Here is a 72,089-nt window from a genome sequence, read left to right as displayed (position 1 = left end):
GTCTGCTGCAGGTAAGTCCACCCAAGCATTATGAGCCCGGCGCTTCCAGCGCTGGGACTGGGCATATTTATGAGCCTGGTGCCACTGGCGCCAGGACTGGGTCCAAAAGGTCCCAATTAGGACTGGTTGGCACTCGGAACCTGGGTTATGGATCTGCTTCCAAGTGAGTTGGGAAAACCCTGACCTTTTGGAAGCAGAGATCATGACAAAAGATCCCTACACCAAACTGGAAATTCAGGGAAAATTTGTCTCATGGTTAAAAAGGTTTTAAGTGAAAAAAATAATCTCTTTTTGGCCTACTCCCATTCATTTTCCCAGAGAGAAAAAGGCTCTCCCACAGACCATAAGTACACAGAAAACCACATGAAGAAGTAGCGCCAAACAAGAAATAAGTGTTGCAGATATTCCTTTTTTTGGTTTCGTGTTAATTCATTCAGGGTTTTTAAAAAATGATGAAGAAGGGGGGGCCCTGGTCACGAAAAACGTTCATATGTCTCCCATGAAACAGTGCAGCACTGAGTCTTTTCAGAAATGAAAACCTGCCTTTTTTCTTTTTTGTTCAATGCAAGCAATTCCCATTGTAATCCCGCTAGAAGGTGAAAACGAAAGGGGCTCAAAATGATATTTAGAGGTGGAAAAAGATGGTTTAACATCAGGTTAGGGTGCCAACGGTGACAGAGGACCAAAACAATAGGGGACATTTTGGGAAGAGCTGGAGAGCCCGCTTGCAGTTAGACCATGTTCGTCGAACTATGGGAATTCCATGCAAAGATCGCAAGACGTGACTGGGAAAAATGTGCATCACTGGGAATAGCAGGGTAAGAGGATAACAGGGGGCAATCAGGATAGATGTACAATGTAGGGGGATGCCGTAAAAGCTCAAAAGTAGGATGGGTCAACATAGAGGGTGGAAGTTGGGATGGGGATACTTTTTAAATTTAGAGCATTTGCAGTGGCAGTACAAGTCCACGTCATTTCTGACATGTGGGCAGGTGGAATCTGGTTAATTGGTGCAGCACGACAGTGTCCACGGATGAAGTTTGGATCTGGTCCTTTATTTGTGAGTGGAAGAGAATCCATGGCCATAAAACAGTTGTATCTCATCCTCTACAAACTGCATCCCTAATTCCAAATGAACCACATAATGAGGAGCAGATCTGGCAAAACCAAGAAGTAAATAATAAAGAAACATTAGAGTATCCCCAGAGATTCGCACCATAAGTAATCAGGGCCTTTACTTTTTTGTGCATATCCATAATATTAGATAAACAGGTTGTGCTTCAAAGGATTTCCTAAAGCAATTGATACCTCTTAAAGCCTTTTTCATTTTCAAATGTTGTTTCTGAATATAATGGTTCTGCCCTAAAATCATAGGGAAACTTATTCCTAAATAGTCAAATTCTGCAACAGGAACTATTTTCCCATTGATATAAATGTGTGCAACCAATTTCGCTTATTTGTCTAGCATACTGAAATAGCAGAATTAGTCGTGGTGACATGTAAATACAAATAATTCGTAAAGGACGCATAAATATCTATCAACCTTCGATGCACGTGTCGGGTCTTGGCTTGCAGTACCGTATCGTCAGCATCAGAAAGAATAGAGACTTTTAGACTGCCTAAATGTGTAAGATCCACGCTAGTTTCAAGCAGCTGCTCATAGAGGCCATTAATATATAGGGAGAATAACAGGGGAGCCAGAACGCATCCCTGCCATGCCCCCGTGTTAATTGGGAAGTACAAAGTACACGGCTGAATCTTGCCACTTTTCACACATGATTTGATATCCTGATGAATTAATATTAGAATATTTAATAAATCGGCCTGACAATTCAGAGACTGTAGCACAAGTCACAATTTGGATCGAATTACTGTATTGAATGTGGAACTCATATCCATGAAGGCCAAATAAATCAGCAAATTTTTAATATACAAGTAATTGGCAGTTACTAGATATAAATGCAATGCCGATTTGCTTGTCCCAAGTCTTGCATGAAAGCTAAGATTTATGCACAATAAAATATTCTTGATCTTCACCCATTACTCTAATTTCACCAACCAAACTCTCCCAAAGATTTTACATTATGAATCTTGGAGGGACATGGGACTATAGGCTGCAGGATTCTCCTGTATTTCTTTTTTTAATATGGAGAGGATTGCAGCTTTTTCCAAGTCGACAGGAATGTATTAGTGCTTAGCATTGCATTAAAGAAGATAGTCAACACCAGAGACCAGAGCATATCAGAACTCCGAAGGATGTCCACAAGTATACTGTTAGGGCCAGGAGATTGATTCAGAACATGTTTCCCTTGTGCACATCTAACCTCCTCCAAGCTAAATCTGAGTTGGGTCCCATTGTTACAAAATGCACTGCACACTGATGCAACCAGGTCCTGTCCACCGGCGTATATATTCGAACAGTGCTCTATCCATACTACGTCACGTACGTTGCTTTCTAAATTATTATATTCTCTTGTATGTCACAGTCCCTTATTAAGAATCTCCCAAAAGCATCTAGAGTTAGTGTAGGATGACACCTCCACTAATTCATCCCAGGTCATGCTGGGTTATTCATTCTTACATCTAGCAATTGTCTGTTAATATATTGCACTTATAATGAATGGCCTGTCTTTCAGTATCAGGTGCCTTCAACAGAGTTAGTGATAATTGCTTGGCCAATTAACAATTGAGCTAGCCTTTAGATTTGGTTAAATTCTTGGTAGAACATTCTATTAAAAAAAGCAGCAGAAATCTGCTCCATCAGAACATCGAGAATCTCTAGAATCAAATTTGGATCACCATCGGAAGTTAATAAATTATTGAACTAATGTAGATTGGGCTTCAAGGTGGAGCCCTTTATAAAGTAACCCTCAGTAAGTTCCCATCTAACTTTATTTGGAGTAACCACAAATTTGATTAAAGGCAAATGATGACATCCAATAGATTTCAGGGTTACCATTTCATCTTCAACTCTACAGGGTAGTGTTCAGTGCATATATCTTCCACCACATAACATTCAATTACATGTGCCCAAAGGCATACAAAAGTAATCAGTAGGGGTGCTTTCTTGGTTGTATCCTGAGGAAAACGACCCTTTGTACTGCATAGTCCCCGTTCAATTAACCATGAACAAAACCTCATGCCGTTAGAACATATACAGGCATCAAGCATAATTGGTTGAGGGACACCGAAAAGCGTATCTTTCTGCTGATCAACATGGTGAGATGGGAAGCCATTATCAATCTTCACATTAAAATCATCTGCCAATATGATCCAGGACTGTGGTTCCAGAATTGGTTGCATTCACTTGTCCTTAGTTACCTTGAAAGGTGCAAGACAAGTAATCTCTCCAAAAAGAATGGGGGCTATTATAAAAATGTATTGTATATAAAGGTTCATGATTGCTTAATCATGCTAGAAAATATGGAGAAAATGACAGGGAGGTCCCAGTGAGATAATGGAACAGTTTAATCATGTCTGTAAAAAGATGGACAGTCCTCCGCAATATCTACCAGTTGGTCTTTTTTTGATGCATTAATATAAAATGCATAGACACTATCTAGATTGATACCATTCACTATGTTTCCTGGAGCAAAATGGTATAGAAAGTATCCAGATGGGAGACATATATATCTTTACAAGCATGAGAGTGGGTGGGTCAGGCCTGTCAACTGCTATTAGATGTGACCATCAACATCACTAAACATATAACAACATGGTTCTGTGGCGTGGAAGTGACAGCCCCACCGCACTGCATCATCCTTGATGCATAGAGTAAAGCAGTTCATGCCTGTAATACCCTCTGGCCCCGCTCCATGCCGCTCTGAGGTCTACACCACTGTTACCCTCTGCCTAAAACCGCTATAAGACACAGACTTCAGAGCTCCTGTCTAAGCACCGTCACTTATAATGAGGAAAGGTTGTTTGCAGATCCTTGCTTTTCCATCCAATATTAGGAGGGCTTGTGTAGGGCTTGTGTAGAGCCCAACAAGAGTTGGACAAGCAACATGGGCAGTCCATGCCACTGCCAGGTGTGAAAATGCCAGAGCACAGGCAGGACAGCAATGCATATTTGGAATATCATGAAAGCTGTGTCACTGTCCAGTGCCAGTGTTCTCTTTAACTTTCACATAGAAGGTAAATGTGTCATATCTTGAACAGCATACACTGGGAGCATTGTCACGGTGGGCATGATGTTTCCAACTGATCTAATATCGTTGACCAACTGTAAAAGATAAGATGTTAGCGTACAATTGTACCACATGACAGTGTTCACATTACAAGAGAATGGGAGTGAATCTCCTACAGTAATTAGAGGAACACAAAAGTAAAAGGGGCAACCCCAGACAATAGATACCAAGAGAGGGTGCACAACACAAGACACATTTTGGAAACTGGCAGCACAGTGAATGAACAAAGGCATTGTGCAGTATTTTCATTAGCATTGGCACCAGAAAAAGCTCAGCTCTGCCATGGTAAGTGGCCTTGAGCATGGATGCATTTATCGAGTAGTGAAATGTACAGCATCAATTCCACAGTACATACTGGATGCAGAGTTGGCAGTATGTAGAGATCCTGAACACTGCTGCACTATACTGGCTGTCATGGAGAACTCAAGGACATACAAGAACTGGTATTGCAAGTTTTCATTAATGTAGTTTCCATTTACAAAAGATGGCCCAACACAAAAATCAAAATGACCAAAACCAGAAGGTCTTTGGTGATTTCCAAGGGAAGTCTGTGATTCCTGGGTGATAAGATCCTCTTTTCCCAGGTAGGGACAGTCTTTGCAAACTAACTACATCTTGGCTTTCCTGGGTCCCATGTTCAAGACTCGCTAGTGCCATATTTCGTGCAGTTTTCCTGAGTCAGTCCTCTTGTTACTGTTCACCCTGGATCTGTTATTGTCTCTTCGAGCAGCAATAGAAACAGCTTGAGTTGGAGCTAAGAGTTCCCACCAACACCACTCTCTAGATCCCAGACCTCCTTATCTCTGTCTCCAGGGAACCAATGGCAACCTTCGTTTCCCTGCCTCATTCCCCACCCACTGCAAACTGGTCCCGCCTAGGGCCTAGCTGGCCTGCCAAATCCTTCCTGCTCCTGCTGGTCTCCTCACCATCTGCCCAGGCTGTTCTGGCCTCCTCTTTGGGCTCAATCTCCAATCCCGAGGTTATTACTTCCCCTTTCCTCTCCCCACCTGCTCCTGGGACATACACATCCTCCAGTACCACCACACCGTCTGAAAATGTTAGTCTATGCCTCCTCCTGATATTGCCACCTTCTCCATATCTTCCCCGCCTTTCCCCAATACAGTCACCTCTACCACTCTGTTACCACCTCCTCATGAACTTTCTCCCTGAATCCTCTGCTCCAATCCCCCCTTGATTTTACCAGCTCTTCCACTTCTTCCCCACCATTGCCACCTCCAAGCACTGCCACCCCCCTTAGTACCCCACTACTCTCTCCTGGATCTGGATCCTTTCACCCCCTGTTGCCTCAAGCCACCTATTCTCCTCCACAGTTGTTGCAAGGCACTCCAAATACATCCAACTCCAGCTACAGCCTGCTCCAACAACCCACAAGTGAATTAGTATAGACCCATGAGGGTAGCAAATGCAGTTTTAACTTGGTTTTACAGGGGTAGTGGGATATGACAGCCCTTTGTGAGCTCTAGTGCAGTGATATATTTCAGAAGTTTTATCCATTGGATTATCGTTGCAACCCTTTGTATGGGATGTGCATCACATGTTTATATTTCATTGACTTGGCAGAGGTCAATGCATAAGTTCTATCTTCTTCCAAGGGGCTTGGAAACTAGCACAATGTCCAATCACCAGTGGCTTTGAGATGGTACGATGATACCGAATTGCAGCTTTAATTGGACCTCTTCCTCAATAGCCTACCGTTGCCTTTGTGCCTCTGGTAACCGATGCAGGAGGGGCCAGACAGATATTTCCCAGTATGATTTTGATTCGAGGGACAGTCACAGAAGATACTTGTGAAATTCTATACAAAGGCACTGTTAGGGAGAATTCTCTGAAATGTGCCAATTCCCTCTAATTTAGAGACCCCGAGCAACTTTGCTGGAATTTGAGGACTTGATTTTTTTAAACCTGGAGAGAGTGAGACCCTTTTCTCACTCTCTCATGTATTTTCATGTGATTTCTGAACTCTGTGTTTCTTTTGGTTGTGGAGTCTGACAAACTCCATAGGCATCATCTTTTACATTGTGGCACACGGCACCTTTAGTGCAGTGACACAGGGAAGTCTCTTAGATTTCCCCAAGGTTTAAATACCTTCTCTGGTATGAACTACTGTTTCCCAGAGCAGTAAAGTGAAATTGACTTTACTTACATTTGTAACTTTCTAGACCCAGCACACACTATCTTACAATAGGGTGCTGGAGAGGTTACCTAGTATCCCCTTTTGTCTAACTTCTCAAGTAACAAACATTTTTATGTTGCGTTTTCCTCACTGAATGGCTGGTGGCAGTGGTTTCACTTTTACTACCGTGGGGTGCATTTACTACAGGCTGCGTTCGCAGCTGCAGTAAAGCACCCGAGAGTGCCATTTTGATCAAAATGGCTCAGTCTTCTTTCTTCGCCATTTCTTTGTGGAAAGGTCCTTCATGAGATTTACTCTGCACGCCAAAACCAGGTTTGGTCCCTTTGTTCATTTTGCCTTCGGCGGATTCACGAGTGAAGCCTGCCTCTGGCTCCAGGGTGTCTTGTGTAGGCAGGAAGTGAGGGGGGTGCTCCCTGTGCTTAGTCTCTTAGGAGACCCAAATGCACTCTGTGATGATTGGCCAGCTGACTGCCTGGCAAGGACAGCCACCCTGCTGGGTGACTGACAGCTAGGCTGGAATGAAAGGGAGAGAACTGTTTAAAAGGCAAGTCTTTTGGCTTGGAAGGCAGAGTCGACCACTGGACGAAGGAAGCGAAGAAGAACTTGAAGAGGACACCTGCTGCAACTCTTGGCCCATTGGTTTTCCAGGTGAAGCCCTGCTGCATTGCCAAAATGCCAAGTTTGCATCGACAGAGAAGCCCCTGCAAGGATGACTTCTCCTGTTGAGTTGGTGGGACCAATCAACTCCAAAGTAAGCCACCTGGACATCAACCTCAGTTTGTGTGTCTTGCTTTTAAGATGGCCAAGAGCTCCAGGAAGATCCTCCTGACTTCCAGGAATCAGGACCGACAGAGCCTGAGCCCCCTCAACAGAGTGCAGGACCCCAGAAGCAAGGAAAGTCCATCTCGACAGCCAGGAACCGCAGTGTTGCCATTTGGGGTAGACGTGAGGAGCTGAAACACTGAACAGCCACTGAAAGTGAAGTTTGCCGGTTGCAAGTTTGACCATCCCAGTGCAGTGCAGGAGTCCCCCGACGTACTCCCTCTTGTCCCCATGACTGAGGCCCAGGAACAGTGAGATCTGCAGAGCTGCACAGAAACAGAAGTCATCTGCTGCATCTTTTCTTCATTTTAAAGGTACTGTACAAAGTCTAAGAGAACTTACCTCTTGCTGTAGAGTTGCTTGCATCTTCTACGGTTCTAGGTCAAATGATCGAATGCAAATGATCGAATGACCAAAGGGTTGAATCAAAAGGACCGAAAACCAAAGGGTCAAACATTTCTTTTTTTTGGGGGGTGGGGTTCCCCCTAAACCCTTGTTTTTGGTGCAAAAAACCAACAAAAAAAAATGTGACCCTTTGGTTTTCGGTACTATCACCTCGACCCTTTGGTCATTCGATCCTTTTGGTGTCGGTTCTTTGACCGGACACCATCTTCTACTACTCACAAGTCTAACAGCTTGTGGCCCTACATTGATTCATCTTTTTCTTCAAAGACTTCTGAAACATTGTGCAAAGACTGTTCTACTTACCTTCAAAGAAGTGGCTCAGCCCATATAGACTCTTGCCTATGTACTTTGGCTTGGCCTGTTTTAACTGAATTACTCTTATTGGGGGATCTGAAAGTATTTGCCTGCTTGAGAAATATTTGTGGTATCTTGTTTTCTCTAATAACCTTTTCCTTTTTGCTTGCTCTAAACTAATTCTGAATGCCAACAGTAATACATTAATGTCAACAGCACTCTAGCAATTGAAGTCACCTGAGGGTGTAGGTCTCTGCTGTATGCCATCCCAAATGGGTATTTACTGATTCTGAACTTAAGAGAGTGTATCATTTTGAAGTATATTTGTGTGGTATTTTATAATGCTCCCTTCTGAAGAAGGCTTACATTAACTGACTGGTAAATAAATTAATAATTGTTTTATCAAGAAACCCTGTGTGTAAGTGTCTACTTGAATACTTGTCACTGTGAACCTCTGTGTACCTCCGCTACAGCTCACATTGACTCCTCTTGACATAAGCCTGGCTACTCTTCCACACTACCAACCTGTGTAGTACAGACTTATACCAAAGGTTGGGTTATTACTGCCATGAGGTCAGGGTTGTTGTTGTGCACCCTAAGGGTACTGCATCAATCTTGCCTAACAGGCACATGGATCTTTTCTTATACTCTGCTGGAAGGCCATTTGAATAAAGTTAGTGTGAACAGAGGATTATGGGAAGAAGGAGTGTCATCTAAGGGGGCTTCTCAGGTTTCCGCCATGCTTTTAGCCAGTTCATGTACTGCACTTGGCTGGTCTTGCACCAGTCCCCTTGATATACCCTATAGTTGTGATCACTAAGTACTTGGTGCGTGGGTGATTTCATATGGCCTTTTGCCCTTTTGCCATAGCGCGCTCTCTGGGCTAGGTAACAGGACAAGCATGAGACCTCCAGCCTTGAAGCACCTTATCTGTACTCCCCCAGTCATGGAGGCATTTTTGGGTGTTTTGTTTGGCTGATCCGCAGCCCCTGTTGGGCGGGACATCAGATGATCCACAATCGTTCCTGGGGTGATTGGATGAATGCACCAGACTCACATCCTTGGACATCGCCATCTTCCCATCTCACCTTATGACTTATTTGCTGGTGCGGCACAAGGGGAGAGCGAGTTGGCCAGCATTTGTGTAATTTGTGCATCAGAACAAAGCGAGCAGGTGAGTGAGTTTAACGTTATTTCTTTTGTGTGCATAGGGAGATTTGAGCACTTTGGGCAGGAGGTTAGCTTGAAGACTGGAATGTGGAGTGCCAGCCGACAAAGCCATTGTGAGCCAGTGCGCTAGGGATGGCCAGAAAATGTGTGGTTTATTTTGTTTTGTATTACAAGGGAAGGCTACTGGTAGTGCAATGAAGGCAAATCAGAAACGCAAAGAAGAGGGACGAGGACTTCTGTGAGCAGCAGAGTAAACGAGCGGCAGATGAAGAAAGAGAAGGATGCTATCCTGCACCCCAGCCCGAACATCTCTTGTGATAGGTCTGTTCTTTATGAAATTGAACCAATCTGCCCCTGTGTTTCTAACCCCCATGTTACACAGGAGGTCACTGTGTCCATATGCTTTCTATATAAATGCGAGGTACAGTGGGAAGGACCGCTCTACACTACTATTTCCTGTCAGGCCCTGGGAACTGGGTGAAAAGGTATGCGACACATATACAATGATGCTGTACGGGGTCATCTCCTGCGCTCAGGTGCCATATTCAGCTGATACAGATGTGCACCCTTGCAAAATATCGGATTGTAGCCATGCACTTGTCATCACTGACAGCATCCACAGCAACGAGTTACCGGTATCCTTCAGGCAACCTCCGGACAGACAAAATACCGATTTTTTTTTTAAAGGCACTATCCAGCACTTAACCCAGATATTCTAGGACTGGAGTTTGTTTATATAATTGCATCAGTACTAAAATATGTTGGGACGGGAGTTTAGTGCATTTAAAGAAAATATTGAGTCACCCTCGATGTTCTTTCCAGCGATTATTTCACATACAACCACTTTTTTGTCCCTCTCCCACCCTGCTTATAATGTTGCGCCAGTCAAACCTTGTTTGAACACTTGATAACGCGCTTTGAGTCACCAATAACATGCTGTACTTCAGGAAAAACAAGTGAAATCAATTGTAAAGGTAATGAAACAATACACCTTTGCTACTGGTGAGCAAATGCAGTGCAAGTGCTGCAGCAAAGAGTCTGGGCTTGTGGCGGGCAAGATAAGAAACTAATAAAACAGGAAAATCAGGTGCTTCAGAAACCTCAAGGTATAAAACAACAATACATCACGGGTGTGTCCGTTCTGAGTATGTATCTAACAGAACACAAGACCGGGACAAAGTGCTGCCTGTCGTTATGGCATGCATCAGGCTAACCTTCCTTTCAGTGTCTGATTGCTTTTTTAAACAATAACACTTCTTCTGTCCATAAACATTAAGGGCCTGATTCACGAACATGTTTTAACATGGGAAAGTCCCTTTGAAAATATTTGTGTAAATCAGGCCCTAAGTCTCGCGTAAGTAACTATTTGCATTTTCTAAAATGACAGTGTGCACTACTGTGGTCCAAAATTCAACTGAATGGGCCTAATTAACACTGTGTTTTTGTGTTTGCTCTCCCAAACAAGCATTGGCAATGCCAACAGTTTGGGCTTTTGTGTAGGCATGGGAAAGGCACTTGCCAGGCACAGCCATGGTGGTATTAACCACCCATTGTTTGTAGCAGGCGCGAGCACCTGGGAATCTAATAGCAGTGCCTGGCAAAAGCTTAAAATGTATGTGGCGTTGTCAATGCTTGTTTTTAGCAGGACTTCAGTGAACGACACACAGATTGCTTATAAATCGAGTGATTGAAGGAAGGCCTGGTAAGACATTTTTATTACACCAGTAGCATGTTTACAGCTCCAATTAAGTCATTTTTGTGCCTCATTATAAGTTGGTTGGTGCAATTTTAATGTGCTGGTAATTCCGTTTACTGGCACATTATTGCACCGGCCAACTACGAGTTTGGTGATGGGGTGGTTGTAAGTACCTCCAGCTCAGGACTGGAGGTAATTCCGGCATCCCACCATGAAAAATAGCCGGTATTACCAGCACCGGGCAACTCTCCCCATGAAGTCCTACAGGACTCCATGGAATGGGGAGTAACTACGCTTACTGGCACCTGTAATCTGCCAGTAATTCCTGCTAAGTGACGGTAACAATGATTCTGTTTGGTGCTATCCCGGCAGATTTACTGGCGGGATAGCACCAAACATATAATGAAGTCTGAGCTTTCTCAAAGAAAATGAGCTATAAAATGGACCAATTGATCAATTTCTTTAAGACCTTAGGTCTCATTACAAGTGTGCCAGTCCGGTAAAAACGGTGCTGTGGTAAGCCTACAGGCACCATTGTTACGATACCGGCACACTACAAGTCTGCGGGCGGGTGCCGTCCCACCTGCCAGGGTCAGACCTGGCGAGCGGAACAGCACCTGCCCGCAGAGTTTCATGGAAGCACTGCCACCGTTATTAACTGTGCCAGTGCTTCTGTGATCCCCATTCCCATTGACTCCTATAGGACACAAATGGGAATGGGGATTAACATTTACCGGTGCCTGACTTCCTGGAACGCCTGGGTCATAATCCCCTGGTGATTCCGGCAAGCCAGGCGCCCGTAAATATTGCTTGCCTGGTGGCAACCCGCTGGCAGTACCGGCAGGGTTACCCGCCGGACTTGTAATGAAGCCCCATGTCATGGTTGAAAACCCTCCCAAGCCCTCTTGTTGAGGGATCCATGCTTTGCTTGTTCGCTTATAGGATTCATTGAAAACATTTCTGACTCCCCACTTTAAAAGGTGAGTAGCTACCACTGAGCGCCACCAGCCACCAAGTGTTTTCAGGGCTGCAGACATTTTTGCACCTCTGAACAACAGCCTTAGAATGACACACAGAGCCATTCAAATTACTTTAAATCAGATAAAAATAATATAAATAATTAATTGAAGTGCAGCATGTCATCAAAAACATAGGGTAAAAATAAAACTTTCTGGTTAAACACAGCTAAGCTTAATATGGTCTCGTAAGTAAGACTTGAATTGTCGTTGTGAATTATTTATGTAATGTAATATGGTGGCTAGTATTAGGGATCACCTTGTTTCCAAAATTCATTTTGACCTAATAAATGAACTGAGTGATCTCTCTAAAATAAAGTGATTGCCCAGGATCACATACGTTTAGGCAAGTGAAGAAGCCAGGATTCAAACTCATGTTTCTTGGTTGCAAAGTTCACAGCATGCCTGCTAGGCCATGGGTTTGAAGGCATTGCAACACTAGGCATACACCTTGAGCATTATGAGACCAAGGGCTCTAATACGAGGGCTCTAATAGGAACACATATTCTATTTTTCCAGTAGTCGATATTGAAATGTATTGGAGGTCTATAGTAAAGTGCATGTATGTGTGAATATACTGCATGGGGTAAATATCCGGTATTTATCCTCTATAATATTTTCTATATACCCCTTGCTGTAAATATCCAGCAGGATTCCAACCTATTGAGTGGCCGATTCATGGAATAATTAGCGCAGCGCAAGTGGGCAAAAACGTGCGAATCGCAGTGGAATAGCGAAAATCGCAGTGCAAGTGCGAAAATCGCACCAAAAGCAGCGCACATCGATTCATGGAAGGCCGTGCGCGAGAAACCAGCGGATGTGCGATAAAAAAGTGCGCGGCGCACGTTGGCGCACAGGCCATCTAACAGCGTGCGCCAGGTCACAGCGAAAATCGCACAGGCCACAGCGAAATTCGCACATAGCGCGGCACACGCTACAAAAGTAGGCGGAACACGGGCGTAACACTCGGAATGGGGAACAACTTGCCAAAACGTGGGCGTCACGGGGGAAGTACAGGGCACAAGTGCGCGGAACGCCCACACGCTCGCCTACAACACGTATTCATGGAATAGAATAGGGCAAAAAAGCGCACGCTCAAACCAGCGCACAGGCACAAACCCGACCGCCACAAGAAAGCAGGCGGTAGCGTCTCTGCGACTGTAAGAAATGTGCGCCAAAAGGTGCGCCAACAAATAGCACCTATATACTGCCATGATGAATGTCCTATACTGTGGCCCTCCTGGACAAATGACGTGCAAAGGGGTACCCACAAACATGGACACCCGCTGACAAAAAATACGTGTGCGTGTATACTAGGGTGCGCGGGAAGTTCCACACGCGATTTCAGCAGGGTACGTGTATTTCAGGGGTGCGCGGGAAGTTCCACACACGATAGTCCCAGTGCGAGCAGGGTACGTGTATTTCAGGGGTGCGCGGGAAGTTGCACACGTGATAGTTCCAGTGCGAGCAGGGTACGTGTATTTCAGGGGTGCGCGGGAAGTTGCACACGCGATTGTCCCAGTGCGAGCAGGGTACGTGTATTTCAGGGGTGCGCGGGAAGTTCCACACGCGATTGTCCCAGTGCGAGCAGGATACGTGTATTTCAGGGGTGCGCGGGAAGTTGCACACGCGATTGTCCCAGTGCGAGCAGGGTACGTGTATTTCAGGGGTGCGCGGGAAGTTGCACACGCGATTGTCCCAGTGCGAGCAGGGTACGTGTATTTCAGGGGTGCGCGGGAAGTTGCACACGCGATTGTCCCAGTGCGAGCAGGGTACGTGTATTTCAGGGGTGCGCGGGAAGTTACACACGCGATTGGGCCAGTGCGAGCAGGGTACGTGTATTTCAGGTGTGCGCGGGAAGTTAAGAAATACAGAGTTTCGGCGGGCACTACTGGGGATTTTTCTCTCATAATGTCGATATATTACTTGTTCTGTAATATTTATAAATATTTTAACCTGGAGCTTCCAGTCCGAAAAAGATCCTGTGGCATACGGATCTTAATAGGCAATAAAGAAGAAAAGTAAGGTAATATTTCCTTACTAAAGACTAGAGCTCTCAGTTGACCCTTGGCAGGGTTGCAATATCCTACTGAGTATACAATCCAGTATTCTATGTCGATTCCAAAATCTCAAATAATTGTAGTAAATTCTTCAGCGAGAAATGTTTTTTTCACATTCCTTAATTAAGTATCACCAGTTAAATTTTCTTATAGTGAGGCAACTTTGAAAAGCATAAGTTTGTTTTATCAATAAGCACATATGCCAATGCATTTCGGTCTACGACCTTCGTCAGGGCCATGCTTTAGTGAATATACCATCAACTAATCTTTCATAAAACCATATAGCATTTCAACACAAAACATATATTGTTTAACGGATAATTCAAAAACAGATAAAGCACGTACCCCCAAATGGATCCGTGCGATTGAAAAAGGGAAGGAAACAAAAGGGAAGAAAACAAAACAAAAAGCATGTCAATATTGTTGAACAACTGTGCGTTTCCAGTGTATAACTATTCCCAAATTACGGCAGTCTATACCTGCTTTAAATTGGTTGTCCTCTCGTATCAGTATTTTCAATAGTTGTCTCCAACATTCCTGTTAATTAATGATAAGAAAGTCTAAAAACTTCTACCTATACATTTGTACACACCTAATACCTCTATACTAAAGGATATCTTACCTTTATGCGTAGAGCTCCCACGCAGAACCGATCGTGTTGAAAGCGAAAGTGTAATGCGCGCGAACTCAGACGCTATCAAAGATCGCCATGGGAACGTGGGCGGGGCGACGCAGAGCAACGCGAGCGATGCTGTACGTACGCCTCGGGTCCCACCCCTCTACATTGCTGCAGGTGGGTGGGATTGTTGCCACGGCGATCTGTGTCATAGAACTTTGAAAAAAGTAGATTGTTCTGTGCGTAAATCTTAATGTATATATAATCATTTCATTCTTCAATCTTAGATCAAAAATCTAGTAATAAAAAGACATACATACCAGATAAGCAGAAAAATAAAGACGAAACAAAATTAAAATAAAAAAGTAGATACTTAAACGATATATAAATATAAACGGAACATCTCAATTAAGGGAAAAACATGTAGCCATTTCAGGAATACACTATCTGTTCGTTATCATAATTTCCTTATGATATATATGGAACAAAATCCCTTTGCAAAAAATTACGTCCACATTATTCACAATATTTATAAGCTGAATAAAGGAAAACACATGTAAATGATACTAATTACAAAAATGTCCATCCCAAAATATTCATCAGGTTATGTTCATCACAGAAAGCACATATAATTGATGTCTTCATTAATTCCTTTTGGGGAGAGAGAACTTAATCTATCGATCCAAAATGTCTCACGTTGATCCAGTCTTTTCTGTAAATCTTCATATTTCTCTCTTTTTTCGATCCTCTCTAAGATCACAAATTTTATCTGTGCCAAATTATGTTGTTTATTCTGCCAATGTCTTGCCACCGCCGAACTTGCAATGTTGTTCCTGATACACGATCTGTGTTCGTTCCACCTTGTTTTAGCTGTACGTTGCGTTTGTCCAACGTAATACAATCCGCATGGGCATTTGATCCCATATATAATACCTGGAGTGTCACATGTTGCATAGCAGTATATGGATGATTAATTGTTTCTCCTTTCATAATATAGCTGCAATTGCTGCAGTTTAAACATGGGAAAGTACCTATTCGGTCTGTGTTCTTCTTCTTCTGTGGTGGCCTCGTGTGAACTAATCTATCTTTGAGGTTGGAACTTCTTTGGTAGGCAAACGTAGGAACTTCTTTAAATAGATGTTCAACTCTTTTATCGCATGTAACAGTGTTCCAATTTTTCTTTATAATTGCCTTAATGCGATTACTTTGTCGTGAATATTTAGAAACAAAAACTAGTGGAGATGAAATATCTTTCTTAGTTTCTCTTGGTTTAAGTAGATCTTCTCGATTCTGTGTCATTGTTCGTGCTTCTGCCAATGCAATTTCTTCCTGTGAGTAACCTCGTTCAAGAAATTTATTGCCCATCGCCTTGACTGCTGCTTCATATTCGCTTGGGCTACTGACTATTCTTTTGACCCTAAGCATTTGACTATAAGGTAAATTTTTAATCAAACTTGGTTGGTGAAAGCTCAACCGATGTAACAGACTATTCCTGGCTGTACTCTTCCGGTGTATTGTTGTTTGATATTCAGTTTCTGTAATGTTAATCTCTAAATCTAAAAAGTGGATGGATTTCTGTGAATATTCATAGGTAAACTGTATCCGAGGGTCTATGCTGTTAATGTATTTGAAAAATTCTAATAAGCGTATTTCTGTGTTCTTCCAAATGCCAAAAATGTCGTCAATATATCTGATCCAGATTATAAGATCTTGATTCCATAGGTGATTTGATAAGACATATTCTGTTTCGAATTTGTGCATGAATGAGTTCGCATATGAGGGGGCCATAGTTGCTCCCATGGCAGTACCTGCAACTTGTAGATAGTATGAATTCTTGTATTGAAAGTATGAGCTATTACTGATAAATTCAAGCAGGCCCATAATGAATTCTTTTTGTGCAGCTATATCTCCCTCTTTCAGAAGTATCCATTCCACTGCTTCTCTACCGAGGTCATGAGGAATTGAAGTATATAGGCTTTTCACATCCACCGTGAAGCAGATGTTGTTCTTGTCAAATGTGATGCTCCGTAAATACTGTAGAAAATGTGTAGAGTCTTTGATGTAAGTACTCGTTTTCTGAATTAATGGTTGTAAAAAATAATCAATATATTTACTGAGTGGTTCAAGGATACTGTTGATCCCTGCTACTATGGGTCTTCCTGGAGGTTTTTGCATATCTTTATGGATCTTTGGGAGAGTGTAGAAGTGTGGAATCTTAGGATGTGTGTTCATCAAAAATTTCTTTGTGTTGTGATTGATCCATTCGAGTTCTTCAGCATTATCTAGACATTTTTCCAAATTGCAACGGATTTCTTCTGTAGGATCTGATTCAAGTATGGCGTAGGTATTACTGTCATTAAGTTGTCTAAGGCACTCTTCATCATAGTCCCTTGTATTCAGTAATACTAGAGCTCCTCCTTTATCAGCGGACCTTATTGTGATTTTTTCATCTCCATATAAATTCTTAATAAGCTTCAGTTCATGAGGTTTCATATTCCGATTTCTTGGTTGCTTAAATTTCACCTTCTCTAGGTCTCTTATGACCTGTTTTTGAAAGATGTCTATGGAAGGTACAGATATTGGAGGTATAAAATTGCTCTTTCCTCTAAATTCTTTGAGATCTGAGTCCACTATCTGTCTTGGATTGCTTTCTTCCAATTCACTGAAAAATACCTTCAATTTCATCTTTCGGACTAATTTCAACACGATTGGCCCAGTGCGAGCAGGGTACGTGTATTTCAGGGGTGCGCGGGAAGTTCCACACACGATTGGCCCAGTGCGAGCAGGGTACGTGTATTTCAGGGGTGCGCGGGAAGTTACACACGCGATTTCAGCAAGGAATGTGTATTTCAGGGGTGCGCGGGAAGTTCCACACGCGATTTCAGCAGGGTACGTGTATTTCAGGGGTGCGCAGGAAGTTACACACGCGATTTCAGCAAGATATGTGTATTTCAGGGGTACGCGGCAAGTTCCACAGGCGATTTCAGCAAGGTATGTGTATTTCAGGGGTGCGCGGGAAGTTCCACACGCGATAGTCCCAGTGCGAGCAGGGTACGTGTATTTCAGGGGTGCGCGGGAAGTTGCACACGCGATTGTCCCAGTGCGAGCAGGGTACGTGTATTTCAGGGGTGCGCGGGAAGTTCCACACACGATAGTCCCAGTGCGAGCAGGGTACGTGTATTTCAGGGGTGCGCGGGAAGTTGCACACGCGATACCAGCAGGGAATGTGTATTTCTGGGGAGTACCACGCGTGGATTGGCCGTGTGGGTCCTCCCAGGTGTACGCTCCACAACCTCCACGGCCCCTGCAGGCAGCCCACACCACGGGGGACTACCCTGCACCCCTGCCCATGTCCCGCAGGCAGCCCATTCACCATGGGCATGCCCCCCAGCCAACCCACATGTCACCTTGCACTACTGATCAACAATGCATGTCTCCCACCACCCCCACCCCCCAGCAGTGCAGGGGCAGCCTCCACCAGGCCCCCACTCATGTCCCCCTGCACCCCCACCCCCCAGCAGTGCAGGGGCAGCCTCCACCAGGCCCCCACTCATGTCTCCCACCACCCCCACCCCCCTGCCACCATGGGCATCCTCCACCAGGCCCCCACTCATGTCTCATACCACCCCCAGCATCCAGGGGCAGCCTCCACCAGGCCCCCACTCATGTCCCCCTGCACCCCCACCCCCCAGCAGTGCAGGGGCAGCCTCCACCAGGCCCCCACTCATGTCCCCCTGCACCCCCACCCCCCAGCAGTGCAGGGGCAGCCTCCACCAGGCCCCCACTCATGTCTCCCACCACCCCCACCCCCCAGCAGTGCAGGGGCAGCCTCCACCAGGCCCCCACTCATGTCTCCCACCACCCCCACCCCCCAGCAGTGCAGGGGCAGCCTCCACCAGGCCCCCACTCATGTCCCCCTGCACCCCCACCCCCCAGCAGTGCAGGGGCAGCCTCCACCAGGCCCCCACTCATGTCTCCCACCACCCCCACCCCCCAGCAGTGCAGGGGCAGCCTCCACCAGGCCCCCACTCATGTCCCCCTGCACCTCCCACCCCCCAGCATCCAGGGTCACCCTCCACCAGGCCCCCACTCATGTCTCCCACCACCCCCACCCCCCTGCCACCATGGGCATCCTCCACCAGGCCCCCACTCATGCCTCCCACCACCCCCACCCCCCAGCATCCAGGGACACCCTCCACCAGGCCCCCACTCATGTCTCCCACCACCCCCACCCCCCTGCTATCATGGGAATCCTCCACCAGGCCCCCACTCATGTCTCCCACCACCCTCACCCCCCAGCATCCAGGGTCACCCTCCACCAGGCCCCCACTCATGACCCCCTGCACCCCCACCCCCCAGCATCCAGAGTCACCCTACACCAGGCCCCCACTCATGTCTCCCACCACCCCCACCCCCCTGCCACCATGGGCATCCTCCACCAGGCCCCCACTCATGTCTCCCACCAGCCCACCCCCCTGCCACCATGGGCATCCTCCACCAGGCCCCCACTCATGTCTCCCACCACCCCCACCCCCCAGCATCCAGGGTCACCCTCCACCAGGCCCCCACTCATGTCTCCCACCACCCCCACCCCCCAGCATCCAGGGTCACCCTCCACCAGGCCCCCACTCATGTCTCCCACCACCCCCACCCCCCTGCCACCATGGGCAGCCTCCACCAGGCCCCCACTCATGTCTCCCACCACCCCCACCCCCCTGCCACCATGGGCAGCCTCCACCAGGCCCCCACTCATGTCCCCCTGCACCCCCACCCCCCAGCATCCAGGGTCACCCTCCACCAGGCCCCCACTCATGTCTCCCACCACCCCCACCCCCCAGCATCCAGGGTCATCCTCCACCAGGCCCCCACTCATGTCTCCCACCACCCCCACCCCCCAGCATCCAAGGTCACCCTCCACCAGGCCCCCACTCATGTCTCCCACCACCCCCACCCCCCAGCATCCAGGGTCACCCTCCACCAGGCCCCCACTCATGTCTCCCACCACCCCCACCCCCCTGCCACCATGGGCAGCCTCCACCAGGCCCCCACTCATGTCTCCCACCACCCCCACCCCCCAGCAGTGCAGGGGCAGCCTCCACCAGGCCCCCACTCATGTCTCCCACCACCCCCACCCCCCAGCAGTGCAGGGGCAGCCTCCACCAGGCCCCCACTCATGTCCCCCTGCACCCCCACCCCCCAGTAGTGCAGGGGCAGCCTCAAGCAGGCCCCCACTCATGTCTCCCACCACCCCCACCCCCCAGCAGTGCAGGGTCACCCTCCACCAGGCCCCCACTCATGTCTCCCACCACCCCCACCCCCCTGCCACCATGGGCATCCTCCACCAGGCCCCCACTCATGTCTCCCACCACCCCCACCCCCCAGCATCCAGGGTCACCCTCCACCAGGCCCCCACTCATGTCTCCCTGCACCCCCACCCCCCAGCATCCAGGGTCACCCTACACCAGGCCCCCACTCATGTCTCCCACCACCCCCACCCCCCTGCCACCAGGGGCATCCTCCACCAGGCCCCCACTCATGTCTCCCACCACCCCCACCCCCCTGCCACCATGGGCATCCTCCACCAGGCCCCCACTCATGTCTCCCACCACCCCCACCCCCCAGCATCCAGGGTCACCCTCCACCTGGCCCCCACTCATGTCTCCCACCACCCCCACCTCCCAGTATCCAGGGTCCCCCTCAACCAGGCACCCACTCATGTCTCCAACCACCCCTACCCCCGTGCCACCATGGGCATCCTCCACCAGGCCCCCACTCATGTCTCCCACCACCCCCACCCCCTGGCAGTGCAGGGCCAGCCTCCACCAGGTGCTCACAATCCCCAATCATGTGCGTAATGGACAGCCTCCACAGCCAAAAAGCCCTACCAAGTAACCCATTCACCCACATGGAAATGGAAATCACATGTTACACCCCCAATGTCCATGAAGCTAATGAACCCATGTCCGTCACACACAATTGTTGCAATTGAATGGGAAAACACACAACATGACATGCATGAAACCAATGAGATGAAACCACACAGTGAAGTATGCAAACAAAATTGTATTGAAAAAAATAATGAATGCTAAAGAAAGAAAACAAACTACAATGTGAATGAGAAAAAATAAGCTGCATGTCCGTATAAAAAAAAAAAACTGGAAATCCAAATTGAAAAAAATTTTGTCCAAAGTGAAATGTAAAAAATTCACCATACAATAAAGAACTATGTACAAAAATAACAAGGGTCCATGAGCCCAACTGAACAAAGGAAACCTACTAAAAAACCGACCTAAAAATCAACTATATACAAAAAGTGGAGCAGTGTCCGTCGACTCCAAATCATAATAATAAAGAAAGGAAACCTAAAACTAAAGAACTATATACAAAGGCGGCGGGCTAGTCCAGCGGCTCACTCCGTGGTGTCCCGGGCCAGGGCATCATCGAACTCCTGTTCGATGTCCCGGAGGCGGTCCAGTTCCATGGTCCCGAGGGTCCGCAGGGACGACGCTGTGTCCTCCTCCAACCCCCTGCGGATTGCCTCAAGGCACTCGGCCCGCCTCAGGGCCCTCCACATGGAGTTCTCCGCCCTGACCATTGTGAGCCGCGCCTCTTCCGCCCGCCGCCGCTCCGCACCTATGGCGTGGCCCAACCGCTGCCACACGGAAGACACTCTCTGTCCTGGGTCCCCCTGCCCTCCGGCCGATGCCTGCCCCTCCGATGTCGAAAGCCCCGAGCCTGCATGTCTCCCACCATGTTGCTGCTGCTGCTGCTCTGCCTCTGCCCATGCACTGCCTCCTGCTGCCTGCACATCCTCCGCCGGCTGGGGTGCACTTGTTGATGTGGCCACCCCTGCTGGACCTCCGACTCCCGACTGTGGCAGGGATGCCTCCTCCACCAGCCTGGCCGCACCGTCAGAGGCAGCTCCACAGGGCACCCAGGTGACTGATGGGTGGGAAGATGGCACAGAGGACGACTGGCGCGTAGGGGGTCCAGTTGAGGAGGGGGTCGGAGCAAGCCCCATCAGACGGAGGACTCCGGCCTGGGTGACCTGTCCCAGCAGGCTGACGTGGTCAACGAGCCATTCGAGATGACGTGCAGTCTCTCCATGAAAAGACTGCAGGTCACCTCGCATGGCCCGTTGACGCAACGCCACACCAGCCAGGACAGGCTCAACCCGGACCTGGATGGCCACGTCCGCAGGCAGAGGAAGGCCAGTTGACGTCAGCTCATCCCCTGCCTGAAAACGGGTCTGGACGTAGCCATCCCTGCTGGTGCAAGATGATGCAGGGACAGGATTGGGGACAGGATTGCACACAGGCACCTCCGCGGCGCCTGTGCTGCCTCCTGTCCCTGGTCCTGCACTGCACCACTAGCACCAGTGGGATCCCCACCTCCAGACCCCGTCTCTGGTGCTTGCGCGGCCCCCTCCTCCACCAAACCCCCCACCAACCTGGATGACTCCGTGCCATCTTCCCCCGTTGGGCCCTGTGGGGTCCCAGCTGCCCCTTCTGCTGCCGAGGAGGCCAACTGCAACCTCTGCCTCTTGGACCTCCCCCCGGCAGCTGCGGCCTGGGACGCGGCACCGGACTCCTCACTCCCCGACGAGATGACAACACGGGAGGGGAGCCGGGCCTTGCGTCTCCGGCTGGCGGTCGGATCCCCGCCGCTGTGCTCCACAGCACCTTCTCCGCCCTCTTCATCAGTTGACGCTGCAGACAGGGAGAAACAAAACACAGGCATCAGGGCACTGTACAATGGACACATACACGCATGACAGTTGCACATGAGTGGCATTGGCAAACCTCAGACATGTCATCACAATCCCCAACACACATGCAACTGGCACACATGAGCCATACCACAGCCATATCGCAACTGCCACCACCATCCCTACACATACAACAGCATCAGCAGCCAAAGGGGAGCCAGACATCACATGCAACACAGGAAGTGCACCACACATGTACACACACCACCACACTTGCATGCATGTCTACACCTCTGCCAAGTGTCGCACTGTTCAGACGGGCATCCAATTCACATCTGCCAATCAGGCTTCCACATACCGCTGTCACATGCATCCATGTTGCATCACTGTTGCACCCTTGACAAATACACACACATGCACATGTACACAGTGCTCATACATGCAGCCGAAAACAACATACATGCCTGACATCACGGACATGTCTACTTACATACACATTCATCCAAACATGTGTGCACGCACAACTGCATTTGCCATGCAAGCCCACACACACAAGCACCATCCATGTCTCACACATTACAGCCCTCGCATGTGTCAGCCCCACGGCCCTGTACACCCCCACCCATACTCGACCCCATACAAACAGATGTGCAACCGGCACAATGGCAAATGATCACCACACGCACTGCTCACAATCAGGATGCATGTACACTCACCGCTCGGCTCCAGGCGGGTCTGCTTCTCTAGGACCTGGACGTGGAGCGCTGGGGATATGCGTTCCAGGACCCCCATCTGTTCTTCCGACAAGTGGCCCCGGCGCCCCTTGGCATCCGCTGCCTTCAAGAGGCGCCGGCCCTTGTTCAGGGTCCTGGACCTGAAGTCCTCCCAGCGCTTCCTGACATGTTGTAAGTCCTGGACTGCCACCCCCTCCGCGTTGATGGCAGTCACGATGTCAGTCCAGATCCGAGTCCGTCCTTCCTTGTCGGCGCGGGAACTACCGAAGAGGGCATCATACTGCCCCAGGACTTGCTCCACCAGGACACCAACTTCGGTGGCACTGAAGCTGGTGCCCCTCTGCCTCTCTGGCCGGGGGTTGTCAGTGGTCACAGATGGTGTATGCCCCGACATGACAACCCCAGAGGCAGGAGTGGGTGGGCAACTGGGTCCTGGGGCTGGGCTGTGGAGCGATGGAATTCCAGTCGGGAGTCTTCGGTTCCAGCAGGGGTGGTCACAGCAACAGCACCCCTGGCTGATGTGCAGGCAGGAAATGGCAGTGCACGTGGGCAGCAGGCAGTCAGGCAGCAGCAGATGGCAGGTGGGAGCGTGCTCGGGGCTCTGGGGGGCAGTAGTTCGGCCTTCTGGGCAGGAGCGTGGTCTTCCGTGTGCTTACGCGTGGCCAGCTTGGTACGGAGTGATTTGGCACGTGAAAATCCTGCACGTCAGCGTGAAAACCGAGGAAAGGCCCCTAGCGCGTAAGCGCGTCAGCATGCATACGCGAATCTATTGGACCAAAGGCCCTCAGCGCGTAAGCGCGTCTGTGACGTTACCCGCACGGGTGTTTCCCACACAGCACGTGATGACAGAGCACACGTGGAAAGACTGCACGTCAGAGTCTCATCGCGTGTAATTGGACAGCACGTCAGAGTCTCATCGCGTGTAATTGGACAGCACGTCAGAGTGTCATCGCGTGTAATTGGACAAAAGTGCACGTACACGCGATTGGCCTATGTACGTGTATATCAGTTGTGCGCGGACACTTACACACGCAAGTACGTCAGCGCACCTGTATCCCGGTGTGCGGGCAATTTCCACACGCTATTGGACTGTGCACTGGATTTCAGGGGTGCGCGGGTCACACGCTCGCCTACAACACGCGCAACGCATCAATTTGCGCGCTAACAAAATAACTAGCTCAGACCCAGGATGAACATACCGTTCCTAGCAGCAGTGGCCGTGGCCTACCAAAGGAGGAGGAGGAGGATAGTCAGGGCCAGAATATTCACACCCAGAACCAGCCTTTTCGGGATTCCTGATGACCAGGTGCATGGGAGGTACAGGTTTCCACCACACATCATACTGGACCTGGTGAGTGAGTGGGAGGACGACCTCACATCACCCACCCTGTGCTCCCAAGCACTCAGCCCCCTGGAGAAGGTCCTCAATGTACTGCACTTCTTAGCCACTGGATCATTTCAGCGGACAAGTGCCATTGTGGGTGGTGTATCAGGTCTTGAACATCATCACTGCACGCCCATCAGTCCGCAGGCACATATACCTGCCCAGAACCCCTGCAGAAAGGCATGCTGCCGCCCTGGATTTTTACGCTGTGGCACGATTCCCCAAAGTGCTAGGTGCCATCGACTGCACCCATGTGGCTCTACATCCCCCCAGGGCATCTGAGCACATCTATAGGAACCACAAGCACTGGCATTCCATCAACGTGGAGGTAGTATGTAATGCCAAGGGAATCATCACCTCAGTATATGCCAACTATCCTGGGTCAACCCACGACAGCTTCATTTACCGAATGTCCACCCTAAGCCGGGACCTAGAAGCTGGGCGGCATGGCGATACATGGCTGCTTGGTGAGTATGAATGCCACTGCACATGCATGCATGTCAGATACTGAGCAAGGTCACAACCCCACCAATGATACCAATCAGCACCTCCACAGGGGACAGTGCCTCCCCTCTCAGCCCCCACATGATGACGCCATTTCGGAACCCCACCACGCCACCCCAGGTAAAATATAACGCTGCCCACATTACAACCCGGGGCATAGTGGAGCGCACATTCGGAGTGCTGAAGTCACGCTTTCGCTCCCTTGACCGTTCTGGCGGGCAGCTGTTGTACGCTCCCCCAGTAGTGTGCAGGATCATAGTGGCAGCATGTGTCCTGCACAACGTTGCAACACGCCGGGGCCTGGCCGTGGACATGGTGGTGCCCCCCCATCCCCAACCACATGCACAGTCGCTGCTCATGGGAGGTGAAAGGGCACGGGGGGAGGCAGCCCGTACACAGCTAGTGTCTAATTACTTCACATAGAAATCACACCCCTGTGGAGTGCACACTGCCCTGGCACATTCCATCTGACAATCAATGATGACTCAACCTGACACTGATCCTGAATGTCTGGAGAAAGAACCGTGAAAACCATATCATCCTGAGATTGTTCACTTGGAAGTGTCACAATGTGTGCATCCCTACCCACACTGACACCACCAATGCAGTTTTGTGAAGTTACACATTCAAGCAGCTAAAATTAATACCCACTTGCAAAATGCAACAAGAGGACAGTGCCATGTCAGCCAACCCAACCCCAGCACCGCCACACGACACACCGTGCCATGTCATGGCATTTGCAGGTAAACAAAGTAATCCCCACAACATGACACTAGTGTCACAATGTACAGTGTCCCTATTAGAAACTTGCAACACGTGAAATGCTCACAGTAATGGCGGACCAACAACAAACTTGAGCACGTACTACCATTAACTTGACATCACTAATGTTTAATATTAGTAGTCTCACCACCTGGAAATGCCTGCACTCCCACCACTACCAACTGTGCAGTGTTGGCGCCTGTAGAGTTGTAGGTGCACTGCTGCCAACATGGACCACATCTCCAGACTAGAGGTCCTTGTGTAGACATGAGGAAGGGACCTGCAAATTGGGAGGTAGACACAGAAGATGAGTTACACATCAATGCAACATGCAGTGTACAACACAACAGCAATATGCACTAGGAATGTATACACAGTATTGACTACAGACTGCCCACACAGCTCATGGGAGTCCAACGTCACTGTGTAATTCACTGTCACTTGGGCACACCCTTTGCAAGCCCATGGAAACGGGAAGCAGGAGGGGTGTGTGTGACTCAAACCCAAGCATCTGAACCAAATACATTACAAGCCTGCATGTGCCCAGCCACAATGCAGCGTATGCCCACAGGAACCACGGAAGCCAACAAATCGTCCCAAGAAAATTGGGAATAAAAGAAATAAAAATAAAAACAAAAATAAAAATTAAAAAAAAATAAAAATGGCCATTGAAGGGCCCGGGGGGGTTGGGGAGGCCACCCAGGAGGTCCGAGGACAGGATGCACACCAGAACCCACCTGCATGGATCCTGGGGAAAAAAACACCTCCATGGGCTCATGGCCCACACGGCTACCCTATTGTGGGAGTATCACTGCTGTCGCTATTATCACCCTGTGCAGCTGCATCGGGAGGTGGTTGCACTATGGGAGGCAGCCCACGCAAGGCCCTAGTCTGCTCCTCCATGGCTGCAAGCATGCGGGTGTGGTAGGTCTGGTTCTGGAGGATGAGTGTGCGGAGGTCCCCATGCAACAACTCACGGGATGCCCGGACCTCCGCCCTCGTTGCCTGCATCTCAGCTGAGAGCGTACGGGTGAGACGCTCCAGCTGCTGTTCTGTCCTTTGGTGTGTAGAAGCCTCAAGCTCAACAAGAGTCGTCCTGAGGTGAAGGAGCTCCTGCCTCAGGGCTTCCCTGTGGCCCTGGGACTCAATGGAGATGGCCTCCTGCAGAGTCGCCAGTGCCGCCCGGCTCTCCCTGTTGGACCCCAACATGTCCTCCCTGTGTGACTGGCAGATGGAGTCGGTTGCCTGCTCTAGTCGCTCCATCAGCCTTTCAGGGGGGACAATGGAAGTGGCCACCCTATCCATGGCCTGAGCCATCATCTCGGATGATGCTGCCTGTTGGGTTGCCATACCGTAAATGGATTGCTCCCATGCAGTATTGCCAGGTGGCGTACGGCCACCACGTCGGCGGGCACCACACCTGTCTGGGGCAAGGCGAACTGCGCCTTGCTGTGCCGGCACTGCCTGAGGCTGCAGGACTGCATTCCCCCTCTGATCTGCTGGCCCAGGAACAGGATCAGATGTCACGGAGTGTGACCCTGCATCCGTAACCACCAAAGGCGTAGCTGCCAACACTGACATCCCCATTGAGGGTTCTGACCCTGGTGCAGGTGGGTGAGACAGAACAGAATCCCTCCCTGGAACCCTCACCTGCGACGGCACGTAGGTCTCATCCGAATCAACACCTGAGTACAGCTCGGGGGAGGTGCAGCCAGAGACACCCCTTGAGAGCACGACCTGCAGCACTTGTGGGTTCTCACCCACCACCACACCACGTCCCTCACTGGTGGTTGGTCGGCCCTCGGACCCCTCCTGGGTCTGCACCATCTCCACAACCCGAGCAGTATCAGGTGCGTCTTCCCCTGCAAAGACATAAAAACAAAAAAATGGAAACAGGCATTAGCACCATGGCACACAATGAGGGCTGAGAAGCAAGAGAACCAGTACTTGTTTGACACATGTCCCACATGACTAAAACCCTCCCATGCATGCACCCTCACTGCGTATGAAGGGCAGGCAAATGGCACACACTGATGAAACCAAGATGGAAGATGAACAAATTTTCTGTATGCTGCCTGGCAGTAGCATCACACATTGGCCTGTGATTGGCAGGTGAAACACACATGCCATCACACAGATGGCATGTACCATTGCTATTGAGTGAAGATGGAGAGGAGGGCAGCACCTATTCATTCTGTCCAGTTCCCGCATGTAATAGCTTTTCTAATTCAAACAGGTCAGATTCTTCACCTGGAGCTGCCAGTCCGAAATGGTCCAATTGCACAGGGACATGTTTGAACAAATGATATCCAGGTAACAAAGTCACTCCACTTTACCATAGCCATGTCAGACATGTGACTAGAGGACTGCGACATGCCTAGTAAAAGTGGTGGAATGTAAAAAATCTGACTAAATGAACAGTGGAAAATTTTGCAACAATGTTGTGGCAGGTGACACTTCAAGGGCAACTGGCGTGCAGTTGGGCTAGATGTCTACTGTTGGCAGAAGGGATACAGCTATGGGCAAATGCAGCTGCGCAGGATGTATTGCATGGAGCACATGGCTGACCCATACGACTCAGGCGCACACACTCTCACCTGGCACACAAACAGAAGCCCTCACACACACCATGCACATGGGTGACACACACATGCATGTGCACTCACCGGACAATGCCTCGTAATCAGCCAAATCTCCCACGCCTTGGATCTGTTCCTCCGTGACGTAGGTCCCAGCGACTGACTCATGTGGAGTGAGTTCCATGTCTACTACTGGAGACCCACCTCCAGTCACTAGAGTTGCGGCATGACTTGAGGCCAGCTTACTCTTTGCCCTGCGCTTTAGGTCATTCCAGCGCTTATAGCAATCATTGGCTGTGCGCCTCAGGATTCCAAGGGCACTTACGATGTCCGCAACGGTCTGCCAGTGTGCCTGGAATTGTGCAGGTGTGGTCTTGGATCCTGCAACAATGACCATCTCGTTGTCATGTGCGGACACATACTCGACAAGTGCATTCAGTTCGTCATCCGTGAAGCTGGGCTTCCTGGACAGGCTGGACTGTGTAGCCGTGTCTGGGGCATCAGCCTGTGCCGGACGAGCACTCTTCCTCTTCCGCTTGGAAGGTGGTGGTGATCCTGAGTGTCCTGCGCCGCTCTGGACACTAGGGGCAGGAGCCCTGGTGGACTCTGTATCAGGAGTGTGGGATTGCACACTCAGCATGGGAGTTGGTGCAGGCATTGGCTCTAGTGTGATGGTGTCAGGGGGTATATCAGCAGCATGGACTAGGACCGACACTGTCCGTGCTGGGTGTGTGAGGGCTGGGGTGGATGGAGCCGCAGCTGCCCCTGCAGCCTCTCCGCCCTGCCTACTTGGTGCAGCAGATGACCTTGCTGCCCCAGATGCACGTGGCATGGTGACATCAACGTGCACCAGCGCACGTGTCATAGGCCTGCTGACCTGGAAGTCAGCCATGGAGTCAGCCAGGTCTGGTGCCACAATGGGCTGGTCCAACAAGGGCTGAGCATGGATGGTGTCAGCCACATCAGCCTCAACGGGAGGGGGGGGATTATGGGTGCCCTTGACTGGTCCTCCACACATGGGGGGACAGGCTCACCCTGCAAGTAACGACCACGTCCCCTACCGGATCCACCACGGCCACCACTTGTGGCTCTTCCACCTTTGCCACCCTTACGGAATCCTCGCCTCCCAGCCATGGCACTGATGTTAATGTGCGTATGGGAGTGGCAGTAAAATATTGTCCTGGGCAATTGCGGGTCAAAGGGGTTGGGTACCAGATGGTAATTGTACCCTAGTGCTCTTGCAAGGCTGATTGTAACCCCTGGGGAAAGATGACGGGTCATGCTACGGACATGAGCCCCAAAAACGGGAGATGACGTCCACGCAACCCCTCCTAGACCACGTGTGCAGAAAGAAAAAGCTGCACTACGCTGTGGCACCCAGTAACACAAGAATGAACGTATGCGTGTCACACACAGCCTAGAATGACCTCTGAAGGGGTAGGCTACACACGGGGCAAGCACAGATGTTAGATACGTGCGTGACTCACCGTCTGCCAGGTAAAAGAGCGTGAAAAAGGAGCGCGTTTGGTTGGCAACACCCCCGCCAAAAGAAGATATGTACGCTGTCTGAGGAGACAGGACAACAGTAGAAGGGAACACTGTTTGAGGGAACAGGCCCAGGTAAACCAGTAAAAGAGAAAAAGGAGAAAAATCTGTCAGAGGTAACAGGGAATACGAACTTGAAACGCCGTGAAGTAAATCGCGTGTGAACCGACAAGAAGTACAGAATTCACCCACTCGCTCTCCACGAAAAGCACGTACAAGGAAATGGTGTTCTACGCGTTCCTTTTATACAGGCCCACACGTCCAGCGTCACTTACGCGGCGTCTACGCGCTAGAGCCATTTCCACCAATTACACGCTTTGTCACTTCTGCGTGTACGGCCATTTCCACCAATTACACGCTTTGTCACTTCTGCGTGAACAGCCATTTCCACCAATTACACGCTTTGTCACTTCTGCGTGTACGGCCATTTACACCAATCACACGCGATGACACTCTGACCTGCAGTCTTTCCACGTGTGCTCTGTCATCACGTGCTGTGTGGGAAACACCCGTGCAGCTCACGTCACAGACGCGCTTACGCGCTGAGGGCCTTTGGTCCAATAGAATCGCGTATGCGTGCTGACGCGCTTACGCGCTAAGGGCCTTTCCTCGGTTTTCACGCTGACGTGCAGGATTTTCACGTGCCAAATCACTCCGTACCAAGCTGGCCACGCGTAAGCACACGGAAGACCACGCTCCTGCCCAGAAGGCCGAACTACTGCCCCCCAGAGCCCCGAGCACGCTCCCACCTGCCATCTGCTGCTGCCTGACTGCCTGCTGCCCACGTGCACAGCCATTTGCTGCCTGCACATCAGCCCGGGGTGCTGTTGCTGTGACCACCCCTGCTGGAACCGAAGACTCCCGACTGGAATTCCATCGCTCCACAGCCCAGCCCCAGGACCCAGTTGCCCACCCACTCCTGCCTCTGGGGTTGTCATGTCGGGGCAAACACCATCTGTGACCACTGACAACCCCCGGCCAGAGAGGCAGAGGGGCACCAGCTTCAGTGCCACCGAAGTTGGTGTCCTGGTGGAGCAAGTCCTGGGGCAGTATGATGCCCTCTTCGGACTGACTCGGATCTGGACTGACATCGTGACTGCCATCAACGCGGAGGGGGTGGCAGTCCGGGACTTACAACATGTCAGGAAGCGCTGGGAGGACTTCAGGTCCAGGACCCTGAACAAGGCCCGGCGCCTCTTGAAGGCAGCGGATGCCAAGGGGCGCCGGGGCCACTTGTCGGAAGAACAGATGGGGGTCCTGGAACGCATATCCCCAGCGCTCCACGTCCAGGTCCTAGAGAAGCAGACCCGTCTGGAGTCGCGTGGTGAGTGTACATGCATCCTGATTGTGAGCAGTGCGTGTGGTGATCATTTGCCATTGTGCCGGTTGCACATCTGTTTGTATGGGGTCGAGTATGGGTGGGGGTGTACAGGGCCGTGGGGCTGACACATGCGAGGGCTGTAATGTGTGAGACATGGATGGTGCTTGTGTGTGTGTGCTTGCATGGCAAATGCAGTTGTGCGTGCACACATGTTTGGATGAATGTGTATGTAAGTAGACATGTCCGTGATGTCAGGCATGTATGTTGTTTTCGGCTGCATGTATGAGCACTGTGTACATGTGCATGTGTGTGTATTTGACAAGGGTGCAACAGTGATGCAACATGGATGCATGTGACAGCGGAATGTGGAATCCTGATTGGCAGATATGACATGGATGCCCGTCTGAACAGTGCGACACTTGGCAGAGGTGTAGACATGCATGCAAGTGTGGTGGTGTGTGTACATGTGTGGTGCACTTCCTGTGTTGCATGTGATGTCTGGCTCACCTTTGGCTGCTGATGCTGTTGTATGTGTAGGGATGGTGGTGGCAGTTGCGATATGGCTGTGGTATGGCTCATGTGTGCCAGTTGCAATGACATGTGTGTTGGAGATTGTGATGACATGTCTGAGGTTTGCCAATGCCACTCATGTGCAACTGTCATGCGTGTATGTGTCCATTTTACAGTGCCCTGATGCCTGTGTTTTGTTTCTCCCTGTCTGCAGTGTCAACTGATGAAGAGGGTGGAGAAGGTGCTGTGGAGCACAGCGGCGGGGATCCGACCGCCAGCCGGAGACGCAAGGCCCGGCTCCCCTCCCGTGTTGTCATCTCGTCGGGGAGTGAGGAGTCCGGTGCCGCGTCCCAGGCCGCAGCTGCCGGGGGGAGGTCCAAGAGGCGGAGGTTGCAGTTGGACTCCTCGGCAGCAGAAGGGGCAGCTGGGACCCCACAGGGCCCAACGGGGGAAGATGGCACAGAGTCATCCAGGTTGGTGGGGGGTTTGGTGGAGGAGGGGGCCGCGCAAGCACCAGAGACGGGGTCTGGAGGTGGGGATCCCACTGGTGCTAGTGGTGCAGTGCAGGACCAGGGACACGAGGCAGCACAGGCGGCCGCGGAGGTGCCTGTGTGCAATCCTGTCCCCGATCCTGTCCCTGCATCATCTTGCACCAGCAGGGATGCCTACGTCCAGACCCGTTTTCAGGCAGGGGATGAGCTGACGTCAACTGGCCTTCCTCTGCCTGCGGATGTGGCCATCCAGGTCCGGGTTGAGCCTGTCCAGGCTGGTGTGGCGTTGCGTCAACGGGCCATGCGAGGTGACCTGCAGTCTTTTCATGGAGAGACTGCACGTCATCTCGAATGGCTCGTTGACCATGTCAGCCTGCTGGGACAGGTCACCCAGGCCGGATTCCGCTGTCTGATGGGGCTTGCTCCGACCCCCTCCTCAACTGGACCCCCTACGCACCAGTCGTCCTCTGTGCCATCTTCCCACCCATCAGTCACCTGGGTGCCCTGTGGAGCTGCCTCTGACGGTGCGGCCAGGCTGGTGGAGGAGGCATCCCTGCCACAGTCGGGAGTTGGAGGTCCAGCAGGGGTGGCCACATCAACAAGTGCACCCCAGCCGGCGGAGGATGTGCAGGCAGCAGGAGGCAGTGCAAGGGCAGAGGCAGAGCAGCAGCAGCAGCAACATGGTGGGAGACATGAAGGCTCGGGGCTTTCGACATCGGAGGGGCAGGCATCGGTCGGAGGGCAGGGGGACCCAGGACAGAGAGTGTCTTCCGTGTTGCAGCGGTTGGGCCACGCCATAGGTGCGAAGCGGCGGCGGGCGGAAGAGGCGCGGCTCACAATGCTCAGGGCGGAGAACTCCATGCAGAGGGCCCTGAGGCGGGCCGAGTGCCTCGAGGCAATCCGCAGGGGGTTGGAGGAGGACACAGCGTCGTCCCTGCGGACCCTCGGGGCCATGGAACTGGACCGCCTCAGGGACATCGAACAGGAGTTCGATGATGCCCTGGCCCGGGACACCACGGAGTGAGCCGCTGGACTTGCCCGCCGCCTTTGTATATAGTTCTTTAGTTTTAGGTTTCCTTTCTTTCGTATTATGATTTGGAGTCGACGGACACTGCTCCACTTTTTGTATATAGTTGATTTTTAGGTAGGTTTTTCAGTAGGTTTCCTTTGTTCAGTTGGGCTCATGGACCCTTGTTATTTTTGTACATAGTTCTTTATTGCATGGAGATTTTTTTTACATTTGACTTTGGACAAAATTTTTTTCAATTTGGATTTCCAGTTTTTTTTTTATACGGACATGCAGCTTATTTTTTCTCATTCACATTGTAGTTTGTTTTCTTTCTTTAGCATTCTTTATTTTTTTCAATACAATTTTGTTTGCATACTTCACTGTGTGGTATCATCTCATTGGTTTCATGCATGTCATGTTGTGTGTTTTCCCATTCAATTGCAACAATTGTGTGTGACGGACATGGGTTCATTAGCTTCATGGACATTGGGGGTGTAACATGTGATTTCCATTTCCATGTGGGTGAATGGGTTACTTGGTAGGGATTTTTGGCTGTGGAGGCTGTCCATTACGCACATGATTGGGGATTGTGAGCACCTGGTGGAGGCTGCCCCTGCACTGCTGGGGGGTGGGGGTGCAGGGGGACATGAGTGGGGGCCTGGTGGAGGATGCCCATGGTGGCAGGGGGGTGGGGGTGGTGGGAGACATGAGTGGGGGCCTGGTGTACGGTGACCCTGGATGCTGGGGGGTGGGGGTGCAGGGGGACATGAGTGGGGGCCTGGTGGAGGGTGACCCTGGATGCTGGGGGGTGGGGGTGGTGGGAGACATGAGTGGGGGCCTGGTGGAGGATGCCCATGGTGGCAGGGGGGTGGGGCTGGTGGGAGACATAAGTGGGGGCCTGGTGTAGGGTGACCCTGGATGCTGGGGGGTGGGGATGCAGGGGGACATGAGTGGGGGCCTGGTGGAGGGTGACCCTGGATGCTGGGGGGTGGGGGTGGTCGGAGACATGAGTGGGGGCCTGGTGGAGGCTGCCCCTGGATGCTGGGGGGTGGGGGTGCAGGGGGACATGAGTGGGGGCCTGGTGGAGGGTGACCCTGGATGCTGGGGGGTGGGGGTGGTGGGAGACAAGAGTGAGGGCCTGGTGGAGGCTGCCCCTGGATGCTGGGGGGTGGGGGTGTTCGGAGACATGAGTGGGGGCCTGGTGGAGGATGCCCATGGTGGCAGGGGGGTGGGGGTGGTGGGAGACATGAGTGGGGGCCTGGTGGAGGATGCCCATGGTGGCAGGGGGGTGGGGGTGGTGGGAGACATGAGTGGGGGCCTGGTGGAGGATGCCCATGGTGGCAGGGGGGTGGGGGTGGTGGGAGACATGAGTGGGGGCCTGGTGGAGGGTGACCCTGGATGCTGGGGGGTGGGGGTGCAGGGGGACATGAGTGGGGGCCTGGTGGAGGCTGCCCATGGTGGCAGGGGGGTGGGGGTGGTGGGAGACATGAGTGGGGGCCTGGTGGAGGGTGACCCTGGATGCTGGGGGGTGGGGGTGGTGGGAGACATGAGTGGGGGCCTGGTGGAGGCTGCCCCTGGATGCTGGGGGGTGGGGGTGTAGGGGGACATGAGTCCGGGCCTGGTGGAGGCTGCCCCTGGATGCTGGGGGGTGGGGGTGGTGGGAGACATGGGTGGGGGCCTGTTGGAGGCTGCCCATGGTGGCAGGGGGGTGGGGGTGGTGGGAGACATGAGTGGGGGCCTGGTGGAGGGTGACCCTGGATGCTGGGGGGTGGGGGTGGTGGGAGACATGAGTGGGGGCCTGGTGGAGGCTGCCCCAGGATGCTGGGGGGTGGGGGTGCAGGGGGACATGAGTGGGGGCCTGGTGGAGGCTGCCCCTGGATGCTGGGGGGTGGGGGTGGTGGGAGACATGAGTGGGGGCCTGGTGGAGGATGCCCATGGTGGCAGGGGGGTGGGGGTGGTGGGAGACATGAGTGGGGGCCTGGTGGAGGATGCCCATGGTGGCAGGGGGGTGGGGGTTGTGGGAGACATGAGTGGCGGCCTGGTGGAGGATGCCCATGGTGGCAGGGGGTTGGGGGTGGTGGGAGACATGAGTGGGGGCCTGGTGGAGGCTGCCCATGGTGGCAGGGGGATGGGGGTGGTGGGAGACATGAGTGGGGGCCTGGTGGAGGGTGACCCTGGATGCTGGGGGGTGGGGGTGGTGGGAGACATGAGTGGGGGCCTGGTGGAGGATGCCCATGGTGGCAGGGGGGTGGGGGTGGTGGGAGACATGAGTGGGGGCCTGGTGGAGGATGCCCCTGGATGCTGGGGGGTGGGGGTGCAGGGGGACATGAGTGGGGGCCTGGTGGAGGGTGACCCTGGATGCTGGGGGGTGGGGGTGCAGGGGGACATGAGTGGGGCCTGGTGGAGGGTGACCCTGGATGCTGGGGGGTGGGGGTGGTGGGAGATATGAGTGGGGGCCTGGTGGAGGATGCCCATGGTGGCAGGGGGGTGGGGGTGGTGGGAGACATGAGTGGGGGCCTGGTGTAGGGTGACCCTGGATGCTGGGGGGTGGGGGTGCAGGGGGACATGAGTGGGGGCCTGGTGGAGGGTGACCCTGGATGCTGGGGGTTGGGGGTGGTGGGAGACATGAGTGGGGGCCTGGTGGAGGCTGCCCCTGGATGCTGGGGGGTGGGGGTGCAGGGGGACATGAGTGGGGGCCTGGTGGAGGGTGACCCTGTATGCTGGGGGGTGGGGGTGGTGGGAGACATGAGTGGGGGCCTGGTGGAGGCTGCCCCTGGATGCTGGGGGGTGGGGGTGGTGGGAGACATGAGTGGGGGCCTGGTGGAGGATGCCCATGGTGGCAGGGGGGTGGGGGTGGTGGGAGACATGAGTGGGGGCCTGGTGGAGGATGCCCATGGTGGCAGGGGGGTGGGGGTGGTGGGAGACATGAGTGGGGGCCTGGTGGAGGATGCCCATGGTGGCAGGGGGTGGGGGTGGTGGGAGACATGAGTGGGGGCCTGGTGGAGGGTGACCCTGGATGCTGGGGGGTGGGGGTGCAGGGGGACATGAGTGGGGGCCTGGTGGAGGCTGCCCATGGTGGCAGGGGGTGGGGGTGGTGGGAGACATGAGTGGGGGCCTGGTGGAGGCTGCCCATGGTGGCAGGGGGGTGGGGGTGGTGGGAGACATGAGTGGGGGCCTGGTGGAAGGTGACCCTGGATGCTGGGGCGTGGGGGTGGTGGGAGACATGAGTGGAGGCCTGGTGAAGGCTGCCCCTGGATGCTGGGGGGTGGGGGTGCAGGGGGACATGAGTGGGGGCCTGGTGGAGGCTGCCCCTGGATGCTGGGGGGTGGGGGTGGTGGGAGACATGAGTGGGGGCCTGGTGGAGGATGCCCATGGTGGCAGGGGGGTGGGGGTGGTGGGAGACATGAGTGGGGGCCTGGTGGAGGATGCCCATGGTGGCAGGGGGGTGGGGGTGGTGGGAGACATGAGTGGGGGCCTGGTGGAGGATGCCCATGGTGGCAGGGGGGTGGGGGTGGTGGGAGACATGAGTGGGGGCCTGGTGGAGGCTGCCCATGGTGGCAGGGGGGTGGGGGTGGTGGGAGACATGAGTGGGGGCCTGGTGGAGGGTGACCCTGGATGCTGGGGGGTGGGGGTGCAGGGGGACATGAGTGGGGGCCTGGTGGAGGCTGCCCATGGTGGCAGGGGGGTGGGGGTGGTGGGAGACATGAGTGGGGGCCTGGTGGAGGCTGCCCATGGTGGCAGGGGGGTGGGGGTGGTGGGAGACATGAGTGGGGGCCTGGTGGAGGGTGACCCTGGATGCTGGGGGTTGGGGGTGGTGGGAGACATGAGTGGGGGCCTGGTGGAGGCTGCCCCTGGATGCTGGGGGGTGGGGGTGCAGGGGGACATGAGTGGGGGCCTGGTGGAGGGTGACCCTGGATGCTGGGGGGTGGGGGTGGTGGGAGACATGAGTGGGGGCCTGGTGGAGGCTGCCCCTGGATGCTGGGGGGTGGGGGTGGTGGGAGACATGAGTGGGGGCCTGGTGGAGGATGCCCATGGTGGCAGGGGGTGGGGGTGGTGGGAGACATGAGTGGGGGCCTGGTGGAGGATGCCCATGGTGGCAGGGGGGTGGGGGTGGTGGGAGACATGAGTGGGGGCCTGGTGGAGGATGCCCATGGTGGCAGGGGGGTGGGGGTGGTGGGAGACATGAGTGGGGGCCTGGTGGAGGGTGACCCTGGATGCTGGGGGGTGGGGGTGCAGGGGGACATGAGTGGGGGCCTGGTGGAGGCTGCCCATGGTGGCAGGGGTTGGGGGTGGTGGGAGACATGAGTGGGGGCCTGGTGGAGGCTGCCCATGGTGGCAGGGGGGTGGGGGTGGTGGGAGACATGAGTGGGGGCCTGGTGGAGGGTGACCCTGGATGCTGGGGGGTGGGGGTGGTGGGAGACATGAGTGGAGGCCTGGTGAAGGCTGCCCCTGGATGCTGGGGGGTGGGGGTGCAGGGGGACATGAGTGGGGGCCTGGTGGAGGCTGCCCCTGGATGCTGGGGGGTGGGGGTGGTGGGAGACATGAGTGGGGGCCTGGTGGAGGATGCCCATGGTGGCAGGGGGGTGGGGGTGGTGGGAGACATGAGTGGGGGCCTGGTGGAGGATGCCCATGGTGGCAGGGGGGTGGGGGTGGTGGGAGACATGAGTGGGGGCCTGGTGGAGGATGCCCATGGTGGCAGGGGGGTGGGGGTGGTGGGAGACATGAGTGGGGGCCTGGTGGAGGCTGCCCATGGTGGCAGGGGGGTGGGGGTGGTGGGAGACATGAGTGGGGGCCTGGTGGAGGGTGACCCTGGATGCTGGGGGGTGGGGGTGGTGGGAGACATGAGTGGGGGCCTGGTGGAGGATGCCCATGGTGGCAGGGGGTGGGGGTGGTGGGAGACATGAGTGGGGGCCTGGTTGAGGATGCCCATGGTGGCAGGGGGGTGGGGGTGGTGGGAGACATGAGTGGGGGCCTGGTGGAGGGTGACCCTGGATGCTGGGGGGTGGGGGTGCAGGGGGACATGAGTGGGGGCCTGGTGGAGGGTGACCCTGGATGCTGGGGGGTGGGGGTGGTGGGAGACATGAGTGGGGGCCTGGTGGAGGCTGCCCCTGGATGCTGGGGGGTGGGGGTGCAGGGGGACATGAGTGGGGGCCTGGTGGAGGGTGACCCTGGATGCTGGGGGGTGGGGGTGGTGGGAGACATGAGTGGGGGCCTGGTGGAGGATGCCCATGGTGGCAGGGGGGTGGGGGTGCAGGGGGACATGAGTGGGGGCCTGGTGGAGGGTGACCCTGGATGCTGGGGGGTGGGGGTGGTGGGAGACATGAGTGGGGGCCTGGTGGAGGATGCCCATGGTGGCAGGGGGGTGGGGGTGGTGGGAGACATGAGTGGGGGCCTGGTGTAGGGTGACCCTGCATGCTGGGGGGTGGGGGTGCAGGGGGACATGAGTGGGGGCCTGGTGGAGGGTGACCCTGGATGCTGGGGGGTGGGGGTGGTGGGAGACATGAGTGGGGGCCTGGTGGAGGCTGCCCCTGGATGCTGGGGGGTGGGGGTGCAGGGGGACATGAGTGGGGGCCTGGTGGAGGGTGACCCTGGATGCTGGGGGGTGGGGGTGGTGGGAGACATGAGTGGGGGCCTGGTGGAGGATGCCCATGGTGGCAGGGGGGTGGGGGTGCAGGGGGACATGAGTGGGGGCCTGGTGGAGGGTGACCCTGGATGCTGGGGGGTGGGGGTGGTGGGAGACATGAGTGGGGGCCTGGTGGAGGCTGCCCCTGGATGCTGGGGGGTGGGGGTGGTGGGAGACATGAGTGGGGGCCTGGTGGAGGATACCCATGGTGGCAGGGGGGTGGGGGTGGTGGGAGACATGAGTGGGGGCCTGGTGGAGGGTGACCCTGGATGCTGGGGGGTGGGGTTGCAGGGGGACATGAGTGGGGGCCTGGTGGAGGCTGCCCATGGTGGCAAGGGGTGGGGGTGGTGGGAGACATGAGTGGGGGCCTGGTGGAGGCTGCCCATGGTGGCAGGGGGGTGGGGGTGGTGGGAGACATGAGTGGGGGCCTGGTGGAGGCTGCCCCTGGATGCTGGGGGGTGGGGGTGCAGGGGGACATGAGTGGGGGCCTGGTGTAGGGTGACCCTGGATGCTGGGGGGTGGGGGTGCAGGGGGACATGAGTGGGGGCCTGGTGGAGGGTGACCCTGGATGCTGGGGGTTGGGGGTGGTGGGAGACATGAGTGGGGGCCTGGTGGAGGCTGCCCCTGGATGCTGGGGGTTGGGGGTGGTGGGAGACATGAGTGGGGGCCTGGTGGAGGGTGGCCCTGTATGCTGGGGGGTGGGGGTGGTGGGAGACATGAGTGGGGGCCTGGTGGAGGATGCCCATGGTGGCAGGGGGGTGGGGGTGGTGGGAGACATGAGTGGGGGCCTGGTGGAGGGTGACCCTGGATGCTGGGGGGTGGGGGTGCAGGGGGACATGAGTGGGGGCCTGGTGGAGGCTGCCCATGGTGGCAGGGGGTGGGGGTGGTGGGAGACATGAGTGGGGGCCTGGTGGAGGCTGCCCATGGTGGCAGGGGGGTGGGGGTGGTGGGAGACATGAGTGGGGGCCTGGTGGAAGGTGACCCTGGATGCTGGGGGGTGGGGGTGGTGGGAGACATGAGTGGAGGCCTGGTGAAGGCTGCCCCTGGATGCTGGGGGGTGGGGGTGCAGGGGGACATGAGTGGGGGCCTGGTGGAGGCTGCCCCTGGATGCTGGGGGGTGGGGGTGGTGGGAGACATGAGTGGGGGCCTGGTGGAGGATGCCCATGGTGGCAGGGGGGTGGGGGTGGTGGGAGACATGAGTGGGGGCCTGGTGGAGGATGCCCATGGTGGCAGGGGGGTGGGGGTGGTGGGAGACATGAGTGGGGGCCTGGTGGAGGATGCCCATGGTGGCAGGGGGGTGGGGTGGTGGGAGACATGAGTGGGGGCCTGGTGGAGGCTGCCCATGGTGGCAGGGGGGTGGGGGTGGTGGGAGACATGAGTGGGGGCCTGGTGGAGGGTGACCCTGGATGCTGGGGGGTGGGGGTGCAGGGGGACATGAGTGGGGGCCTGGTGGAGGCTGCCCATGGTGGCAGGGGGGTGGGGGTGGTGGGAGACATGAGTGGGGGCCTGGTGGAGGCTTCCCATGGTGGCAGGGGGGTGGGGGTGGTGGGAGACATGAGTGGGGGCCTGGTGGAGGGTGACCCTGGATGCTGGGGGTTGGGGGTGGTGGGAGACATGAGTGGGGGCCTGGTGGAGGCTGCCCCTGGATGCTGGGGGGTGGGGGTGCAGGGGGACATGAGTGGGGGCCTGGTGGAGGGTGACCCTGGATGCTGGGGGTGGGGGTGGTGGGAGACATGAGTGGGGGCCTGGTGGAGGCTGCCCCTGGATGCTGGGGGGTGGGGGTGGTGGGAGACATGAGTGGGGGCCTGGTGGAGGATGCCCATGGTGGCAGGGGGGTGGGGGTGGTGGGAGACATGAGTGGGGGCCTGGTGGAGGATGCCCATGGTGGCAGGGGGGTGGGGGTGGTGGGAGACATGAGTGGGGGCCTGGTGGAGGATGCCCATGGTGGCAGGGGGGTGGGGGTGTTGGGAGACATGAGTGGGGGCCTGGTGGAGGGTGACCCTGGATGCTGGGGGGTGGGGGTGCAGGGGGACATGAGTGGGGGCCTGGTGGAGGCTGCCCATGGTGGCAGGGGGTGGGGGTGGTGGGAGACATGAGTGGGGGCCTGGTGGAGGCTGCCCATGGTGGCAGGGGGGTGGGGGTGGTGGGAGACATGAGTGGGGGCCTGGTGGAGGGTGACCCTGGATGCTGGGGGGTGGGGGTGGTGGGAGACATGAGTGGAGGCCTGGTGAAGGCTGCCCCTGGATGCTGGGGGGTGGGGGTGCAGGGGGACATGAGTGGGGGCCTGGTGGAGGCTGCCCCTGGATGCTGGGGGGTGGGGGTGGTGGGAGACATGAGTGGGGGCCTGGTGGAGGATGCCCATGGTGGCAGGGGGTGGGGGTGGTGGGAGACATGAGTGGGGGCCTGGTGGAGGATGCCCATGGTGGCAGGGGGTGGGGGTGGTGGGAGACATGAGTGGGGGCCTGGTGGAGGATGCCCATGGTGGCAGGGGGGTGGGGGTGGTGGGAGACATGAGTGGGGGCCTGGTGGAGGCTGCCCATGGTGGCAGGGGGGTGGGGGTGGTGGGAGACATGAGTGGGGGCCTGGTGGAGGGTGACCCTGGATGCTGGGGGGTGGGGGTGGTGGGAGACATGAGTGGGGGCCTGGTGGAGGATGCCCATGGTGGCAGGGGGGTGGGGGTGGTGGGAGACATGAGTGGGGGCCTGGTGTAGGGTGACCCTGGATGCTGGGGGGTGGGGGTGCAGGGGGACATGAGTGGGGGCCTGGTGGAGGGTGACCCTGGATGCTGGGGGGTGGGGGTGGTGGGAGACATGAGTGGGGGCCTGGTGGAGGCTGCCCCTGGATGCTGGGGGGTGGGGGTGCAGGGGGACATGAGTGGGGGCCTGGTGGAGGGTGACCCTGGATGCTGGGGGGTAGGGGTGGTGGGAGACATGAGTGGGGGCCTGGTGGAGGATGCCCATGGTGGCAGGGGGGTGGGGGTGCAGGGGGACATGAGTGGGGGCCTGGTGGAGGGTGACCCTGGATGCTGGGGGGTGGGGGTGGTGGGAGACATGAGTGGGGGCCTGGTGGAGGCTGCCCCTGGATGCTGGGGGGTGGGGGTGGTGGGAGACATGAGTGGGGGCCTGGTGGAGGATACCCATGGTGGCAGGGGGGTGGGGGTGGTGGGAGACATGAGTGGGGGCCTGGTGGAGGGTGACCCTGGATGCTGGGGGGTGGGGGTGCAGGGGGACATGAGTGGGGGCCTGGTGGAGGCTGCCCATGGTGGCAGGGGGTGGGGGTGGTGGGAGACATGAGTGGGGGCCTGGTGGAGGCTGCCCATGGTGGCAGGGGGGTGGGGGTGGTGGGAGACATGAGTGGGGGCCTGGTGGAGGGTGACCCTGGATGCTGGGGGGTGGGGGTGGTGGGAGACATGAGTGGGGGCCTGGTGGAGGCTGCCCTGGATGCTGGGGGGTGGGGGTGCAGGGGGACATGAGTGGGGGCCTGGTGGAGGCTGCCCCTGCACTGCTGGGGGGTGGGGGTGGTGGGAGACATGCAGTGTTGATCAGTAGTGCAAGGTGACATGTGGGTTGGCTGGGGGGCATGCCCATGGTGAATGGGCTGCCTGCGGGACATGGCCAGGGGTGCAGGGTAGTCCCCCGTGGTGTGGGCTGCCTGCAGGGGCCGTGGAGGTTGTGGAGCGTACACCTGGGAGGACCCACACGGCCAATTCACGTGTAGTACTCCCCAGTACCCCTGAAATACACATTCCCTGCTGGTATCGCGTGTGCAACTTCCCGCGCACCCCTGAAATACATGTACCCTGCTCGCACTGGCCCAATCGCGTGTGTAACTTCCTGCACACCCCTGAAATACACGTACCCTGCTCGCACTGGGACAATCGCGTGTGCAACTTCCCGCGCACCACTGAAATACACGTACCCTGCTCGCACTGGGACAATCGCGTGTGCAACTTCCCGCGCACCCCTGAAATACACGTACCCTGCTCGCACTGGGACAATCGCGTGTGCAACTTCCCGCGCACCCCTGAAATACACGTACCCTGCTCGCACTGGGACAATCGCGTGTGGAACTTCCCGCGCACCCCTGAAATACACGTACCCTGCTCGCACTGGGACAATCGCGTGTGCAACTTCCCGCGCACCCCTGAAATACACGTACCCTGCTCGCACTGGGACTATCGCGTGTGGAACTTCCCGCGCACCCCTGAAATACACGTACCCTGCTCGCACTGGGACAATCGCGTGTGCAACTTCCCGCGCACCCCTGAAATACACGTACCCTGCTCGCACTGGGACTATCGCGTGTGGAACTTCCCGCGCACCCCTGAAATACACATACCTTGCTGAATTTGCGTGTGGAACTTGCCGCGCACCCCTGAAATACACATACCTTGCTGAAATCGCGTGTGGAACTTGCCGCGCACCCCTGAAATACACATACCTTGCTGAAATTGCGTGTGGAACTTGCCGCGCACCCCTGAAATACACGAAACCTGCTGCAATCGCGTATGCAACTTCCCGCGCACCCCTGAAATACACGTTCCCCGCTTGGCGTTTGCTGTTTGGCAGCCCGGTGAACTGGTCCAGGGTTCGCGCAGCCCTTTGCGATGATTTAGCGATTTTGATGGCTTTTCCTTGCGCGAGGGCGTTCTTGGGGGCGTTACTGGCGCTGCTGCAGGGTCGCTGCGATTCTCTGCGCCACGGCTGGTATGGAAGCCTGAAATCCATGAATACGCTGTGCGCGGAAATCGGTTTAAGCGCACGTGCCTGGCGCAGTCAATCGCACGCGGACACTGCGCCAGCCGCTTGCGTCACTTTTCTGCGAAATTCTATGAATTACCAAAGAGTTTGTATTTTAAAAATAGTAGGTATCAAAAATACTTCGTTTTTACCATTACCACTGAGCCTGAAATAGCCCAAAATACCTTACGCTGTCCATGCACTAGATTATTTATTATATTTGAGGGTACCATTTCCCACAACTCCCCCACTGTTGTATGTCATAAGGCAATTGGAAGTTGCAGAGTGCTTTCCTTATAATGTCAAGGAACTCTGAGGTGACTTATATTTCCACATCACTGAGTATTTTTTTCTAACACAATATGCAGAGCTGTCCCCAATTCCCACACCCCTCCTTTAATACTTTGAGTCATTCCACCCACAGCGACAATCAACGTCCTTTAATCTAAAGGGTCGGGAAATACCCAGTACTCCACGCTGCTGATTGGTTTTATTTGAAGTGGTCGTAAGTCACGCTAGAGACTGGTTAGGTGTGTATCCCTCACACACCTCTTGAATACAAGAAATGCACAAACAGAAGGTCTCTCTGGGTGCCTCACTCAAAAGATCAAACGAGTTAAATACATACTGGTATCATTGTGTTGTGAATGTATTAGGAATAGAGGTAATTTTCAATAAAAAACGAAGACAATTTGCAACATTCAACATTATAAGTAAATGCATCAAAGTGTTGATAAAGCTGGTTTAAAGTAAACATGAAAAATGATTCAAATAACACATATGTTCCGCCAACACTGAGCATGTACTCAATGAATTACAAAGATATTAGTGAAAAGGTTCTAGACAGACAGAAAGAACAAAAAGGCATATTCAGCCATTTAGCATGTTTGCAATTAATGCAAAGTATCAGTGTAACCAGTTCAAGATAGACACATTTTACAAAGCACATGTATTCAATCAACATATATTTCGAACTAAGTTCTTCTTCAGGGCTGTAACTGTCATGTGCATTTTCTAGACCACAAATACGTCATTATTCTAATGCATGACAAAAAAATGAAACAAACAACACCTTCCCTCCATGGAATTTTCTTCTCCTTTATGAATCACAATGCTATTTGAGGCACAATTTGCAGTGTTCACACACTGCGCACTGCTTACACAGATTTTTTTTTTTATTGCCCTTTCTGAGCGTGAGCAAATTGCGGTAGTCAGTCTGTCCTTAGTCTACAACAAACGTTGTGAATCCAATCTAATGTCAGATCCATTCCAAACAGGCCCCAGGATAGGGGTGATTTATAAAACTATTGATACCTGAATAATGATAAAGGCATGCTGTTCACTGTTCAACTGATGGGGTGAAGATAAAAGAACACTCTGGATAAAGGACCCTACGTTATGCTAAATTAAGAAGCGTTTTCACTGTGCCCATCACCAGCGCAATGGTCTTGCGGTGCCAGCAGACACATACTTACATCGCCTCCAGCTCAACTGGATCCCTCATTAACACTATCAGAAGCGAATCCAAATGATATAAGATCTGGTTGATCCATTATAAATGACTTGTACCGATTAAGCTTCAGCATTGACGTTTTGGAACATTGAACTTTATAAATGTAGCAATAAAGGGAAATTCTTCCACAAACTGCATCATGTTGTGCCCGCGATGCACCTCCATGCCTCTGACTCCAGACTCCTGCTAGGACATCCTACCCTGCGAAGCCAGAAATTAATTGGGACACACACACACCAGACAGCTGCACAGACACCCAGAGGGGTCTAATTGCAAGAAAGCGCTTCCCAGTTCTAGTCCACTGCGCTGTGCGGCACCTCTCCCTTTATTCAGATAATCACATACAGTCAAGGGCAGGGTTCGAAATTGAGGGAAGCTGGGAGCCATTTAGCTCCTGCTTCTAGCCTAGAAGAGCCTGGTTAGCTTAAAACCAACAGTTACCAGGTGCAACTTTTTGCTCCCCAGGCCAACTCAAGAAGACCAAACACAACTAAGTGATTTTAACTCTGAGCATTTGGGACAATCTATAAATAAACATTAGGACACATCTATATGGAATTTAAAGCATAAGGGGTCATAAATATTGTATACAATTATATTTTCTCATTTTGTGTGGAAGTTAGATTTGTGTAATGCTATGTACTAGCGCCTCGTTCTCAATTGGTAGCTCCTGATGACTGATTACTGCTGGATACCCAGGAGCTGCTTGTAGCTCCTGCTTATCCAATCTTACTTTGGAAGCCTGAAGGGTAAATGGTCTCTCAGGCAGTAGAAGAATGTATTGTCTGAGGAAAGGAGATAAAAAGCCTTGCTGATCATGCACAGACAAACAGAGAGGAAAGTTGCGGGGGTGGGGGAGGGCGTGGTAGAATACGACATATCAGGGTGAAAAAAGATGTAAAACTACATTACAAAATAAAAGCTGTATGCTGCAATAATACATGAATATTAGGTAGAATCTTTCTGCTATCCACAAACCAATCCAGGGGTCTTCAACTCTTGCTTCGCCCAATGATTTGGACAACTCCCTCAAGTACAAGCCAGCATTGTCAATGATGAGCGAGGGATCATGGGAGTTGTAATGCAAATTACCTGGCGAGCCACAGTTTTCAGACAACTGCAAACATGACTATTTCTGAGCTTCAATTGGAGGCAACTGGAGTTATTTCCATACAAATTCATTTTCTATTTTAAAACACATGGACCAGGATACAGTAGAAACCGTTTGAAATTGATCAACAGGGTAAGACCGAGAAGGCATGGAAAGAGAACAAAGCCTCAAATATTTCTAAACATGTTTGCATGTGTGAGTTACATTGGTAGGAAAGCAATGAAAATGTTTCGCTGCGATGCTTATAGTATCTAGAGATTAGCACATGCATTGCATGGATTACTTATCAGTAATCTTGATTACCCTGGGCCTGCTCTTCCTCATCACAGTACTTACTTGTGTGGTAACCTACCTCCATTCCAGGAATCCTTCTTCTATTTCCATTCTTTTATTAATGCCCCATCTCCCCTTCCTGAGGGTACAATATCCTCATGTCCCGATATGCCTCAGTTAATTTCCAACTCATTTGGCCCACTACTTCCAGAGTGGGTGAGCGAGGTGGGACATAAGTACTGTGACGTGAAAGAGCAGGACTAAGAGAAATAAGGAGTGCCATAAGTAATCCGTGCATTACCTCCACATCCCTCTTCCTCATCTCAGTACTTCCTGGTGAGGCATACCAAATCAATGTAAACAATGGTCCTAAGTAACCGCTCAGACCACCTGTACTATGCACAGCATCCATCATTGGTTTGTAAACGTTATACTTAATAAAGAACATGTGAATTCAGCAAACCCCTGCACTAAAAATACCAGTCCTAGAAGCACCAGTCACGTACCTGTGCAAGTTCAAGTGGTATTGCTTAATAAACAAGTTTGACTGTTCCCAGGAAGCAGCTTGACATATGTCCTGAATAGGCCATTCATGGGCCTCTGCACAAGAAGCAACCATCATCCCGGTTTACCTCCCCTGAAACCTGGGGGGATAATTGGCTCCAGCCGACCCATATGAAATGCAAATAGCTTTTCAAATCCATTTACTAGCAGTGGGCACTGTGCTATTCAACCTGGGCAAGCACCCCCAACAGTGACAAGCAGGCTATCTGACCTTCAAAAAGGCCCCAGATCTTTACAGGTGAATCCGATCTGGCCTTCTTCCATATAATATACTCAATTCAAGCTCTTAAAGGCAAGTGGGTTTCGGAAAGTAGGGAGGCCAAATTCTTATGACATGTGAAATTTTGACACTTCTTTGGGAAGGAAGGCAGGGTACCGTTTAAGAAAAAGAGCATCTGTCTGAACCACAGGCTAGGGAGCTTTGTATGTCAGGGCACAGATGTACCACAATTGCCTGGTAGAAGTAATGGCCACTTGAATACTGCATTCAGGGTCAATAGTTTCAATGATATCTCCTCCAGGGGCTCAAATGGGCTGACTACAATGCTTTCAAAACAAGCGGGCAGTCTCAGGGTGAATCCGAGACACAGATACTTGTCTGATAGAGAAAAATGCTTCAACAGCCGATTCACCAGAGTCTGATCCCCTGAGTCTTTCCCCCTGTTACCCTGAATGCCCTGATAGCTGACCATGGAGTTATCGAGTGGAAACTGATAGCGCTAGATTGGACCCCTCCTCAAGCAACCGAAGGATAACTTGAACAGGGCACTGGACTGCTATTACCGCTTGTCACACCAGCCCTGAAACTATTCCCAGTGTCTCCCGTAGGCTTTCAAAGTTGAGGGTCTTTTATATTTTTGGATTGCCATGGCTAACTCCAGGGACATATCCTGGTGCTGTAACCTTTCCCCCTCAACTTCCAGGCCCCAAGACTGGCTTCCCGTGAATCTTTTTTATGGGACATGGATAGCTCAGGACAAGAAACTGTAAAGTAGTGGGAACCAGTCCCTGCGAGGCCAGAAAAGGGCCTACCAAAATGACTTAAACTGCTGATTCCCCTCATCTTCATAGCTAATTTTGAGATGGGTGGGAGGGGAGGAAAGACAATCAACAGGCGCTTGAGCCACTCTATGGCCATGTCATCCACTCTCTAGCCTTCTGAGCCCGGGAACCTTAAAACATAACTGAGCATATTTGCATTTCATAGAGAGGAAAAGAGGTCCAAACGTGGGGTCCCAAATATCCTGCATATGGTGAGAAGAGCTTCGCCCTATACTTTCCACTCTAAAGAAAGAAATACTGTGTTCAATTTGTCTGCCTCCTGAACTGTTCATACCTCTTGGTGTATCTGATCTCCCACCACTGCTCTCCAGCGGGTCTTGCTGGCATCAGTAGTAACAATACTCTGCAAAGTCTGGCTCAAATAAAAACCTTCATGTGATTGTCCAAATGCCAACACTCTTGCAAATCGAATTTCATTCTCAGAGGGACCGAGATCAGGGGCCTGGAAGTCCTCAGAATCGTCGGTCTGGTGTTTGTAGAGAAAGACAGCACGTCCAAGGCAGCAGAAAAAATACACGGCCAGGTGCTCCTAAGCCTGCAGGAGCTACCTCATGGTCCCTTGTGGTATGGACAGGCGATCTCTCAGAGCTACTTGCAACCTGACTGCCCTGTCCCCAGTAGCACCTTCTGGTTTGCCATCTTGCACCAATGAACTGGAGGTTTTTGGAGGAAAAAAGGTGAGACTACAGACGGTTCAGTATGAACCTTACGGACTCCACAGTTTTGCACATCAGGTCCATGTGTTGTATCAGTAGGTCTTGTGATGTTGTTTTGAACAGCCAGTCGTCCAAATAGGGGAAGACCTTATTCCCATTCAGGTGGAGCAAGGCTACTATCAGATCCATGACCTTCATAAAAACTCAGGGAGACAACTTCAGCCTGAAGCGAATGGGCCTGAACTGAAAATGACTCCCACCAACATCAAGTATCAGGAAAAGTTGATGCTTTTTCCAAATGAATATGTGAGAGTAGGCATCCTGCAGGTTTAGGGATACCAGGAAGTCCTTGTCTTGAAATAGAGGAATCAATAACTGAAGACATTCCATCTTGAAATGCTGTGTGGTTATGGAGAAATTAAGTCTCTTCAGGTCGATGATCAGTCTGTACTTATATTATGGTTTGGGAACTAGAAATACTATGGACTGAATGCCTGCCCTTTCTCTCACCTGGGTACCCTCCTGATGGCCCACTTCTGAACCAGATTCTGGGTGGACTGTAAAATGGCTTACTCTTGGATTGGCCTCTGGGCAAGGGAGTTTTGAATGACCCATAAGGGTCTAAAAGCAGATCAGAATCCTATTCAACACCACCATCAAACTAGACTGCATAGCCAAGCCTCCCTTGAAACTCTGCACCTTTCCTCTCTGAACCGTTTGAGGTGACCCCCAACTGGCCTAGAATTAGGGCTTCTTTAATTTGGTGGATGATAGAGGCGTTTTGCTCTTTTGGATCCACCTCTGTTTTTCACACACCGCGCCCAATGAGCATCTGCATCAAGCATATTTTGAGGCCTGGCGGAGTGGTCGACGAGTGGAGCAGTCCTACAGTCACTCTACTCTATGCTGCTTTGAGCAGAGTCTTTCTACTCTGTTACCCTGCTGGCTGACTGGAAGGAGCTGGTGTTAAAAGCCCAGTCTGGCCGCGGAGCGGCCGCGGAGTGGTCGACGAGTGGAGCATTCCTGCAGTCATGACAGGCAAGACGGCAACGGAGACCGAAGAGAACGAGGAGCGTCGCCTCAGAAGCATTAGATGCAGACGTGACGGGGGGCCGTTACAAAATAAGGAGAATGAGGACCCGGCTGGTCGGGATGACTTTCAAGAGTCTAGAGGTAAATAGAAGCTAGGTACAGGCTCTGGGCCATCTCCGGTTACACTTAGACCAAGACAACTGCGTATACCTGTTCTGAAGCCCCCATTAAAGCTACCTCTAAACATCTCCAACATCCCTAACACCACTAATAACACTAACATTACGAATAACCCTATCGAATTGTTGCACTCTCCAAATAAATTAAGCACTACCCCTGTTAGTGCACCCCCTATCCTCTTCAACATTCGGGACTCTGAACCCTTGGCTCAACCTGCATTGGAGGACAGGCGAACTTTTGAGAGCCTTGTGCAGAGGGGGGAGAAGGAGGTGGGGTGTGTACCACATGCTGAATTTCCTGAAAATGAGAAGAAGTCTACCAAAGGAACTAGCGAAGGTGCCAGCAATATAGACTCCATTGTTACTGTGGTGCCCTCTGATGTAGATACAGTGACTACCCTCAAAACTGGAACCATCGTCCCCATCATCAGCCTAAACACCAGGTCCAAGCTCCCAAATAACATTAAAGAGAACGACAACAACCCCCCAACCAAACCCCCACCGGCCCTACTCACCGCTCCGCCTCATGACCCGGGAGACATGGGAGGCATTCTGAGGTCGCTGTCTGCCGCAGAAGCGGTGTCTTCAGGTGGGTCGGTGCCGGCTGCGGTGACTCCCGCCCTCCTCGGGGGGGGTGGTGGTTGCGGCGGTCGTCCACGCGCCAGAGGAGAGACGGGGCCGTGGAGAGTTGGGCAAGGGAAGTGGAGGGGAAGCGGGTTCGGCGCCGTGGTTGGAGCCCCGGTGGGGAGAGGACGCGGCACTCTGCGATCCTGGCGCCACCGCCGCGGCGGGCGTGGAGTTTGTGGGGGACGCCGTTGGCAACGGTGCGGGTTGTGGAGCGCTGGAGGAGGAGGGGGCTCCCTGCTCGGTTTGGCCGATGGAGCAGCCGACGTCCCCAGCGGAGGAGGGGGAGAGGAGTCAAGCCGCGACAGAGAACGGGGCTGAGTTCGCTGGCCAACAAACAGCAGGAGTGGCCACTGACACCTGCTGGCAGCCCGCATGTACTGCGGAGGCCAGGCCAGTCAAAAGAAAGGAACGTGCATTAACAGCACTATAACAAAAGAATCTGAACGGGGGAAATCTTCCACCAAACCCTATTACAGAGGTTCAAGTAAAAAAAGTAAATCACTCAAAGTACTGCCCCACAATCAGGTGACAAACTTTTTTTTAAAAAAGGGTGTAAGCCCCCCCACACCACAAAAAGAAATATCGGATGGAGAGCTTTTGGAGGGGTGGGTGGCGGTTGAAGAGTCTATTTTAAAAGAACAACCATCCAATAGTCAAGAGGAGAGGGGAGCTGTTAAACAGAGGACTGGGAACATATTGCCACAACTTGAAACGCCAGTAAGGTGGCACTTTGGGAAACCCCCCTGGCCTCTCCTATTCCGCACCTCCCTGCACTGACAGCAGGTGTGCCGCCCCTGGGGCCCAACCAGACCACTAATAACTTAAAGAGTACCCACGAGTCTTTGGAGGTGACGGAGGAATCGAACGTGTGGTCTCAAAGTGGGCACCCGCAAGAGGAAACCTCTAGCCAGATCCATCCTGGCCCCCAGAAGGCTTTGGGAAGTCCCCTGGGTCGTAGTGCGGCCTCGAATATACCTGAAAAAAGCCTGGCAAAGACACCACCCAGAGGCGCCACGGGAAAACCAACACCGGCCCACGAGGCGTGCCTTACCCCAGGTAGAGTGAGGACCGACAGAATCTCATTACACGGGAGTGTAAAGGAAACACTGCATAAGAAAATAGACCTAATGGGTATAATGTCCACTGTGACGATTGCCCTAACTCCTTTTAACAAACTATACGAAGCACTGAATGACTCTGTGAAAGATCAAGCTGCAATCACGGCCCTTATACACACCAAGTTATTATACTTGGAAAAATACATATTGACTAAGGAAGTGAGACAAGAAAACACCAGAGACCAAGGATCATCGTGCTCTCTAGACCTGGAGCGGAATACACAAGGAACACAGACCAGTGCCAACTGTTGGAACAAAAATAATGACTTGGCACTGAACATGGCGGAAAAAAACACTAGTGCACAAACGAGTATGAACGGCCAAACTAAACCTAGCGATCTGCCGCCTGGTGGAAAGAAAGCTACGCCCATGGCAGAAAATGGATGTATTAACTTAGACTGCTCAGGAATAACCCCAATCAAAGCGGAAAAGGGGTCGGGGGGCAAAACCAAAACTAAATGTACAAATACAAAACAGAAAGAACTTGGAAACTTCTTTAACAAGAAAGTGAAACCAGTGGAAAAATTAAATTTAAAAAAGGTACTAGTGCCGGAAAAAATAGAAGCCAAGAAGGTAGTTCTAAAGATAACGACCCCACCAAAGTTGCCAAGAAGAACAGCAACAGTGAGACGACGAATGGGAACGAGTGAAACCTCCAACGCAAAACCACCAGGAAAGGGTGAATCAAGAAAAAGAAAATTCTCGGAGGAAGAGAAAGTGGAGGAAGAGTTTAACTCTATAGAAGCCTTATTAAATCTAAGTATATATACAGTGGAAGATTCAGAAACAGACATCCCATCTCATAAGACTAGATCACATACTGAAAGAGTGGCTGAGAGTGTGTGTAGAGGTGAAGTAACCCCAGCCCCCCACCCAGGGAGCCAAAGAGGAAGACTGCACAGTAAAGAACAATACAGACATACGGAATGGAAGGAAAGGAAGCCCTCTAAACCCCTCACAGCTAACGTCCTAAAGACACGAAGAGAGAGCAACTCTCCTTATGACAAACGCAACGAAGATCTAAGTACTGGAGACAAGAGGTCTCGGCAGAAAGAGTCCAAAACCAGGAGGACTCCAGAGAATTTTTCAAGCAATAGTCAGCGAAATAAAGAGAGAGAACGAAGCAGGGGACGATCGCCGCACGAGAGCAATAAGGTATGGAAAAGGAGTAGAATGAACAAACGCATCAAGACGGATTATGCCATCTTCAAACTGGAGAGAAGGTGTGAAAATCCAGCCGACTTTAGGTTGAGCAGGAACACTATGCTGTATATCTTTGAGCAAATCCCAAATTTACGACTCTTGACCTCTCAAGACTTAAAAATTGTCGAACCATGTGAGAAAGGACGGAACGATCAGGCCTATATACACATATCATCATTATTAATAAACAACATCTTGAAGGCTGAGAAAGAAAATCTCTGGAATTTGGGATATGAACTGAAGGAAATTCAGGCCATTCAAAATCAGAGGTACCATCGGACGCATAGCACCTCAGTGACGAGATCCCTAATAAGAAGAAAGAGAATACCGTCAGAACAAAATCACCACAATAAAGATAAAGGAAAGCGTCGGCCGAGTCATAAATCTTACTCGACTCAAGACAAGCAAAACACACACGGCCCCAATAGGTCGAGGGAAAGGAAGAGGAGAGAGGAGTCACCACACCTAGGTCGTAAGAAATACTCCAATGGTAACCGAGCAATAAACCCGGAAAGATGGCCAAAAGGACCGGGAGAAAAAATAAGAATCACAATTGCTGGAAGCCCCATGAAATTCTCTCGAGCAGAGAGTGGCAGCGAAGCCAGAAGCCCGGTGAGACAGCACAACAGGAGGTGGATATCAAATACACGACAATATGCAAACAAAATCTAGCAATTAGTGGACAGAAAACCCCCGCCGAGCCAACTGGTGAAGCAATCGCCCTTGATAATGGGCTCATGGAACACACAAGGGTTTTCCCACTTGACGGTAAGCTCCGATGTTAATCTAGGAGACTTTGATATCTTGTGTCTACAAGAAACGTGGCTGCTGGTGAAACCCTGCCTTGACGGATACACTTTGACCTTCACCCCGGCAGAGAAGGGAGCCACAGGAAGGTCAAGGGCTGGTCTTGTGACCGCTGTAAGATCGGGATGTGGCTTAGTGCCCAGGGCAGAATTACATCTCTCCCCGTTTATCCAAGGCACTAGATTAGAGTGGCAATGGGATGGCGTCGGAACAGGGAAGGAAAATTCTGTACAAAAACTGCTAGTTATCAATACATACTGGAATCCGGCAGAGACTACTACAGATCAATATCTAGAGGCTATCGACAACCTCCTGGAGAATGAAAGCGAAAGCCAACAACCGAGCCTCATCATTATAAATGGCGACCTAAACTGCACAATGGAGGTTGACGAGACTCCCACATGCCTGAGATCTACAACTAAACGATGGGGTAACCTGATGGATAAATGGGATCTGCATCACTTGCATTGGTTACGCTCTAAAGAGAACAAGAAGATCCCAACATGGCAAAGAAATCATCAAAAGGGAACTATTGATCATACTTTTGTATCGAAGGCTTTACTGAGCATGATAAAGTCTTTCAATGTGGTGAAAACGGACAAAAGCGATCACAATATCTTAAAAACGACCTGGCACCATTATAGGCCGTCGCAAGAATCCATGCTACAAGGCTTGGAAGCTAACCCGAGTGGCAATCGCCTTAGGTTAACGGCAAAAGCCATCAGTGAAATAACGACGGTTTATAAAACCATCGGCAATAAGCTTATTGATAAGACAGTTGGAGCTGCTAATGCTGATTACGTGCCGCTATTGGAAATTTACCGCAGATCGAAGCAACAAGGGGGCCCTTCGCACTCAGTCCACAGACACAGTTACAATAAGGAACTGGTAAAGCAATGAGCTGCCTTGAGAAAAATCCAGAGAATGGCAAAATCCAGTGACTCAATAAACTTGCAAGCGAAATACCACCTTGCGCAACGCAGGTATAAAAATTGGGTGAGACATCAGCGTGCAAGTCTTCTACAGCAAGACGCAGAACAAATGCTGCGTATACTTTCAAAGAAAAGCAGCAAAGAATTCTGGTCTTTGATTCATACGAAAACAACAAGTACCCAGACCAGCCTCCAGAATAGCGTCAGCGAAGAGAAATGGGTGGACTTCTTTGCGTCGCTATATAAAAAGGAGGACAGCCGGATATCGAACATCCGGAGGTGCCAAGTGACAAACTGGGAAATACCCTGTGATCATGATACTATTACATCAAAAATTACGAAGCTAAAAAACTCTAGAGCGCCAGGACCGGACGGCATCTCCAACACAGATTTGAAGACCAATGTTGTAACTTGGGTTCCACTAATTAGCCAGATTTTCCAGAACTGTAACACTTCTAAATCTGTGCCTCCCTCTTGGAAGACTTCAAATGTGGTCCCAATCTTTAAAAAAGGAGCGAAAGAAGATCCGAGAAATTACCGTCCTATAGCGCTCCTGGACGTTATCGGGAAGTTATTTGGCTCTTGTGCTCTGGACGGCCTGAACAACTGGCTAAAGGAATCCAACTATAGAGATCAATCCCAGACGGGGTTTGTCAGAAACATCGGCACCTCAGCAAACATTCTGGTACTATGCTCCTTGAAAGCAAGAGTCCAACAAGGAGCGCCGAGAATATTCATGGCCTTCGTCGACCTAGTGCAGGCATTTGATCGTGTGAGCCGTAAGCGCCTGTGGGACAAACTAATTGGCAAGAACTGCCCAGGGAAAATCTTATCCCCAATAAGAGCTCTCTATGAAGATACCACCATGAGAGTCCGGCTGAATGGGGCAGGGGCACTGTCAAAGGTTATCCATACCGCCCGAGGAGTAAAGCAGGGCTGTCCCTTAGCTCCAGCTCTGTATAATGCCTATATAGCAGACCTGGAAGAAGACTTTGCCAAAACTAGGTGCTTTCCCCCATCATTAGGAGGAGAGAAAATACAGAGACTCCTCTATGCGGATGATATCATCCTATTAGATCAGACAGCGGTGGGGCTCCAAAGGCAGTTGAATAGTCTACTTGTATATCTGGGAAACAACTATTTAGAACTAAATAAAAGCAAAACCAAGATCATGGCCTTCGAAACTACAACTCGAATAGCAGGCAAAGAAAAATAGAGCCTAGAAAACGAAAAAGTTGAAATCGTAAAGAGCTTTAAATACTTGGGAGTGACGCTAAGTAACAGCCCCACGGAAATTCCAATGCAGGAGATGCTAATAGCCAAAACAAAGACCTTGTCATGCCAGGCACGGACAATCGACATGAAATACGGAAAGTTCTCATTGATTCCAGTACTGTCTTTCTTTAAAACCAAGGTCATCCCGAGTATAACGTATGGAGTGGAAGCAATGCCACAAATCCCGAGGCAGTTTTGGGACAGGTTGGAGGGCCAATTTTGGAAGAAGGTGCTGGGACTGCCAATGTCTGTTCCCATATGTCACATCAGACAAGAACTCTGCCTACCATCTGTGAAGGGGACGGTGGCGAGGAACACCCTGATGCTCTTCAGGAAAGTGATCATGGACTTGTCAGTGCCTGTATTTGAGATTCTGAAGAACGAACTGGCCAGCGGGAAAAACAAAATACTAGCATCATGGGAAGAACACTGTGAAAACCTGTTACAAGAGGTGGCCCTCACTAGAGCAATCCTAATACAAAATCCAACGAAGGTGGTGAAAAAGCTGACCGAATTGGTCTGGATCAGAACGCAGGATAACGTTGCCTCGTATAAATCAAGTAAAACCCTTCCGAAAAGCCAAAAGAGAGTCAACAAAGTGAGAGGGTACTTGAAAAAATTCCCGGACAAAAAGCTGCGTAACACCTTCCTCAGAATCAGATTGAACCTCTTGAAAACAAATGAGATCTTGGCCAGAAGAGGAGAGGTAACCACGGATAAGTGCCGGTATTGTAATACCCAGCAGGTGGAATCCATCAGACACCTTCTGTTAAAGTGCAAGGGTACCCACGAGGCAAGAGAAATCTATTTAATGAAACACCTGAGCAGTGTAACTACAGCTGACGAAGAGGACTGGTGGAACAGTTTACTGGGGGGGGGGGGACCGAATGGTCAGTGGCAGTGACTCTGTTCTTTAAAAAAATTGGACTAGTACAGGAGAACAAAAAAACTGTTCAGGCGCGAAAAGGACAGTAACGCAGTAATGGAGACAGGTGTAAGCTGAAGCCTAAACTCTTGCTCTCTTAAGCTAGGAACTCCTGAATTTAACTTGAATGGAACACAATCTAATCTAATTTGGAGGGATGAACCTTCATCTCCTTGTCTGTTTTGTAAAAATTGTAAAATTATATTACAATTAAATCAAATAAAAAAATTAAAAAAAAGAATTTGAGGCCTGTGGCTTGTCATTCCTCTAGGTGGAAGAAGAGAACTTGATTTTTAGTCTGGAATTTTGCTCAACCTCTAGCATGTTTGTCAGCTTTAAAAAAACATATTTGCTTTGTCCTCCAGTGTGCCACCAAATAGAATTTGACCATCAAAAGGAATATTCATGGCTGTGGCCTTCTGATGAGAGTCTGCATGCCAGTCCTATATATGGAGGGATCAACGTCCTGCTACGGGTGACCCCAGGGCCATTGTGGAGGCCTTTACCCCATCATAGGCTAAGTCAGGCTTAAACTCTATGTGGGACCTGACTTCTTGCAGAACTGTCAATCTGGAAAAGTGAATACCCTTCATTTGAATGACAGACGTAACTTGATGGCCGTAGGCCAACCATCTTATGCACCGAATTATAGAAATACAGACAGCTATGCTTGACCAACAAGCAGCCATTTTAAACGTAGCAAGAATCACCATTTTGCTTGTTAACCATTGCTCATTGCTTTCTGTTTAAAACTGCTTTGCAGCTTGCAATTCTTGCGAATTCTGCTTACTCTGCTCAACTGTTAACATTGTTGTCTGAATATGAAAGGGCAAGGTCGCGGAACTGAGGAGTTCTTTGAATCTCCTCATGAGTAGCCCAGAAAGGAATGCCCACGCTCCCTCTCTGTAGCCTTGAGGGAGAGCTGCAGGGCATTTAATCATTTCACAGCTGCCAGCCAGTCTCGTACTGTGGTAGAATATGTTAGAATAAAGCAGCTAAAGGCTTGAATTATGCTCTTCTTATGGCCCCCCTTCGCAAAATCCTTTAGAGCGTGTCGGCTCCCAGGACACAAATAGTACCTCATAGATAGCAAAGCTTGGAATGTGGCTCTTCCCCCGTGTGCAGCTTGCTTCCAAGAACAGAACCACCGTGTTCTGTTCAACAACTAAAAGATGCCTCCGCACTTTCTAATTGCACATTGTTACTAGAATAGACATCGAAAGTGTCATAATTGTCATACCCGTCGGAAATGTCCATCGTCATCCCGAGTTCAAAGAAACTTAATAAAGGGGGTTGTTAAACATGACATAGCTGATTGTATGATATGCATTTTGTATATATGTAACTGATGTACGTAATTCGCTCTCTTGAGTCCCTTGAGGTCTGGGAAACTCACGTCGCGGGGTGTGAGACCACAGTTGGCCAATTGAGACTATTTTTGCTTGCAATAAACCTAGAATTGGGAATTTGAACCTCGTGTCTGGCGCATCTTTTCGTGTATGGTTATTGCCTTGTTTCCACATCGCGAGGGACCCCTAGGGGCCCCCTTCAGAACAGGAACATGATCCGTACCCTCATATAATGACATCTCAGCGGTGTAAATGGCAGCACTCAGTGCTAAGTGAGCTAACCCATAAACTAACTTAAAAGCCCCATCCACCTTCTTGTCTGTGAAATATTGGATAGCTTATTTCAGGGTAATTGATGCACTTAATACCAGACTAACGATGATAGCGTCCACTTTAACTGAAGGAGGTGAGACTTCTCTTTTGCCTTGTAGGGGGACAATTTAGTAAGAAATATGGGAACCGTTGCCTTCTAAGGGTCTTTCCATTAATTCATGAATCAGAGGATGAGGAAGGTGTCTTCTTATGTTTCCCCCTTTTAACCTTCTCCTCTTTAACGTCCTTCCTAAAAGGTTCAAGCATCCTTTTCTCAGAGATCCCATATTTTCCCCTTTGCCTCTTTTTGGGTCTCTTGGGGGACAGAGAGCAGCAAATGTCCTATGTCTCCAGAAAACACAGGTTTTCACAGTGTTTACCCATCTTACTCACTGAAATGGCAATGCATCCGGATAACATTTCCCTCAGAGAGGACACTTTCAGGGCAGGAGGTTTCAAGCCTATCCTGCCAGAGCAAAGAAGGCTCATACTCCTCCGCCTTCCTGGCTGCAGCCAGGCCAACAGTCCCTCTTCTCTCAGGTTGCTCCATCCAGGTGTGGGAGGCTTGTCTGCAGCCTTTTTACCCCATTTGGGAAAAGAAGCCCCTTGACGCTGGACATTGTTCAAGTGGGCTACTGCACAGAGTGAATTTCTTTCCTGCCAGCCTTAGGGTGGGTGACCACACCTCAGCTCGGGAACACTGTGAAGAGGTTGGCTCTGCAGGAAAGTATTTGAGACTTACCCAACAAAGGGGCATTGATTTCAGTCTCTCACAGAGAGGAGAAAACAGGTTTTTGTTTAATCTTTTTCCTTCTGCAGAAACGATAGGGGGCTTGGAGACCAAAAACAGGCCCCAGGTGGAAAGAATTCAGGCCATTATTCCCCTCATGGCCTCAGGAGACTTCCCGGGAGACTTTGTGACTTCAGTAGACTTGCAGGATGCTTATTTCCATGTGCCGATCCTACCTGGGTAAAAGAGCTTCCTTTACTTTGATGTGGAGGGTCTACAGCTTCAGTTTCAGGGTCTCCCATTTGGCTTGCGGTCAGCTACATGAGTATTCTCCAAGGTCCTATCCCCACTCTTTGGTCTCTTTCTTGACAGTGGAGTTCCACTCCATCCATACTTGGGCAATTGGTAAATGCATGCCAAGTCCCTGGCCCACTGCTCACAGGACATTGAGGGGCCGATTCATGGAACAAACGTGCGCCGAAAATCTTCGCGCAAGCAGGCGCAAGCGGAAAAAAAAAGGCGCACGCGCACGCGTGCGATTCATGGAAGTCCCTGCTCGTGATCACCTCGGGATGTGCGCCAAACCCGTGCAAGGCGCACAAGTCACTGCAACATCCCGAAAGGCGTGCGCGACGCGCACAGTGAAAGCGAACAACCTCGGCGCATACACCAGAAAGTGGGCGGGACACGGGGCGTAAGGCGCGGAATGGGGAACAACGCGCGAAAATAAGGGCGTAACTGGGGATGTACTACAGGGAAGCAGACGGAACGCCCACACGCACTCGAACCACACGTATTCATGGAATCGAATAGGGCAAAGCCACGCACAGCCAAAGACACGCACAAGCTGAAACACGTCCGCCACACGAAGGCAGGCGGTAGAGTCCCAGCGCATCACAAAAGTGGCAACATACAGCAATTGGGCCTGTGCGAGCGTGGCACGTGTATTGCGGGGGTGCGCGGGAAGCAACATAAGCGATCGAGCGGGGTAAGTGTATTTCGGGGGCGCGCGGGAAGTTAAACACGCGATTGAGCGGGGTACGTGTATTTCAGGGGTGCGCGGGAAGTTACACACGCGATTGAGCGGGGTACGTGTATTTCGGGGGTGCGCGGGAAGTTAAATACGCGATTGAGCGGGGTACATGTATTTCGGGGGTGCGCGGGAAGTTACACATGCGATTGAGCGAGGTACGTGTATTTCGGGGGTGCGCGGGAAGTTACACACGCAATTGAGCGGGGTACGTGTATTTCGGGGGTGCACGGGAAGTTTCACACGCGATTGAGCGGAGTACGTGTATTTCGGGGGTGCGCGGGAAGTTAAACATGCGATTGAGCGGGGTACGTGTAATTCGGGGGTGCGCGGGAAGTTACACACGCGATTGAGCGGGGTACGTGTATTTCGGGGGTTTGCGGGAAGCCACACGCGATCTCATCAGGGTACGTGTATTTCAGGGTGCGGGGGAAGTATCCCACACAACATCAGCAGGGTACGTGTATTCCAGGGGTGCGCGGGAAGTTCCACACGCAATTCCATCAGGGTACGTGTATTACAGGGGTGCGCGGGAAGTTCCACACGCGATCTCATCAGGGTACGTGTATTACAGGGGTGCGCGGGGAGCAGCACACGTGAATTGCACGTGTGGGTCCTCCCAGGTGTTCCCTCTACACCCTCCACGGCCCCTGCAGGTGGCTCACACCACAGGGGCCTACCCAGCACATGTCCTGCAGGCACCCCATCCACCATGGCCATGCCCACCAGCCAACCCACATGTCAACTTGCACTACTGCCCACCAACGCATGTCCCCCTGCACCCCCAGCCACCAGGGGCACCCTCCACCAGGTCCCCACCCATGTCTCCCACCACCCCCACACCCCAGCAGTGCAGGGGCACCCACCACCAGGCCCCCACCCATGTCTCCCAGCACCCCCACCCCCCAGCCACCAGGGGCAGCCTCCACCAGGCCCCCACCCATGTCTCCCAGCACCCCCACCCCCCCCAGTCACCAGGGGCAGCCTCCACCAGGCCCCCACCCATGTCTCCCAGCACCCCCACCCCCCAGCAGTGCAGGGGCACCCACCACCAGGCTCCCACCCATGTCTCCCAGCACCCCCACCCCCCAGCCACCAGGGGCACCCACCACCAGGCCCCCACCCATGTCTCCCAGCACCCCCACCCCCAGCCACCAGGGGCAGCCTCCACCAGGCCCCCACCCATGTCTCCCACCACCCGAACCCCCCAGCAGTGCAGGAGCAGCCTCCACCAGGCCCCCACCCATGTCTCCCAGCACCCCCACCCCCCAGCCACCAGGGGCACCCACCACCAGGCCCCCACCCATGTCTCCCACCACGCCCACCCCCCAGCAGTGCAGGAGCAGCCTCCACCAGGCCCCCACCCATGTCTCCCAGCACCCCCACCCCCCAGCCACCAGGAGCACCCACCACCAAGGCCCGACCCATGTCTCCCACCACCCCCACCCCCCAGCAGTGCAGGGGCAGCCTCCACCAGGCCCCCACCCATGTCTCCACCACCCCCACCCCCCAGCCACCAGGGGCAGCCTCCACCAGGCCCCCACCCATGTCTCCCACCACCCCCACCCCACAGTCACCAGGGGCAGTCTCCACCAGGCCCCCACCCATGTCTCCCACCACCCCCACCCCCCAGCACTGTGGGGCACCTGCCAGCAGGCCCCCGCCCATGTCCAACTCATGTTCCCCACAACCCCCACCCCCCAGCCACAAGGAGCACCCACCACCAGGGCCCGACCCATGTCTCCCACCACCCCCACCCCCCAGCAGTGCAGGGGCAGCCTCCACCAGGCCCCCACCCATGTCTCCACCACCCCCACCCCCCAGCCACCAGGGGCAGCCTCCACCAGGCCCCCACCCATGTCTCCCACCACCCCCACCCCACAGTCACCAGGGGCAGCCTCCACCAGGCCCCCACCCATGTCTCCCACCACCCCCACCCCCCAGCAGTGCAGGGGCACCCACCACCAGGCCCCCACCCATGTCTCCCAGCACCCCCACCCCCCAGCCACCAGGGGCACCCACCTCCAGGCCCCCACCCATGTCTCCCAGCACCCCCACCCCCCAGCCACCAGGGGCAGCCTCCACCAGGCCCCCACCCATGTCTCCCACCACCCCCACCCCCCGGCAGTGCAGGGGCAGCCTCCACCAGGCCCCCACCCATGTCTCCCAGCACCCCCACCCCCCAGCCACCAGGGGCAGCCTCCACCAGGCCCCCACCCATGTCTCCCACCACCCCCACCCCCCAGCACTGTGGGGCACCTGCCAGCAGGCCCCCACCCATGTCCAACTCATGTTCCCCACCACCCCCACACCCCAGCACTGTGGGGCACCTGCCAGCAGGCCCCCACCCATGTCCAACTCATGTTCCCCACCACCCCCACCCCCCAGCACTGTGGGGCACCTGCCAGCAGGCCCCCACCCATGTGCAACTCATGTTCCCCAGCCAACATGTCATCACAATCTAGATCCCTGGTCCCTATGGTCAGCCTCCAAATGCAAAACGCCCACCCGAGTATTGCATCCACCCACTCATAATTTGCAATTACATCACAGAACACCAATTGCAAGTTCCGAAACAAACACATTTCCTTCACATACACCCAATGGGTGTCAGTGAATCTCAAAACACATATCATGAAATGCATGAAACCAATGAGATACCACACATTGAAGTTCACCAAAAAAAATATGTAGTAAAGGAAACATAAATAGAATCAAAAATGAAGAAACAGAAATGTGAATGTACAAAAATTAAAAGAAGCATGTCCGTGAAAAAAAGCAAAACCAAAAATAAAATTCCAAAGTAACGTTGTCCAAAGTCAATGTCCACAAAACAAAATCCAATGGGAAATAAAAAAGAAAGCCATTGCTCCATGGTTAAAATGTGAAAAAAAAATACAATCCAACAGTGAACTATGTACATGGGAACAAGCCAGGGTCCATTATCCCAACAAAAGAAAGGAAACTTATCTAACTACACTAACTAATAAAATAAACTATATACAAAAATGTGGCCAATGTCCGAAAGGTCCAAATAAAATCAAAACAAAAATGAAACCTAACACTACCTACATAACTATGTACAAGGGCAGCGGGCTAGTTTCACGGCTCACTTGTGGATGTCCCGGGCCAGGGAATCATCGAACTCCTCCTCAATGTCCCGGAGGCGGTCCTCCTCCATGGCCCCGAGGGTCCGCAGGGCCGTCGACGTGTCCACCTCCAAACCCCTGCGGATTGCCTCGAGGCACTCGGCCCGCCTCAGGGCCCTCCGCATGGAGTTCTCCGCCCTGACCATTGTGAGCCGTGCCTCTTCCGCCCGCTGCCGGTCCGCATCTATGGCGTGGCCCAACCGCTGCCACACGGAAGACACTCTCTGTCCTGGGTCCTCCTGCCCTCCGGCCGATGCCTGACCCTCCGATGTTGAAGGCCCCGAGCCTTCATGGCTCCCACCACGTTGCTGCTGCTGCTGTGCCTCTGCCCGTGCACTGCCTCCTGCTGCCTGCACATCCTCCGCCGGCTGGGGCGCAGTCGTAGATGTGGCCACCCCTGCTGGACGTCCGACTCCCGACTGTGGCAGGGATGCCTCCTCCACCAGCCTGGCCGCACCGTCAGAGGCAGCTCCACAGGGCACCCAGGTGACTGATGGGTGGGAAGATGGCACGGAGGACGACTGGCGCGTAGGGGGTCCAGTTGAGGAGGGGTTCGTAGCAAGCCCCATCAGACGGAGGAATCCGGCCTGGGTGACCTGTCCCAGCAGGCTGACGTGGTCAACGAGCCATTCGAGATGACGTGCAGTCTCCTCATGAAAAGACTGCAGGTCACCTCGCATGGCCCGTTGACGCAACGCCACACCAGCCAGGACAGGCTCAACCCGGACCCGGATAGCCACGTCCGCAGGCAGAGGAAGGCCAGTTGACGTGAGCTCATCCCCTGCCTGAAAACGGGTCTGGACGTAGGCATCCCTGCTGGTGCAAGATGATGCAGGGACAGGATCAGGGACAGGATTGCACACAGGCACCTCCGCGGCGGCCTGTGCTGCCTCCTGTCCCTGGTCCTGCACTGCACCACTAGCACCAGTGGGATCCCCACCTCCAGACCCCGTCTCTGGTGCTTGCACGGCCTCCTCCTCCACCAAACCCCCCACCAACCTGGATGACTCCGTGCCATCTTCCCCTGTTGGGCCCTGTGGGGTCCCAGCTGCCCCTTCTGCTGCCGAGGAGTCCAACTCCAACCTCCGCCTCTTGGACCTCCCCCTGGCAGCTGCGGCCTGGGACGCGGCACCGGACTCCTCACTCCCCGACGAGATCACAACATGGGAGGGGAGCCGGGCCTTGCGTCTCCGGCTGGCAGTGGGATCCCCGCCGCTGTGCTCCACAGCACCTTCTCCGCCCTCTTCATCAGTTGACGCTGCAGACAGGGAGAAACAAAACACAGGCATCAGGGCACTGTACAATGGACACATACACACATGACAGTTGTACATGAGTGGCATTGGCAAACCTCAGACATGTCATCACAATCCCCAACACACATGTCATTCATTACAACTCGCACACATGAGCCATACCACAGCCATATCGCAACTGCCACCACCATCCATACACATACAACAGCATGAGCAGCCAAAGGTGAGCCAGACATCACATGCAACACAGGAAGTGCACCACACATGTACACACACCACCACACTTGCATGCATGTGTACACCTCTGCCAAGTGTCGCAGTGTTCAGACGGGCATCCATGTCACATCTGCCAATCAGGCTTCCACATACCGCTGTCACATGCATCCATGTTGCATCACTGTTGCACCCTTGTCAAATACACACACATGCACATGTACACAGTGCTGATTCATGCAGCCGAAAACAACATACATGCGTGACATCACGGACATGTCTACTTACATACACATTCATCCAAACATGTGTGCCCACACAACTGCATTTGGCATGCAAGCCTACACACACAAGCACCATCCATATCTCACACATTCCAGCCCTCGCATGTGTTAGCCCCACGGCCCTGTACACCCCCACCCATACTCGACCCCATACAAACAGATGTGCAACCTGCACACTACTGAATAATCACCACACGCACTGCTCACAATCAGGATGCATGTACACTCACCGCTCGACTCCAGACGGGTCTGCCTCTCAAGGACCTGGACGTGGAGCGCTGGGGATATGCGTTCCAGGACCCTCATCTGTTCTTCCGACAAGTTGCCCCGGCGCCCCTTAGCATCCGCTGCCTTCAAGAGGCGCCGGGCCTTGTTCAGGGTCCTGGACCTGAAGTCCTCCCAGCGCTTCTTGACATGTTGTAAGTCGCGGGCTGCCACCCCCTCCGCGTTGATGGCAGTCACAATGTCAGTCCAGATCTGAGTCCGTCCTTCCTTGTCGGCGCGGGAACTTCCGAAGAGGGCATCATACTGCCCCAGGACTTGCTCCACCAGGACACCAACTTCGGTGGCACTGAAGCTGGTGCCCCTCTGCCTCTCTGGCCGGGGGTTGTCAGTGGTCTCAGATGGTGTTTGCCCCGACATGACAACCCCAGAGGCAGGAGTGGGTGGGCAACTGGGTCCTGGGGCTGGGCTGTGGAGTGATGGAATCCCAGTCGGGAGTCTTCGGTTCCAGCAGGGGTGGTCACAGCAACAGCACCCCTGGCTGATGTGCAGGCAGCAAATGGCAGGGCACGTGGGCAGCAGGCAGTCAGGCAGCAGCAGATGGCAGGTGGGAGCGTGCTCGGGGCTCTGGGGGGCAGTAGTTCGGCCTTCTGGGCAGGAGCGTGGTCTTCCGTGTGCTTATGCGTGGCCAGCTTGATACGGAGTGATTTGGCACGTGAAAAATCTGCACGTCAGCGTGTAATTCGAGGAAAGGCCCTTAGCGCGTAAGCGCGTCTGCACGCATATGCATTTTCATTGGACAGAAGGCCCCTCAAGCGCAAGCGCCCCTGTGACGTGACGCGTACAGACGTGCATGGGCATTTCAGCGCACGAAAAAATGCACGTCCGCGTGTAATACGAGGAAAGGGCCCATGCGCGTAAACGCGCTTGGAAAACTGCACGTCCGCGTGTAATACGAGGAAAGGCCCTTAGCGCGTATGCACGGCAGCACGCATATGCGATTTCATTGGACCAAAGGCCCTTAGCGCGTGAGCGCGTCTGTGACGTGACGCGCGCGGGTGTTTCCCTCATTGCACGTGATGACAGAACACACGTGGATTTCCACCAATCGTGTGTGAAAGTTCCCGGCACTCCGGTACACACGTACCCAGGCTAATCGCGTGTGGAACTTCCCGCGCACCCCGAAACACACGTACCCAGGCCAATCGCGTGTACGCTCACTCCCCTCCGATCACACGTGATGACACTCGGACCTACAGTCTTACCACGTATCCGAATATGGGAAACCCGCGCACGGCAAAAGACGTGCACAGGCGTCAACACGTCCGCCCACATGAAGGCAGACGGAGGCGTCCCCGCGCACAGCATAAAAGTGCGCGCAAACAACAAACGTGTATATACAGCTACGATGAATGCCCCATTTGTCGCTGCACTGATTGTGGGACACCGCAGGAGGAGGAGAATAGCCAGGGCATGCATTTTCGCACCACGGACAAGCCTTTTTGGGATGCCTGACGACCAGGTCTACGGCAGGTATAGGTTTCCACCCCATATCATCCTAGACCTGGTCAGGGAGTGGGAAGATGACCTCACATCCCCCACCCTTTGCTCACAAGCATGGAGCCCCTTGGAGAAGCTGCTCAATGTCCTGCATTTTTTGGCCACTGGGTCATTTCAGCGGACCACTGCCATAGTGGGGGGGGTCTCACAGGCCACGCAGTCACGCTGCCTACACCAGGTACTGGCAAGCATGACAGCGCGCCCCTCAGTCCGCAGGCACATATACATACCCAGAACACCCGCAGAAAGGCAGGCCGTTGTCCTGGATTTTTTCAGGGTGGCACACTTCCACAAAGTTCTCGGTGCCATAGATTGCACCCATGTGGCCCAACGTCCACCTAGGGCCATTGAGCACATCTACCGAAACCGCAAGCACTGGCATTCCATCAATGTACAGGTGGTATGTGATGCAAAGGGAATCATCACCTCTGTCTATGCAAACTACCCTGGCTCCACCCATGACAGTTTCATATACAGAATGTCCGCCCTGAGCCGGGCCCTGGAAGCTGGGCAGCATGGCGACACATGGCTCCTAGGTCAGTACAAATGCCCTTGCACATGCATGCAAGTCACACACAGACAAATATCCAAACCCTAATAATCTCAACTATTATCACCTCCCCAGGGGACAGTGCCTACCCTCTGAGCAACCACATGATGACGCCAATCCGGAACCCCACCACACCACCCCAGGTAAGATACAACGCCGCCCATATTGCAACCAGGGGCATAGTGGAGCGCACATTCGGAGTGCTCAAGTCACGTTTCCGCTCCCTTGACCGCTCTGGTGGGCAACTACTCTATGCACCGCCAGTAGTGTGCAGGATCATTGTGGCAGCATGTGTCCTGCACAATGTTGCAACACGGCAGGGCGTCCCGGTGGACAGGGTGGTGCCCCCACATCCCCAACCACAGGCACAGGCGCTGCCCATTGGAGGGGACAGGGCACGTGGCAAGGAAGCCCGGACCCAGCTTGTGGCCACATTTTTCACCTAAACTCCCACCCCTGCGGAGTGCACACAGGCCTGGCACATACCAGGTGACAATCGATGTTGACAAAGAGACAGTCAACTGTCACAACCCTACCACCCTGAGATAGTTGCCATGGAAGTGCCACATCGTCTGCATCCCTAGCTACTTAAACACAAGCTATCCTGTGTGACCAAAAGGCACACATATGACATATGGCATGATATGGGCCATACACAAGTATTCCAAGGCGCAATGAGGCAGGGAGGGGGGAACAAGGGAACACAGAGAACGGTACTACTAGGCCAGGTGTCATTGAGATCGTGCAAGTGCAGGGGTAGTGGGAAGGGAAAAGTGCAAGGGGAAGGGTGGGGGGGAGTCCAGTACAGGGGAAGTAGCCCAAAAAAAATACATAGGTCGCCTGGTGGCAACTGCAAAGGTAAGTGCAGACAAGTGCTGGGAAGGGAGGGCTGTAGGGATAGTGAGACAGTACTGCAGTGCAGGGGTTGCCAGAGAGGCAGTGCAAGTGGAGAGTGTCTGGGCCAGGGACCGAGGTCGGTGAGAGTGGCCCAGTTGCAGCTCCTGTGCAGTTCCAGTAAAGAATTCTGCAAGGGAGAGGCAGAGAGTAAGCAGAAGTAAAGATGAAGGTCTTGAGGTGCTTCCAGAACTGGAGATGGTTCCCCTCAAGTTCAAGTCAGGCAGGAAGTCTGTTCCAGGGGGAGGGCCCTGCTGCGGAGAGAAATCTACCCCCAGCTAGTTGCTCTGAGAAGCGGATGACCCGGACATGCAAGGTGTGCATCACACACACCTGCAAAACAGGCCATGGCCATCACTGTCATGTCACTCAAACCCTCCCAAACATCAACATGACATGGCAAGCAATACACATACACCAACGCAGTAACGATAAGGTACACATTGCCATGTCCTAAATGTACAGTGGCATCGGACAATGATGCCTGACCCGGAATCAGATGAAATGACAGACCAACAAAATCTCCCACCCAAAATAAGTCATTTCCAAATGCATTACAACAGTCGTAGACGTAACATCACAATGAATGCCTGTCTACATGCACATTATGCATTGCAAAATCAACACTGCAGCTCATGTGTGAAGTGTCCTACTCCTGCATCACACTGCTCAGCGCACAGCACAGTGAACAGCCATTGTGTGTGATGCAAACCCTGAGCATCACATCTAAGTGACAGACCACATCAAACATCAAATTAGGCATGTACTGGATCCATAATCGGTCACAGAACATGTGCTGCCGGGACACAGTGGGCACCAGAAGGCAAACAGTGTACACGTGGATATGCAAGGGTGGGAGTACATGTAGTGCATCAGAGTGCAAGTGTGTGGTTCTGCAAGGACATGCACTCCACATATGCATGTGCACTCAAGTGACCATCAGTGTTCCCTACACATCACATGTGAACATCCACCATGTGTACACCTCAGCATGTCAAACCACAACTATCCCCTCGCACCTGAAAGGAAAACACAACACATGAACAGGCATTGATCAGCAGAACACAACATGTACATAGGATACCACCATTACTATGTCAGAGTTCCCATCACACTGCAGGGCAAGGCAACTATCAACAACAACCCCCCCCTCCCTCACAAATGAACATGACCCACTGAACAACTGCACCTGGGTCATGGAGCCTCCAAACCTCAATTCCACCTGGCCACAGGATCACCTTTACCCTTCGTCACCATCTCCCACCTTGTGTGTAAAAAGATGCCTGAACCCTCAGAATCCACACTCATTTCCAAAATCACAAAATCCAAGGCATAAAAACGAACCCGAACACCCTCCAGTAGATGACTTGACGTAGCAGTACCTCACAAAGGCCAAGTACTACCACAATGATGCAACAACCAAGGTAGCACAGCAAAACAATGTCACGACAGGATGTGAGACATGTGTGGTACATGACATAGGATGATGCACCATGAATGGATGTGTACTATCACAGGTCCCCTGTACAGGCGCGGGAGTGTCACGAAACAACCACCCCCACCATGTCCCGGGTGCCTGCAAGGTCAAACTCACACAGGCCCCTGAGACCCTGGTGGGGAATGAGGTTCAGGGATATGCAGTCGGGACAGGTGTTGACACACTGGATGACTGGAATGAGTGGCAGGAGAGGGGAGGAGGAATGACATATGAAACTAGGGAATGCACGAAAATGTACAACCTACATGAACACATACACAATCCAAACAAACTTGGACATCATTGTCATGGCCTTCTGTAGTCCAGGCTCAGGAGTGGTACGAACCAACCACCCCCTCTAGGGTTTTGGCGCCTGCAGGTTCAGGGCTTACACAGGCATCCGCAACCCCAGTGGGGAAAGAGGGTCAGGGAATGTTGCTTGGATAGGCACGGGAAGCAGGAACACCGGGTAGAGGGTACAGGTTTCAAAATTGCATAGGATCACGGATGATTAGGGAGAAAAAACATACCAAATTGAACCACACATACATCCATGCATCAGTACACTCCCCAGCAAGCCTATGCAGAGCAGTTCGAAAGAAAAACAACAAGACACTTAGCTCTGGTTTTGAGTGCTGGCCTCCTGCCTGCGCACTCTCAGGTCCGGTTACAGGAGCACTGCAATGCTGCAAAGAGAGCCACAGTCAACAACCTGTACGTGCCAATTACACAAAAACACAACACCAAACATGCCCCATAGCAACAAACTACTCTACAAACAGACAATCTGTGCTCGATGCTTTGTACCCATATATAACATTACCCCTGTGACGGGTCATACACAGTCAATGCAGTAAGTCAGCCGCTGGTGGGTGCGTGGCAAATGGAACACCAATGTGTCACAATTCACACAACATGCAATGTTCCCTGGGTAAGCAGACAGACCCATATAGCAAGCCATGACTACAGAGCAAGTTGCGTACCACCATGACCAAAACAAAGTTGGCAGTGCATTTATCATGAAGTACGTGGAAAAGACATGCACTGCACCCGAGTATGTCCCTTGCTGTATGGCCCTGTGAGCTGCCCCTTTCCATGTCTCGGAAGGCTACATGGTTGATACAAGTGCCTCAATGGACCTTGGTGTACCGGAGGGTATGTGCCACTGCCCCTGCATGTGTCCCAGACAATCCTACTATCAACAGCCATCAGTCCACAAACACATCTGAGCTGCATTGTGTGCTTCAACACCAATATTCGTCTAAGCTCACCCTCAGTGCTGTGACTAAGCCTGCATGTGCAACTCGCCTGGTGCAAGCTTTGCTGTGTCGTGGCCCCCCTGTGATGCTCACCTTGCCTGGAGTTCCTTGGAACATGTCAGCAGTTCTAGGATGTGGGTCTGCAATCACTGTGCCTCTGCTTGTGCACACATGTGCATGTGGGCACCAACAAACGGGTCCAGAATTCCGTCGTCCAATGGGCCATGTCTGCTGGCAAAGGTGCTCTGGAGGCTCATCCCCCTGCAGAAAGGGCATGAAACACATGATTAATGCTTCAAAGTCATCTGTGTGTGTCTCATCAGGCATCTCATTACTTGACCATGTCAGAGAGTCACATCACGAATCACACCATCAGTCCGTCTTTCACCTCCAAAGTGTGGAACACTATCTACAGCATGAATTGCAACAAGCACGTGTACAGGAAAGATATGAAACATACTACACAATGCATAGCAATCAATGTCCACATTAATCATGACACACCCCATCTAGCAAAAGCTGAACAGTGGACAATGACACCTAAATCATCCCCACTAGGGGTGTCAACACAAGTCACACAGCACCAGACATGCCACAGATATGACAGTCCAAAGCCCTTGTGTAATATTCTGTAACACCGAACCATCCTTGCGAGCCCATGTATAAGGGAGGCAGGAGTGGCATATGTGAGTCAAGGACCCCAAGCAGCAAACACATACACAAGACAACCATGAAGGGCCCAGCTGGAACAGACAGTGGATGCCTTCAAAAGCCACAAAGCACCACACCGTCACATGAAAGCACAATATACTAGCAATTTTAAACTAACTCAACTATTAACTAATTACACTAACTATGGAAAACCTACATTACCTATTTAAACTAACTATCAAACAGAAACTTAACTAACTAAACTAAAAGAAAAATCAAAAATGGCCACATACGACCCGGGGGGGAGGGGAGGCACCCAGGAGGGGGGAGGTACAGGGTGCTGCTCAACATCCACATGCGATGATGCTGAGCCAAAAAAAAAATCCTCCATGGGCTCAACGCCTGCACAGCATGACCTATGTGGGAGATAGATGGTCGTCCGAGTCTGGCTCATCCTGGAAAGGAGGACGTGGCACAGTAGCCTGGCCACGCCTAGCCGCAGCTTGCCCCTCGTCGGCAGCAAGTCTGCCGGACGGGTGAGCC

Source organism: Ambystoma mexicanum, chromosome 10, assembly GCF_040938575.1.
Source record: "Ambystoma mexicanum isolate Mex_15411 chromosome 10, UKY_AmexF1_1, whole genome shotgun sequence".
In the NCBI taxonomy this organism is placed as follows: Eukaryota; Metazoa; Chordata; class Amphibia; order Caudata; family Ambystomatidae; genus Ambystoma; species Ambystoma mexicanum.
Note: the sequence above shows the minus strand (reverse complement) of the source record.